The sequence below is a fragment of the Abramis brama genome (genome assembly GCF_963993115.1).
Source record: "Abramis brama genome assembly, chromosome: 4".
In the NCBI taxonomy this organism is placed as follows: Eukaryota; Metazoa; Chordata; class Actinopteri; order Cypriniformes; family Leuciscidae; genus Abramis; species Abramis brama.
In genome coordinates, this window is record NC_139966.1 from 28,119,550 (window position 1) to 28,191,638 (window position 72,089).

The 72,089-nt window shown below is 39.1% G+C and overlaps 2 protein-coding genes and 1 long non-coding RNA gene across 4 annotated transcripts; 1 reads left to right on the top strand and 2 right to left on the bottom strand.

Annotated features, from left to right (window-relative positions):
* The first annotated feature begins 17,251 nt into the window (after positions 1–17,251).
* Positions 17,252–32,701, top strand: LOC311080556 (E3 ubiquitin/ISG15 ligase TRIM25-like). 2 transcript variants are annotated; one of them, XM_084110548.1, is made up of 6 exons: positions 17,252–18,057; positions 20,572–20,667; positions 20,754–20,987; positions 21,409–21,568; positions 21,692–21,739; positions 31,302–32,701. In XM_084110548.1, exons 1-6 carry the CDS (start codon positions 17,488–17,490, stop codon positions 31,814–31,816), a joined length of 1,623 nt encoding a protein of 540 aa, XP_083966674.1. In that variant the 5' UTR covers positions 17,252–17,487; the 3' UTR covers positions 31,817–32,701. The 2 variants fall into 2 exon arrangements, with proteins under 2 accessions (XP_083966674.1, XP_083966675.1); XM_084110549.1 differs by lacking the exon at positions 31,302–32,701 and adding an exon at positions 23,328–23,720 and having other exon boundaries at positions 17,259–18,057.
* Positions 32,702–38,191: 5,490 nt separating this feature from the next.
* On the bottom strand, positions 38,192–41,806 carry LOC311081418 (uncharacterized protein; the record flags this gene model as incomplete). The annotated part of the gene is made up of 10 exons (XM_084111956.1): positions 41,732–41,806; positions 41,512–41,616; positions 41,141–41,275; positions 40,441–40,575; positions 40,250–40,318; positions 40,062–40,156; positions 39,279–39,405; positions 38,978–39,095; positions 38,822–38,898; positions 38,192–38,305 (listed from the first exon to the last, which is right to left on the bottom strand). Exons 1-10 carry the CDS (start codon positions 41,780–41,782, stop codon positions 38,192–38,194), a joined length of 1,026 nt encoding a protein of 341 aa, XP_083968082.1. The 5' UTR covers positions 41,783–41,806.
* A 265-nt stretch (positions 41,807–42,071) lies between these two features.
* LOC311080519 lies at positions 42,072–42,648 on the bottom strand. Its single transcript, XR_014605629.1, has 3 exons — positions 42,587–42,648; positions 42,351–42,440; positions 42,072–42,140 (listed from the first exon to the last, which is right to left on the bottom strand). It is a non-coding gene; the product is annotated as an uncharacterized lncRNA (long non-coding RNA).
* Between the last annotated feature and the right edge of the window lie 29,441 nt (positions 42,649–72,089).

Sequence of the window (72,089 nt, forward strand, 5' to 3'; positions counted from 1 at the left end):
ATAAATGAGTTTCAAACAAAAGGGCAGGGGCCTGTACCATGAAGCCGGTTTAGGTGGCTAGCCAGCTATGTTTCAGTTTAGTTTCCGCCAACCCTGGGTTTTAGGTACTATGAAAGTAGCTCGGCTTTAATCGGTGTTCGTCACCATGGTATCTTACGCTGCACGGCTAACCTGCTCCGGGGCAGGTTATGTTCTGGATTCAAGATCTCAGACTGAAGTTTGACCAATCAGCTGAGAGCAAAGAAACATATAGGTGACGTAACTTATTCCCAGTGTCTGTTGCAATGACTTCACCTTTTCTTCCAAATCCGGTGGACATCTCAGCGCAAATTGTTTGACGAGCACTTCGTAGAGAAAAAGTTTTTAGCCAGACAAAATCCCCTTGCCTTTCCTGATAGTTACTTGTATGAAAGATACAGATTTTCCGCGGATGGAATGTCTTATCTTTGCGAACTTCTTGAGCCGCACATAAAGAATTTAACACGTCGAATTCATGCACTTACTGTACCGCAAATGGTATTACGTTGCGTTTTTTTGCAAGTGGTACATACTTGCACGGTGGGTGACGCACAGAAGCTAGGGGAAAACACGGTTTGTCGAACCATTCACAAGGTGGTCCTCGCTCTGCAGGAGTACATGAATAGTTTCATTAATAGTGTTCCCTGGACATTTATCGACTATGCCCATAAAAGAGGGCTTTTATAAAATTGCCGGTAAGATATATTGATAGGGTAGTAAACACATGGCTTCATTAATTCACCATGATCAGACTGGTTTTATTTTACGTAGATTTTCTTTTTCAAATGTTCATCGCTTGTTAAATGTTATGTATAATGTAGATTCTCAGTGGACTAAGGCAGCTATTATTTCTTTAGATGCCGAGAAGGCCTTCGATCAGATCGAGTGGCAATATCTATATTCAGTGTTAGATAAGTTTGGGTTTGGTAAAAATTTTCGTACATACATTGAGATGCTTTACACAAACCCAAAATCTGCGGTAGTCACTAATTTAGACAAATCTGACTATGTTCCACATTACCGTGGGACTAGGCAGGGATGTTGCCTTAGTCCTTTACTGTTTAATTTGGCTTTGGAGCATTTGGCTCTAAGTATTCGGCACCATTCTTCTATTAGTGGCATTAAAATTGGGCCAATAGAGACTAGGCTCTCTCTATATGCAGACGATTTACTCATATTTTTAAAAGATGCTGTTGACTCTTTACCTCCAATAATGGATTTAATAAAACATTTTGGTAAAACATAATAAAACATAATTACATTTTAATAAAACATAATAAAACATTTTGTGTTAACGCTATAAAGATGATGGTCCTTCCAAGGTTTCTATGCTGTATTTGTTTCAGAATCTACCCATTTATCTTACTAAATCGTTTAAAAAAAATCTAGACTCTATTATTTTCACTTTCATTTGGAGTTTTAAGACTCATTGTATCTCAAAGGCACACTTGGAAAAATCTAAAGAGATGGGGGGGGGGCTGGCAATGCCAGTCTTTCAACATTATTATTGGGCAGCAAATGTAAGAGCCGTGATGTATTGGAGTAAAGATTCGCAATGTCATATTGAGACTGATGATTTTCCTAGCTGGATTCATATGGAATCTCATTCTGTAATAAAGAGCTCTCTTCCTGCTTTATTACTTTCCAATTTAAATACTCTTTTAAAGAGCATTACTAAAAATGTTGTAGTACATAGCTCTTTAAGAATATTAAAACAAATTAAGAAATTTCTTGGTATCACACGGCCTTCCGTTCATTCTTCTATTTGTAAGAATCATAATTTTAACACCCGGTCTGAGCGATAGAATCTTTCAGTTGTGGAATAACAAGGGTCTCTCTACATTTAATGATCTATACACAGATGGTCGCTTTGCCTCTTTTGAACACCTACTTGGTAGATATAGTCTTTCTCACTCTCATTTCTATCGATACTTGCAGATTCGGCATTATGCTCAGCAAGCATTTTGTGATTATAGGATTCAGCAGGAAGAACACCGCTTCTTTAACCTAGTGCGACAAGCACCTGATTCTAGGCATATGGTTTCACAATTTGTTTCTCTCTTCTCTTCACAATTAAACATTTTCATCAAATCACAAAAAGTTCCTTGACTTCCTACAAACACAGGACTGACTGTAATTTATGTCAAGGGTTTTAAATCCTTACCTTGTTCACATTTCTTCTGAAGCCCATTGAGGTAAGCCTCAGTTTCTGGGGCAGGTTGTGTAAAATCCTACAATAAAAGAGATGTGTAAGGGCCAGTCCCTTTTTTTATGCCACACATTCAAATGTTTGCCATAATAAAAAGCCCAGTGCATTCACATCAGCAACTGTCTGAGAACACGCAGACAGAGTGCCTTCATTTCCTCCACCCTAATAAATAAAAGTAGGCCAATGTAAAGCATAACTGTTGTAAAGCAGGTTATGTTTGGTGTTCTGTCTGCTGCATACTGACCTCTGTGTGGGAGATGTGTGCATGTGTGCTGGCTTCAACAGGGACACTGTATTTCCCTCTACTGCAGAACATACAGTCAGCCATATTTAAAACTTAAAAGTAGTAATGTATTGCACACGTACCCAGTGTTACTTGCTTAGAGGAGCCAGCACCAGGGTCAGATTGTACAGCACCTGTAATCCCATCCATAATCGGCCGTCTTTGATTGCCTACTCAGAGCCAACTCCTCCGCCAGTGTATTCTGGTTTTCTGAATTTAACTCTTTCTGTTTGCTGCAAACAATAGGTGTGGGCGGATCGATCCTGAAGTATCGATACTATCGATACTGACGTGGTATCGATAAGGATCGATCCTCACATAAAAATATCGATCCAAATGTGTGGTTTTTTACCAGTAATTTATTAATTTAGCACGCAATTCAGTGCGTAAAATAAGCTTCTAAGTGGAAAAATAAGCGAATGTTAGCGGATAATTGTGTAGGATAGAACTTTTTCTCCTAGTCATCTGGATACAAGACGAAACCAATCAATCACAGAGAGCGTTGGATGCTGGTGCTTCGCTGAGCTCACAGGCCCAGTGCGTTTGGGAAACGAAACCTTGCTTAGATGACAGAGAAACAATCGGGAGTTATTTCGCAATAAACAAACCAAAAGTGTACATAACGGTTCAAAATGTTGACGTCAGTCAGATTTTTTTAATGAAATTAATATTTTTATTCAACAAGGATCGATGCATTAAATTGATCAAAAGTGACAGTCAAGAGAACACTGTTAAAAAAAAAAATCTACTTCATATAAATGCTGTTCTCTCAACTTTGTTCATCAAATAATTCTGCATAAAATGTATCATGGTTTCCACAAAAATATGAAACTGTTTTCAACATTGATAATAATAAGAAATGTTTCCTGAGCAGCAAATCAGCATATTAAAATGAATTATCATCATGACTGCAGTAATGATGCCGGAAATTCAGCTTTGATCACATGAATAAATTACAGTTTACTATGACATAGAAAACCTAATATTACAGTTTTTACTGTATTTTTGATCAAATAAATGCAGAAGAGAATTAAAAATCATATACAGACCCCAAACTTTTGAACAGTAGGCTAGTACTAGTAGGCTAGTACTATAATTAGGGTATTTTTGTAAAAGTCACTGACTAATTACAGGCGAGTTGAGAGCACAAATCACAAAATATTTAGTAGTCATGAAAACGTATTCAGATTTAGCATATTAATGATGCATTCACCTCATAAATCATGATACACTGCTCTAGCACAGGAAAGTGCATACAAGTTCAAGTGCATGCTTGTAAAATGAAAAAGTATTGGTATTGGTATCGATATTGGCGATACTGGCCCTGTATTTACTTGGTATCGGATCGATACCAAAATTTGCAGTATCGCCCACCACTAGCAAACAAGTGTTTGTGATAAAATGTTCACAAAAGTAATAAAAGGTTGTGGTAAATACTCACCACTTTTAATTATATTTTTATATTTTGTCTTTATCTGCTGCCAAGAACATTTGGAGTTGGGGTTGCATCTAAAAATCAATGAATATTAATCTTTCTTAGTACATACATGCACATTTTTTATATATTATAAAAATTGGCTATAGGCTATATTACACATATAGGCTACACATACATATATACATACATAATTTTACATAAATATAGAACGTATTTGTTTAACTTACACATTAACAATCAGCAATCTTTCTCCAACAGTCTTCTCTTGCTTTGGCAGCAGAGACCGTATTGTTTCGAGCTTGAAATACATATTTAAATTCATAGTAATTCTGAATGATTATCTCTTGCTCCTCCGTGGAAAAATATATCACTCTCACTCTACCCGCGATTGGTTGTTCAGTGTCGGCGTCACTCTTTTATGTGCACGCGTGCGTGGAGTAATCATAGCTTAAGGATCAAAGCCTGAGTTGACAAAGAAAGTTGATGAGCTGCATCATGGTACCAATAAAGCCTGATTGCATCGGTTTGGTTTTGTCAACTCAAAACTAATCCTGTAACCCCGAGTTTGTTCAGCTACCTTCATGGTACAGGCCCCAGGTCTCTCCTACATTACTATCACATTCTAAATGAAACAAACGAACGAAAGAAATACTAAGAACATTTTGGTCTGGCGACCGGCCTGGAGTCGCAACAGCTCCTTCTGACGAGTTGAAGAGGAGTTTTAAAAGAACCGCCGCTGCACAACTGACAAATCAGCGGTGATCTGAAACTCAAAAAATGTAAAGCTTGTGACATGAACGCTAAATAAAGTGAAGGGTTGACGTTTATGTAAACATTACGTTCAGATTCATCAATCGGAATGAATCAAGAATTAATTCTGGTTGAAACAAAAACGTGAACGAAAAACGAAACGTGCAAGGGACGTTTGTGTAGCAGGATGCAGTTGACTGGCTCATGCCTCCCTAAGTGACGCTTAATTTGCTGCACCTGTGAGTGGTTCTGGGCAGTTAACTTTGAGCCAATCGCGAGGGCTACACCCCTTTATAAACCAGGACTTTTCTTTTGACAAATGATGTCACTGGTATGTGACTTGTCTTGTTTACCTGCCCAGCGACCTGATGTCTGCCTGGTTATCTGTCAACCGTAGCGCCGCAGGTATGGTTAGCTTCGTTTCTCTTTCCACTCGTTAACTTTAACTTGGGCTTATAGGGAATGTTTCGTGCTATAGAATCCCCGGTGCAGCAGCAGCCCTTTCACCAGCCGAGTGTGCGATCTGCAATCAGAGCTCAAGGCCTGTGACGCAACGCTGTTAATCATAGGGAGTGCTATTTAACCGGGGGTGCGGCCGCCAGTTGGCTACATCGACGCTGAACATCTGCTGCTTTGCTTATGCTTTTCATGTTACGTGTTTATGGATTTTCGTCGTACCCGGCTGCCTTTTCACACGGGACCAAGGATTATTAAACCTGTGGTTAACAGGCGGCTGGCTGGCTGGCGGGTTACATCGTTGCCTGTTTAACACTGTTTGATTTTTCCTGTCATTGTTGTGAATCAGTGTTTGAGTGTAGAGTGTTTGATGGACTGACACCATGTTAATTGTTTTGTTTATTTCTTTTAACTCTTGTATGGAGGCATTTTCTTGCTGCTGATATCCAAGAGGATTGGCCTAATTGTGATTGTTCTTTTATTTGACCTTTTTATGTGATTTGTCCATGTTTAATTGTTTATTTTGATTTATTGTGTGATTGTGAGTCTCTGTTCATATTGTTAGCCCCAGTACCACCTTGGACTTTAGAACGGGTGACTTATTAGACCTTGTTTATTGTGATTTTTTTTTTTTGATTTTTTTTTTTTTTTTTTTTTTTTTTGTGTGTAATTTTGTTTAACTTCCACTTGTTTGTCCAGGTGCTGAGAACTGCCAGTGGGAGCAGTGCCCTTGCGGTGGCGGGTCCCTTGGTGTGTGCTGTGGCTGCGTGTTCACCAAGTGTGGTCATTTCTCTTGCGGTGTGTGTGAAATTTGACACGTGTGATTGGGGTGTTTTCCATGGATGCTCATTGCTCGAGCCACTAGCCTCCCACTGGTAAGATTCCGCCCTATTGCCCTCCTCTCTCGTGTGTGTGTGTTGCGAATAGAGTATAGTGAGTGGAATGAATATTGAGTGTTTGTTTTGTTATTTGATTTGGTGTACAGTGCATGTTGTTTGTGAAATCTCAATCATTGTTGAAGTGAAAATAAAGATTTTATTTTTATACTGGACCACTGTCTCTGGCTATCCATCAATGAACTTGAGTGCCTTGGTTGAACAAAATAGTTAATTCTTTGGGTGAAAGTCCCATCGTGGCGTAGTCTGCTAACTGCCTGGGCTTAAGCCCTATCACGTGTATTCCTTATGCCACATTTGCAAGGTTGCTGTTTTTTGAAATTCCACTAGTGTTGCCGAAACAACATCACGTTAATAAAGCACCATTGCACAGGAGAAGGGGAGGCTGCAGACCTGGAGCAGGTTAGATATACGGCGGCCCAGGCAGTTTCACGGCGCTGTTGTTCCTGATGCTGTACAGTAGTATATGAGCCATCAGAACAGACCTTATCCACCTTATTCCTACGCCCCATGACGCTTTGCTTGAATTATTGGTGTAACTTCCATTAAGCTGTAAACAGTCAGTGAGAGGATCGCTCTATGAACGCAATACGTTACAATTGAGATGACATTAATCTACTCACCCTTTAACCATCGAACATTAAAAGGAAATTTAAAAGTATCAACAAGGTACTTTCAACAGACCAAATAATCCCAAAAGCGCAAGACTTTCCACAGCAACAACGGACATGTTAAATATCACTGTTGTAATATATATCTGGATTATGTAATTTACATTGCCTTAATCAAATATGTTCTTTAACTTCAACATTACGTGATACTATTTCAAAGTGATTTCTGTCATTTTGATAGATTATAAATTGCATTTACCTGTGAAGACAAACCTGGAAAGAGACGTGAGGATTTGAGGAGGATAACGAGAGATTCTTTGTGCATTCCAGTGAATTATTAATGGAGAATATCGTAAAATAAATCTGGAGAACAGACCACAAATGTCCAGTATATGTTGTCCTTTTTCATACTTTTACAGCGGAATGCAAAGGAAAAAAGAAAATAATCACGAGGAATTGACACTGGCCGTATTATTCCAAGATTAACATGGCTTCCAGTTCGACTTCGTCCAATTGTGCCTTTAAAACTATTCATCACCTGTGATCCGTCGCAGCACAGATTTATGTTACAAGGTAAACAATACTTTTTCACCATTGACGCGAGGAAAAGTAACACAAGTTATACTAGAGGTTGTTCTGGCGTTATGCACAACCATGCTATGGTTAGACAAGCAACTATAAAACTTCAAATTTACACAAATAGGCTGAATTACCTGTCAAGAAGAAAGCAGGCAACTTCGCCGTTTTAAAATCTTTGCTCCTCATGAGCTCTTTCCATCTGGGAAAAGTTACTCCAGTATTGACTTTGGTCTTGCTGATTTGCCTGTCGTTGAGGTTTTAATTCTCTCTTTCGCTTCCTTGCCGACTCTGCTACATGTCGCGGTGTCACTGAGTGTAAAACGCGAAAGGCGAAGGTTGAATTTTCCAGGTATGTCCCTCTTTGGGGAATGTATTTTCAAGATGGAGGCGCAACATGGCTGCCGCCATTCGAGCGACTCGCTCGTATGTATTTATAAATGGCAGATTTTACGCTTACGAGAATACTTTATTAGTTGGTGGAAGTAATTACACATGAATGAGCACATATACTTTTGATAGAACAAAGTGTTTTTTGTTAAGAATCAACTTAAAAAGTTACACAGTGTAGCTTTAAGTTCAGCTCATGAAAAATGGGGGCAAAAACAAAAGTGTTGCGTTTATAATTTTGTTCAGTGTATTTGCAAAGTTAAATAAACGACTGCTGTAGTTGTCACAGTCAGACCTAGTCCACACGTACACTGGAAACTTTATAAACAGAAATCGCATCCATACAAGCACGGTTTAAAAAAAAATCTCTGTCCACATGAAAACGCAAAACACACTATGAAGCGATGTCAAGAGCATGCCAAAGCAATAGGTGTCGATATAACCCTAACCTTAAAGCCATGTTGACCAATCAGAAGCCTGAGAAAAAGGTTATTACTGGTTCTGGTAGGCTAACATCATGTTGTCATAAGCAGTGACCTGTGTAGTATTGCATTCTGACGCCTCTGTTCTGCAATATAATGGGAGAACTGTGCATGTATCTGTATACCCCCCGTGATTTTGTCTATATCGCGAATATAAGACGACCCCCCATTTTTCTGCCTATTTTTAGGACAAAAAACCTCGTCTTATATTCGGGTATATACGGTACATAAGTGTTTCCTTGTGCTGGAGTGTAAAAGAACGTCCACACATTCCGGAGGTCTGAGAGGAACGAAGCTCTGTGAGGCCTACAGAGAGACACACGCAATCGATGCTTTTCTGTGGGTATCCATTCGTTGCAGCCGGTAATCCTATTGGTGCGTATATCCATCAACAGATCCAAATGCGTCGCTCCATTAAAAAAAAAGCTACGTGATTTTAGAAAAAATCTGTTCCAACACAGGTAAACCTTCCATTGAAACATGAATTTTAAATCGTAGTAGGCTATTTTAAACGCTCATCCTCAGAAATAGGCTACGAACATTCAGGTACATCCATTCCAAAAAAGTATGTAAACGTAATCCTCTGGGTGTTTTTTTTTATATAATCCGCGAGAAGTCGGTATCTTGCAACCGTGGTTAATCCAGCCCACTCTGCTATGAAAACCGGTTCACTTCCATCATCTTTCAAATCTCTCCATACTCCTGTATAAAATAAAATCCAATCCCTTTCCGTAAAAAAACAAATTGGGATCCTCTGTTGTATTCGTTGTGAATCGCTCGTCGTTATCCATTAACCAATCTGACTTCGCACGCACGTCCTCCAGACAAGTGAAAAGTATTTCACTTGCGCTCCGCCGGCTCATGGAGAAATCGAGTTAAACAGGGTCCATGTTTATTCTGCGGCACTAAGGTCAAATCCTCCATAGCTTCATCAATGTTTCTTTCAGGTGTTTTGGGGTCTGACGTAGCCATAGTGTTCTACTTGAATAAAACCACAAGTAGTATTTCACTTCAAGTTTGCGCTCCTTTTTAAACACTAGCTGTCACTGTGGGAGGGACAAAGGGAGGGAGGGGATTCCCCCGAGTGTGATGTCATTTTAGGGACGCCCTTAAATCGAAATTGACCTCTCAGCTTTGAGAGGGGTGTGTTAGGGGGTGTGGTCTCTTCGAGCCGTTGCACCGGTTTTCTATGGTCATTTAAGTTCGGACAATGAAGTGACCGGTCGCTTTTTCTATTTTTCTATTTGGGAGCTTGAAGGGGGTGTGGGAGGTAAACGGGTCCAAAAAGCAACAGGACCGTCTTTGCTCCGACGGGAGCTCCGTCACGGCGGACGGATTCGATCGTGACTAGGGGTGGCTAGGGGTGGAGCTTGCGTGTGTCTCTCTGTAGGCCTCACAGAGCTTCGTTCCTCTCAGACCTCCGGAATGTGTGGACGTTCTTTTACACTCCAGCACAAGGAAACACTTATGTATCTTTAAACTCTGAGTCCTTTAACAATTGGGTAAGTAAAAACGCAAGGCTTTTTTAACAATGTTTGTGTTTTATGTAAAAGTTTTACAAAATACTGTGTGAAAGTTAAATGCTTACAAATCAACATTTTAAAAAATGATCTTTTTGTAAATGAAAAAAATTGTTTTAATGTTTTAACATCTTAAAATAACACTAATAATTTTTTTAATAACTCTTTTAGAGAAAAATGCAATTTAAACTTATTTCATTGATGTTTTAAAAGTGATCAATGTACATCTGTCTTCTTTAATAAACAAAAAACACTGATCTCACACTCTGACTATGACTTTATTGTACATTTCTTTAAAAAAAGTTTATATCGTTTAGAACTTGTATGCGTTGGGAAATTTTCCCACGCTTTAGATGTTCAACCCCTAAGGAGGCGTGCCACAAGTCCGATTTTCCCACGGTGTACGTACAGCCCATAAGTGGGAGGAGCTAGCGTGGGAAATTCCCACGCTCAAAAGGGGGCGTGGCTTTGAGGGCCATAAAGCAATAAACCTGTCAGTTTTTTGACGAAAGGTGCCCTCTATTCTCTCTCTAACAACATCTTAAAAGATTTTGTTTCTGCTTTGACGAAGAAATAGCAATTTGTGTTTTCTCCTTTTGCTACATTCTGCTGATGGTTAGGTTCTATTTTGTTTGTTTAATTACATGATGTACAGTATATTGTATATGCTGAGAGATATAAATGCAATATTGATCACCTCACCTTTGTGGCTTTTTATTCATTATTTTACTTCAGAACTTCAGAAAACTTAGGTGTACACAATAAGAATGAGTTAAACAGAAACTTTAATCATCCTCCACCAAAAATAAAGCAAGTTCATCCCTTTTTCTTTGACCTGAAGTATTTTCAGGGTATCCTGGTTCACAATCATTGTCATTGTTGCCATCCACTTCTTCACAATCCTCCATTTGGTGGCCTTCCTCCCTCAAGAGGAAATTGTGTAAAACACACGCAGCTGTGATAACCACTGGGACTTTTTTAAGGTCTCCCATGGGCAAGTATTTTAGTCATCTCCATTTCCCCTTTAGAAGGCCAAATGCCCTTTCTATCACAACTCTGGTGGAGCTGTGGACTGTGTTAATTTTTTTCTGTCTTTGGGACAAGTGCCCATTATCTGTATGGTGTAATGAGAGATGTGCTGAGTGGGTATGCAGAGCCTCCAAGCAGGTGGTAGTCACTTCTCATCACATCCTGGAGATGGCTATTTAATGGGCAGTTTCGAAACGCTCTAGCATCGTGCACAGACCCTGGCCAACCAGTGTACATATCCAGGAACCTCATCTGTGATGTACACACTGCTTGGAGTTGAATACTTGCATGTCCTTTCCTGTTTATGTAACTGTTTCTATAGAATGTGGGTGCTAGGATGGGAATGTGTGTGCCATCGATTGCTCCAATGACTCCAGGAAAGCTAGTTTTGTCCTGAAAGCCATTTGCCAGGTTTGCAAACTCATCCTCTCTGGGCCATTAAATGTATTGGTTATTCAGTGTACAAAGGACCTTGCAAATATCCGAAAAAATATAATGAAGGGTTCCTTTTGACATATCAAACCAGTCTGCAACACCCCTGAAGCTCTCTTGGTTTGCCAACAACCAAATAGAGCACAGCAATTTTTTCGGGATGACCAACTTTCTCACAGAGAGCCTGTAGAAAAGTATATGCAACATTTATATTAGAAGTTTCTACATCCCTATGATGCTGTAAATAAGCTGAGACAAATCTTGCTATGGCTGTTGTATACACACTGATGCACATATTGCTTTATACAGTGGAATTTGTAAGTAAATGTAATTAACATCAAAATAAATTCAAGTATATTGTTTGCACATGTTTACTTACATTACAGGCAAAATAACTGAAATAACAAAATCACAGGTATAGATCTGGAACTTCAAATCTGTCAAAATATTATTTAGTAATTGCAATGTCTTCTGGTCCTTTCCTTAGGAAGGTTGCTAAACTGATTAAACGCTACACATCTCTATATATTTTGCTATTGAATTGTGAAGTGACAATTTCATAAACTTTTCTATACTCCTCTGATTATGTGGCATGACGAGGAGTTACTAAGGATCTAAGGTAATGACTACGCCACCTGGGAATTCGCTACCCAGGAAAACCAACCTAATAAATAGGCTGCACAGATTTATTCCCGTAATAGGACAAGAGACGTGGATGAATAAATTACTTTTTTTTATTAAAGGACACAAAATAAATAATTCAAGACAAAACAAGGAAAATGTTTAAAATACTACAGCGCTCAATAGCACAAACCTCACAACATCAACACAAAAATAAATACACTTAGTCAAAAGAACACTCAAAAATAAGACAACAGGACTGAGTGAGACCAGCAGGGGGGGACTCAATGAGCACCACAACACTCAGTAAGTAGCACCAGAGATGCAAAAGAAAAACCAGAGCAATAACCACATCAGTATCACCTTCACACCGGTGCACATCCACAGCACAGCACAAGATAATCCACAAGGCAAGCCCCGCCCCTTTTTGCTCTTGGACACTCAACCCCTAATGACATCAAATGACATAACACGTACGTAGAATAATTAAATACAATTCATAAACACAAATACAAAATAACAAAAATTAGCTAAAACATTTGAAAGAAAAATACAATTACCATACAAAACAACACTCCTTGTAAACACACACACATATACACACGCACATGGCCTACACACGCACACACACACGCAAACGCAAACAAACACGCTAAAACTGCAGGGTGGCGATATTCCTCCTGTCAACCTGCATACGCCAGTAAAGCACTAACAGTTTCTTGTTCGGCCGCAGCCGGAGTGGAATGAAATTGACGCAAATCCCTTCGTTTTAATATCTAGTTGAGACAGCAGCAAAACAGCAGCGCTCCGTAATCGAGCGAACGTCGGGTAACCCCAGCAACGGAATCCTCCCCGCTACTCGGCAGAATACGCTGCACTTCTGAATCGACAACTTTAATTAAAAGACATATCAGAGCATGACGCACATATACAAATAACCTGCATACTTGGGGTGTGAGGAATCCCAGTCACGGCAGTCCGAAGTGCCCATAAATCAACGTGCACGCTGTAACATGAAACACAAGGCATTTCAATTTACCCACTGCCCTATAAGGGAAGGATAGACGCTACAAACCACCACGTTCCTACCTGTGAAGAGGCTGCAGACACATCAACCATGGGAAACAGTACTCGTTCTCCTACATGCCATGGGACCACACAAACAATTTTCCTGCATGCCTCTTCACAGCATGCGGAACCGGAAAAGCAAGGAAGAAGCTCCGTGACGTGACTCAATACAGGGAAGGTATATATGCTCCGCCTTTAGCTGTGATAGGCTTAATAAATAGACCTGAAGCAACCAATAGTAGCCTGAAGCCAAACATCTATACTGCCACAATTATATAATGGTAAATATTACAATAATATAGCAAAACAACAGTGATCAGCAATAATGATAAGCAATAACAAAATAAGGTCATACAGATCATAACACAGTCTCGGAGGTAAGAAGTGGATTATCATTCACCTGAAATGTTTGTCTTTTCATCCTAAAATGCGAGGCAAATGTTGTATCACAATAATTAGGAACAACAGTTTCCACAAATCCCTTCACTCGATTGGGATGTTCTGGGCGGCAAGTGCAGTAACTGTAACATCGGGCATATTTTGTAGTATTAAACACATATTTATACCGACTTCATCAGGCTCCGAAAATTCTTCACAAAGAACATAAAGAATGGCCTTCTCAGCTGCCATAGTTGCAACTCTTGCGTCATCAGAACAGTGTGTTCAACGCATCACCGTTTCTGTTTAAAAAACGTTGTGCAACGTTTTGTCGGGGCTGAATGCAGCCCAGGTCTTATACCTTTTCTTATCACTAGGTAGCCAATCAGCTATCTTTCTCTTCTTGCTCCACCTCAAGATCTCGCTACCATTAGCATCATCTTTCCCGGAGACATTATTCTATTGGTGGAAAAATCTTTGGCCATACCTATTTTTAAAGAATAGGTGTGTTCGACATCGGCTGCGGCTGGATGCAACCGATCGTCGAGAGTAGCCACGTGCAGGCGGGGAGGAGCTGCAAACGGAGACGTGAAGTCGGACACACTTTCTGGTTCCCGTAGTGACCACTCACGTGGTGTTCGCATACTTTACCACAGCTGAAGTAAAAAAAATAAAAATGCAATATTTGCCAAATAATACACAGATGTTTCAGAGACATTTTCATTCAATACTTTATGTATTGCTTCATACAGAGTCTGTTTGAACAAGAATAAAGTTCAACATAAGCTACTATCAATGAAGTGGCGTTTTTTAATCAGTTTTAATTGGATAAACATGACACAATATAACATTGCAACGACATGAAAAGAGTGTTCACTGTTATAATAAACTGATTTGAGAGCTTTAGAGGAACTAAAGGTGTTCGAATAAACACGAAACACACGTGATTGTTGTCATGCAGTGAATTCGGCCAATCGTGGAACAGCTGTGTCGTCATCAGCCCACGTGCAGCCCAGTGCAGCCACTCTTGAGAAGCTGCGTTGGCTGAGTTCTCCGGCTACTCTCGAATTGCTCTCGCGGTACTTTGATGGCATATGTCACAGTCACGTGGCGTCGGCGCTGTATCAAGTCGGACAAAATTTCTAACCGGCATGCACTGCTTTAAGTCAGCCGCCGATCGGTCTGCGCAGAGCTGTATGAAGTCGAACAAGCCTAATATCTTTGGTCACATGATTCTCTGCACCTGCAGTGTTGTAATGCCATCCATCATTTTTAATTAACGTTTTTAGTACCATCTTATCAACTACCTATACACATCTTCTTTCTGAGCTTGTTTGGTAATCTTCCATCCTTACAGACCCCTTGACATAATTTAACCTGATTTATCCTAATTTAACCTGGGTTCTGACTGAGACACAGCAATACAGACTTTTACATGAGGCAAACGAAAATCTCCAACAATCACTGCGCTCCGCCCACCAGATCACTGTCACCTGAGTTCTGATCACCGGCACCTACACGTCATGATTGCACTCCCTTTATCAGTCACTGTTTCTTACACCTCGGTGTCTGGTCTCGTCTCTATAAGGTTCAGACTTCTTACCAGCATACCTACCTGTGGATCTACTTACCTGTAGTGGTGGGCAGATCGAGGCTTCGTGAAGCAATAAAACAGTTGAACCAAATGGGCCATATTGTTTCGAGGCTTCGAATCAATCCGACACCCGTCTCAACGGTGACACCTAGTGGTCACTTGCAGGTGTTGATCTGAAACAACCTTGACGAGCCATTAAAAAAATGTGTTGTTTTTTTATTATTGTATTTTTCTAATATGTGAAGCTTGTAACCTATAGGCTCCTCACTGTGCATAATGTTATTTTGGTCCTGCAAAATGAATATTAATAAAAGAAATCAAGCCACAATGTCTCACTTTTTTAGAGATTTTTATTAAAAAATATTAATTTCTCTGCTGTGGAAGGACTTAGCCTACTTCTTTTTTTTACAGATAATTTCTCCAGCCTTTGAAAAAATCCTCTCACAAGGGACACTTGTTGCTGGCATGCAAAGATATTTTTTAGCTAGGACATACAAATGAGGAAAGATTACTGCTCTCTCTTTCCAGTTTAATTTAAATTCCAGTTAAATTTAAATGTAAGCCTAAATAGCCTATAATTAATCAAATCGCATGTCACTATATCACCAAAAATCCACTATCTCAAAATCAAACTCCTCTCACAAAAATCCACGAGGTCAATATGCGTTGATTTCACTTTTATACAGATGTGCGATTGTGTGGTGTGTTTCCGACCGTGTCAATCAAACGCTGATTCGGCGGACCACACCTGATGAAACACTTAGTGAAACACTTCGAGGCTTCGTTTGGCCATAGTCACGTGACATGGGTGTTTTGAATCACGCTTCGGATCAGTGTTTCGAAACATCTGCGCTTCGGGATCTCGCAAAGCTTCGAAACGACTGTTTCGCGTCAGCCATCCCTACTTACCTGATGTCCAGTTGTTTCCCTTCATCCCCGTCCATCGTCGATTGTCCTGTGTTTCATCATCAAAGTCATCATCTTCATCTGCAAAGACATTATTCAAGTTCAGCTAAGTGTTCACCATATCAGCATTGCAATCATCGTTCATCTCATCCTGCATTGCTCACTCTGCACTTTAATAAAGTTTGTACACTCTACCTTGTCTGCCTATTTATGGATGTGACAGATTTCCAGTTAAATGTCCTCATGAAGCTAGATAAAATAATGGCAAAGCAGGAAGAGCATTCTCTAGTATTTAGCCAACTACTGCAGGCAAGAGAGGAAGATACAGGGCCAGAGAACCCTATTCCAGCTATTGGTCAGTTATCAGACTTTCTTTCATTTAAGGATAAGCTGAGGGTGGATGAGGAGTTCCAAAAAAAACCGTTAAGAATCTTTTATTTTAGAAAATACAGCTAATGTGTATATGCATATTATTTAACTAGAGCATTTTATTTAAATTCAGGTTAAATATCTTTCTGCACTTGGAGGACCAAACTATGGGGAAATGGTGCAGCGATTGATGAGAAAAATTGCTCCTCCTGAAGTGTGGGCACATTACAGTGTCAAAGGAAGGAAGGGGAAGAGGAAACTTGAAGAACTTTCCGTTTATCGAGTTCAACTACATAAAAATAACAGTATTTGCATATATTATGCAAATCATAATCAGAGTTCATTGGATCTCTTCTCTGTGAAGTAAGTATTCAAGGTGTATTCAAGTATAAATGTCTCAAGCTTAAACAAACTGCACTTTAGTTAGTCACTCTCTGTATAGTCCTGTCATGTAAAGCTCCGATTTGTTTTGTTCTCTGCCAAGTTTACCTGTGCCTGCAGTGCCACCTTCTCTGGTCCCGGATTGTCTACCAGGTTTCAGACTCATGCCTGCTTACAGTTTTCTGAGCTTGCATCTCTCCTCTGGATTTGTTTGTTTCCTGGACTGATTCCGGTTACCGACCTTTATCGCCCGGCTATCGACTACACTCCCGTCTGCCATGTAACTTACAGAACCCGTTTTTGTTGATTAAATGTTCTGATCTGCCTCTGCTTTTTTGTTTTTATTTTGTATACTTTAAAGAAATTTGTATATTTGTGTATTTAGTTTTCTTTTTTCTGAAAGTGCAATTTGATATGCAGTTTAATAAAGTTGAATTTGCTAACCTTCTATGTCATTTTTACTCTTCAAAGTATACACTTGCAGGTGTTAATTATAATTAATTTACTGTTAGGCCCACAAATAATAATAAAGATAACAATATTTAAAAATTATATAATTATCTAACATCTGAATTATTAAAAATTAACCACAAAACATATAATCCTAAATGGGGATATCTATATCTAGCATTAAAAAAAAAATTGTCAGAACGTCGTCTCTCAGTTGTTGAAAGTCGCGAAACAATGTTGCTACAGCCTTGTACAATTCTATACTAACTGTACAAATCTTACAATTCTACGTTGTTACAATGTCGCGAGCACGTAGACAGTGACGTTGCCATAGCAGAAATGCAACATGCCACAACGTAAATGTGTTTGCTGGGAACAACATTCAGTGTGGGTTGAGTAGAAGAGAGTACAAATGTGGTGTTGCTGAGAGTGGTTTAATTTTTTTATTTTTTTGTGTGTAATTACTGTAATTACCATCATGCCTCGTAACACTGCTTTACAGACACGCCTGTTTTGCACACGACACTCAAACACAGAACCAGGAAACAGGAATCACGGGAGTTCAGGGAAAGTGAAACTGAAGTGTAGTTGAGCTGTTGTGTGTTTGTGTCTCTGTATTCATGCTGTAAAATGGCAGAAGCCAGATTTTCTCAGGATGAGTTCATGTGTTCAGTGTGTCTGGATCTCCTGAAGGATCCAGTGACCACTTCCTGTGGACACAGTTACTGTAAGGTCTGTATTACATGCCACTGGGATCAGGAGGATGAGAAGAGAGTCTACAGCTGTCCTCAGTGCAGACAGACCTTCAGGCCAAGACCTGCTTTAGCTAAAAACACCATTCTGGCTGAAATGGTGGAGAAACTGAAGAAGACTAAACTTGCTGCTGACTGTTACGCTGGAGCTGGAGATGTGCAGTGTGACGTCTGTACTGGAAGAAAACACAAAGCCGTCAAGTCCTGTCTGGTGTGTCTGAACTCTTACTGTCAGAATCACCTTGAACAACATGAGAGTTGGTTTAAAGGAAAGAGACACAATCTGACTGATGCCACTGGACGACTGCAGGAGATGATCTGCCAGAAACACGACAAGCTCCTCGAGGTTTTCTGCCGCACTGATCAGAAGTGTATATGTGTGCTGTGTATGGATGAACATAAAAACCACGACACTGTATCAGCGGCAGCACAGAGAACAGAGAAACAGGTATGAACTTAAAGAGTCCCATTATGATAATTTACAGGCTCATAGTTTTGTTTATGGGGTCTACTAGACTACATTTACATCATTTAATGTCTGTTTTCACCCTCTGTCTGAACTCTGTTTTAAGGGTAGGTTTACACAACAACGATATAATAATAATAATATAATAAAAATAATAATGTTGATCACACGATGATCTGATTGGTTAGTTTGTGACGTCAGAAACAACAGCGATTTCAAACCGTGTTTTTGAGACCTTCTTTGATTCACTGCAGTTTCGAGAAGAAAATACTAAGCAATGGTGTTGACTTATGAATTTGCACATAGTTTTATATAAAGTATATTAAAAACACAACAAAGACATATAATCAACATTAAAAACTAGATTTTCACCACAGGGGGACTTTAAAACAGAGAAGTTTTTCCTCTGAGTTTTCCTCGTACAGACGACACCTTTGTCAAAACATTCACACGGATCTGCGAAAACAATTAAAAACGCTGTATTTCTGCTGCCAGGCCATTAGATGGCAATAAAACGCACATGCATGACATCATTTTCAGAGATTTGCGTTTTTGTTGTTTACACTGAGATACACGTGTAAATTAACGTTTTTTAGTTGAAAACAGTTTCATGTAAACAGCTCCTCAGTTTCAGTTTATTTAAAATCAGCCTTCTGAAAATCTGCTCTGATTGGTCAGCCGGTCCAAGTCTGTTGTGATTAGCGCGTATGTCATAAATGTAGCGCCCCTTTCCATAACTGGCCATGGAGAGGTGAGGAATGTTGGAAGAATTGGTGCGGGGACGGCGCAATGACTGCTGCTTATATTCGCTCATAATTAGGGTTGGGAACCAAAAACCGGTTCTTATCCAGAACCGGTAGTGTTTTTTGAAAAATACCGGAACCGTGCGAAATTCCTAAGTTTCGGTTCCAAAAACGGTTCTGGGCCGATGTGTGGGTGAAGTGCTGGGAGTTTGTCCTTTAATAGCGACGTCTCACCTCATGAATATTAAAATAGTAACGAAAGCACTCGCGCTACTCATATACGTTTTGAGAGAGAGAGAGAGAGAGAGAGAGAGAGAGAGAGAGAGAGAGAGAGAGAGAGAGAGAGAGACACAATCTCGATCTCGATTCAAACACCCACGCAATCTTATTCCTAAATGACAAAAACTTCACACTGGAACATTCAAATCTGTTTGCGCTGTCGCTGAGAGAGCAGTCGTCAATATGAAACAGCTTTACTTTCACAATCTTTTCAACAACACAGTATCGGTATTTCGGTGTTACAAATATTCAAATGATCACAGAAGTACTGAAATAAAAGTTATAAATAAAAAGAGTAAATCACCTTTTGAAAGTCGCTTCAAATAGCGAAAATTCGCTTCAGAATTTACTAAATGTATATAATGAGCGAGTACATCATGAATGCCTTTTTTCAAACCGTGTTTTTGTCTTATCCTGAATCACTACGGTAAGCCTGTAATAAGCGTTCATACTCGGACTACTCGCAGCACAGTGCCTGAGTGACTCACGCGCGTCATAGAAATAAACAGAGAAGTAGCTCCGGCTACAATGTTCTTCCGCAAGACTCATGCAGTTCTGTTTATTTAACTGCTAGAGTGCTGATTCATCCAGTAATGAAGTGAAGTCTTTATGAATCAATCATTCAAATCGAAATATTATGTTTTACCTGTCTGGATCTTACATGTGTGTTCAAGCATATTCTATCCCTTCTGAGAGGGTATTCTCCACTGCTGGAGAGGTCCCAAATTATCCTAGAGAATGCAGAAATATTTATTTTCCTTCAGAAAAATTAATTATTTTTGCAAAAATTGCTAAATAATATGTTGCATTTGTTGACATTACCAGTCTGTTAAACTCAGACTTATTTCTTATACTGATAGTAAATAAACACAGACTTATTTCTTATAGATAAGAAATAAACACAAAAAGGATTGTGCATTTTCCCCTTACTACTATTTTTTATTTTTTATTAGTTGTTTTAATAATTTGTATTGAATGGGAACCGGAACCGTTTGGTGGAACCGGAATCAGAACCGGAACCGGAAAATGTCTTACGATTACCAACCCTACTCATTATGATTGACAGGACTGAATGATTAGGCTCTTCATGAACCTACGTTTGTAACTTCATTTATAACATCTGACTAGCATCAAACTGCATGGTTCAGAAAGCAGTCGTTATAAAAGTGGTGTATACTGCTGAGGAATAGTGTTAAAAATACATTTTAACCATCAAGTTAGTCTGCATTAGAAAATAGGGTTTAGATTTGGGGTATAAAAACTGTGTTTCTTGGACATACCGACAACACACTACTAACTAATTTCAACCAGGCCTCACCCCGTTCTTTACATAAGTTCACCTTCTGAATGAACCTATAATCTTATCATGCAAGATCTTTAACCCTTCAATCTCACCACTTCACTGATACTGGATTCATATCTGTTTAGTTGATGATTAATGTGATGTTTCTCCTGTCATTGGTTTGTCCTTTAGCACCAGCTGAAGGAGACGCAGAGGTCGTTCCAGCAGAGGATCCAGCAGAGAGAGAAAGATCTTCAGCAGCTGAGAGAGGCTGTGGCGTCTCATAAGGTGAGTCTGGAGAAGAAGAGAAGTTTGAGACGTCTCAGTCAGGACTCACTGAAGCCACTGTGTGATTGTGATGTGTGTCCTAACAGCGCTCTGCACAGACAGCAGTGGAGGACAGTGAGAAGATCTTCACTGAGCTCATCTGCTCCATTGAGAGAAGCCGCTCTGAGGCAACACAGCGGATCAGAGATCAGGAAAAGACTGCAGTGAGTCGAGCTGAAGGACGACTGGAGCGACTGGAGCAGGAGATCAATGATCTGAGGAGGAGAGACGCTGAGCTGGAGCAGCTTTCACACACACAGGATCACATCCACTTCCTGCAGGTAACAGAGATCTAGAAGAACAGGGTCATAGTGGACTTGAGCAAGAGACTCACAGAGAAACATTTCATGAGACAGAATGAGCCGTTGACTGAAGTGTTGATCTGTGTGTTCGGTTATTATATCATCATCAGTCAGACTCTCATCTGATCTTCTTCTTTTGAAAGAGACGCACTTACAAATGCAGTTCAGCTCTGGAAATCTTTTAGGAAACTTTTTTTCTGAATAATATATTGAGTTTCCAGACAGAAACAGCTCAAAACTTCATTAATATTTAAAAGCTTTTTTATAACAATGTGAAATCCATGAACTTTATGGCACCAGTTTCACTACTAAAGATCAACAAGAACCACATAAATCTGACAGTAGTGCAGGTTATTGATGAAGTGTGGAGGTGATGAGCTTTGATTTCTGTTTTCTGTAGAGTTTCCAGTCTCTCTCAGCTCCTCCTGAATCTACAGACGTAAATGACAATCCCTTCAGTTCTCTCTCCTCTTTTGATGTTGTGAGAGAATCTGTCCGTCAGCTGAGAGACAAACTGGAGGATTTCTGCAAAGAGGAGCTGAAGAAGATCTCTGACAGAGGTAAAGTCCTGGAGATTCATCAGCTCTCAGAAATGATCCTCCATCATCTCATATCATGTAGAAGATCATATTAGAAATGGATGCAGGGATCATCACACTCTTCATGTCTGTTGATTTCCACAGTCACTTTCACCGACATTGTTCCCAGAACCAGGAACGACTTCCTACAATGTAAGTCACTAAGAAAACAAGCAGAAAAACATGTCTTCATGTTCTTCCTGTAGAAGGTGAAAGAAAACATGATAGAAGAGTTTTATAGCTGATCATGTAAATCAGTGGTTCTCAAACCTGTCCTGGAGGACCCCCAACACTTCACATTTTCTTTGTCTCCCTAATCAAACACACCTGATTCAACTCATCAGCTCATTAAGCTCATTGTGATAATGAGCTGATGAGTTGAATCAGGTGTGTTTATTTTAACGCCTTTAATTTGGCGGCGCTGAGAACGCCAGAGCAAACAATGCTCGCATTCTCTGTGTTTATTAGTTAGCGATCTGTCTAATAGTACTGTTTAATATGTTATTATATAGAACTGTTATAGAAATTAGACCGTATATGAAAAAAAGGTTATTAGCCTATGCTGTGTGGTTGATGTCCAGTGTTGCTAGCTGGGCAGATAAACATAATCATGTTTGGCTTGGTCCCCTCAAAGTTGTGTTGGATTTTCTCTTCAGCATAAAGGTTTAGAGACCCATCTATCACTGTTTTCCATGTTGTATATGTGACAGGATTGGTTAAGTGATTGACAGTTGTGGTGTCCTATCAGGGGAGAGTATGGTCTATTTAATGCGGGTTGGCTGTATCCTGAGATACGTCACGTCTTTGTTCCGCCCCCTCGTGCGTCATTCACTGGAATATCAGGTATGTGTTGGTAGCGGCTGGTTTAAATCCTGATTAGAACGCTACTGATGTGTCATCTTTTTAAATTGTAGTTTTCCATAGCACTTTTCCGACGGTGCACTTATCAGTTCAGAGTGAGTGTCTGCTCACCCTTCAGGTACGTGCTGTCTCTGTATTCAGCGATTGGGTGCGGTATAGTGGGTCGCTGTTACTATTAACGTGTTGCTTCCTGTACCCCAGCTAATCGGCGGTTTTGATGAATGCTCTAAACAGTAGCCTGTGGGAATTATATGTGAGGAATATCCTCTTGTGGTAAGTGTTATGTAAGATGGCTGGAAAAATGTAGTAAAACGAGCATTAGTAACATCTCGCTTCCTTTAAGGCTTTCGTGAGGCGTGGGTCTCCTCTCTCGTCTTTCGGACCGTTCTTTTTGCTCGTCCTTCGGACCATTTCTCTGATCTTCAGCACGATCTCCCTCTCGTTACCACAGTAATTGCACTTCGTATAAACCGGAGTCCATTTTAAGAACCACAGTGTTTGCGCTGTGATCGCGCCGTGGGCCAGCAAACACGTCAACAGGATTTGTATTGTCTACTTCCTTCCTTTTAGAGTGACAGTAAGAGTTACAATGTCTTTCTAGAGTGACAAAGTTATAACGTTAATCTGACTGACTGTTAGTGTATGAAAATCAGTGTATGTGTGTTGCACCAGCTCTATTCTTTTGTCATTCGTTTCTTTAGTTCAGCCTTGTGTATTTTGTTTAGATTTATTTTGTTATCTAAGTGTGTGTCGTTGTTAATCTTGATTATTGTATGTGTATTTAATTTGGCTGTGATATTTTCTTTGTTTATTATTTTGGGGTTTTACTAAACTCAATTGTTTAGTGGTTTATTTATTTTGCTTATTTTATTCCTCCCAGGAACTGAGGTGGCCAGGCGGAAGGACCTTCTCTTGCAGTGTTGTAGTGGTGGTGTTGCAGTGGGTGACACTTTTGAAGTGCCTGCATGTGTGATCCAAGTGCACGGTGATGTGTGTGTGTGTGAGTAGGATTGCGCTTTTGGAAAAGTCATTAAGTGGTCCTTCCGCCGGTCGACTCAGCCTGGTTGGTTGGTACATTTATTGTTGTGTTTGAACCTTCCTTTCTTGAGACTCCTCCTACCCTTGTGGGTAGAGGACTGTGTTGGTGCTGCCATTTCATACTGCTCTCTGTTATTTCTCTTGTTACGTGTCATTAAATGTAGCACTGGGCGCCTTTTTAAAGCAGAACATTTTAACTTTTTGTATATTAATAAAGACTGCTTATTATATTATTTGCATTTGTGTCTCTGACCTCCCTGGCACACACGAACCTGTGTGACCTAGTGTTTGTTACTGGGTTATTTAGATATTCCCTGATTGATTCAGGGTGGTGTAGTCGACAATTATCACCATAAGCTAGATTATTTATTGAGAGTCCCTTACCGCTTCATGCCACATATAGTTAGTTTCTGGAGTAAATATATAGGCTATAATCTGTGTGTTTACATAATAGCTGTTTTAAAAATGGCGGGTGCTGGTGTTCCGCGTGCGTTCGGTCAATCAGCGTACAGTAACGTCACGGGTAGTTCCTATAGTGCTATTTAGTTCCTCCAAATGGAGTTCCTAGAACTAAAATCGTTCCTAGTTCCTGCGGTGCGAACACGCCGACATCCGGGTACTTTAGCCAATAGTTCTAGGAACTGTGAAAAGGTTCCTCCGGTCGGAAAGCGGCTTATGATCAGCTCTCCTGAATCTGCTGCAGCGGACGCTTTTTATCAGGGTTTTTATTGGTCCATTTACAATCAGATCTCTTCATTGCAACCGAAATGCCTTTCAAAGGTTTGAATATTAATTACAATTTTAGCCGTACTCTGTAACGGATTATGATTTTACAAGTAGCAAAGTAAATTAATTAGCTTAATTTGTACTTAAGTACAAGTAAAATTACAGACTTAAAAATATACTCCTAAAAGTACAAGTACCCAAAAAAACGACTTAATTACAGTAACGTGAGTAGTCGTAATTCGTTACTTCCACCCCTGTAAATACAAATATATAATATACACCACAGATCAAAAGTTTGGGGTCGGTAAGATTCTTAAATGTTTTTGAAATAAGTCTCTCCTCCTATTTGATCCCAAAATACAGGGAAAAGAAACCAGTAATATTGTGAAATATCACTAGAATTTTAAAAAATAATTTTCTTTTCGAATATACTGTATTTTAAAATGTAGAATAAAAACGTGGAATGTGTTTTTTATCTGGAATTTTTTATAAATGGAAAGATTGAAATAGAAATATGAACTAAAAATAAAAATGTGAGTTATTTTAAATTATTTAAAATAGAAATGTTTATTAACATTTTAAATGTCTTTATTAAAATGTCATCACATCCAAAAAAAAAAAGCAAGATTTGCAATGGAATTGTCTCGTGACTTTAACAAAGATGTAAATCAGGACAAAACTAAACTGTGACTTCAACATATTCATATAAATATGATTATTTTTCACTGAAAGCCAATTAAAAACATTCATACAAGATTTAGAGGTAAAATCACAGTAGTAAAAAGCTTCAGGAAAGTAAGAACAAACAGAAATCTCTTCTGTAAAAATTCCACTATGGATTTATCTTAAACAGGATTTTGTAACAAATATCTTTAACCTTTTAGGAAACAGATATAAATTTAAAGAAAGCTTAGGATCCCCAAAGGCTACAGCACTGAAAATCACCAAAAATCACCAAAAATAGGCCTACAATGCTTAAAAACCTTGTAAATCAAATTACACTCATCGTTTAATAAATTTAATGGATCCTTGCTAAATTAAAGTATCAGTTTCTTTTAAAATAGAGTTGTCTACTGACCCCGAACATTTCAATAATTAACAGAATAATAACCAACATTAATATATTAATATAACATTAATATTCAGTAAATGATACACTGATGTAAATTATGATTTTCACAGGATATCTGGTAAAACCATATTATTGATCTTCCTGCATTGACACCATTATATGAGAACTGAACCGAGCTGGACGATGACATCCCTTTTCCCTTTCAAAAGCTACAATCGATGCTGCGCTGCTTAGCGCATTGGGAATGTCTTTAATCATGACCAGCTGTGAATATTGTGTGTAACACGTCAATAGAATTGACCCAGAGGTATTATAGCACGTCACCAGCGCGCACCCGTGACACGAGGCTATAAATAGATGAGCCACCGCTGCATCCTCATGTCTTTTGTATTCAGAGGCCATTCTATGTAAGTTTCTAAAACTCTCTTACCTCTCTATCTGCTTCAGATCCTGTTAGGAGTTAGTTTTCAACTGGCAGTGTGCAGAATTTTCTCTTTTCTATCTGAGTTGAACAAGTTAAAAGAGTAAAATCTAAGAAAAAAATTTGTGAATAAATGAGTAAGCGCTGTGTCCCTCCATTTTCTCGTCCTGTGTCAGAACTGGATACACATGATTACTGTTTTGTTTATTTGGGGGAGGAGCATGCGGCTCTTGCGTTGGAGCAGGGCGAGTGCGAGCATTGTGAACTGTTCAAAATGCTGCGTGCTCGCCTCAGCTACTTTCAAACCACATACACATTACCATTATCGGGCTTCCCCATGGATCTGGCTGACAAGCAAGAGACTGGTCCGTCCCTATTGCTTGCTCGATCACCAGATCTACACGTCCCCTTGCGCAATCTCGATGCTCGCTCCGGTGTTTCTTTGGTTCACGCGGGGGACGATGACGAATCTTTTGGGTCTGCAGACGAATCTCTGTTGTCTGGTGTACCAGGCTGACCTGTTGAAGGACTTGAATGAGGGAAGTATGATCGACAAGAAGGCATTCAACCCAACCTATCCCCGGTCCTTCAAAAGCCAGGGAGGTTAAAAAGCAGAGTGTGGCGAACCACGCTCCCCCTCGCAATAATTGGGGACAGGTTTGTCGCACTCAGCAACCTCCCAAGCCAGACCTCAGGACTATTATCAATAGAAAGAAGAAGTCCTGATAGTCTGGCCCCCAGTCTGATGTAGCTGGAGAACCTGCTCGCCCCTTCCCGTTACCCCCACAAAACCTCTCCATCCCCGCCGCCTCTGGCGTTTCGGGGGCATTGGTTTCCAGTAGGCTTGGCACGATAGTCGGTGTTACCGGTGTTACACGGTGTTCAGTCGCAACACCGGTTTCATCACTTGCCCACCGCAGCACCGCAAAAACGTTTTTTTAAAGCAATTACGCAGTATCCGTATTTTCTGTCACCAGTTGACTAGCGTTGTATGATCACGCTCAACCATTCAAGCGCGACAAAACAAGAGACCGCGGTGTAAGTCCTGTCTATTACACACGCACGCACACACACGGAAAAGACGCGCGTCAGTATCGAGTTCTCTTTTCGGCCTTGAACAAAACATAACACACACACAAATTATGCCAAAATGTCCATTTTGTCGAGTGTCCTCATAAGAGCAAATGTTTTAAATAATATCATAAATGAATGTAGAGATTTGTGAGAAAATGGGACGCGTGTCAGATGGAGTGTCATTAATGTTAATCAAAGAACAAAGGTAAGAGAGTAAATTACTCACTCAGACCCGGCGCCAGGAGGATTAGTATACCGGTAGCCTAATAATCATGAATGCACTCTCTTGTGTGTATGAATTAATCTTTTAACACATCTCTGGCGAACGGCTTGTTCACGCAAAAGAAAAACTCTTCATAAAGCGCAGTGAAACTCATGTGGCATTTCCTGTTGGAACGAGGTTGTTCGTTAACTTCATTTTATACGTGCAATTCACACGAGCTCTAAACGAATGCGAGACTGCTGCGATTGGTCAAACTTTATTAATGAAACAAAATCAGAGGGAATAGTTTCTTTAATGTATTTTTTTTTTTTTTTTTACCGGTTGGCCGGTCACACGGCTTTCATAGTTTTCAGTTAGGCTAGTGCGGAGACCAGGGCCGGGTTTCCCGATAACGATGCATCTTAGCTCTTAAGAGCGTTCTCTATGTGCAAGGTTACGCGTTCGTGCTACTTAGAAGTCGCTGTCCGTTCGCGAAGTGCTGAAATATAACCTAAATAGAGGACACTGACAACGCGCTGAAAGACAGGACCGAGCAGGTAATATTTAATATGAAACAACTTTCAAATTTGGTCAGTCAAACAAAAATAAAATACGCCTACCGTTTTTTGCCTCTTTAATGTGTCGTGACAGATTGCCTCAGTTAAAGCCAAAGCCAAATCCACCGAAGTTAATCAATAACTCTTCTGACTGCTTTGTCGCACAAAAATTGTGCAATTTGATTGGTCAGATCGCATGTCAATCAAACTCAATACGAATGATGAATTGACGCCATGTAAAAAAAAATTACATCACTCTAACACCCCCCACCCCCACGATGAAACCGGTAATACCGGTGTTGTCATAAGTCGATTAACCGGTGGGAGAATATTATCACCGTCACATCTCTAGTTTCCAGGGAAGTGTTAGATGTTCCGTTGTTTCCTGCTGTCATCCAGGACATGGAACATCTAACATCCCCTCAACAGGAAGTGTTACAATTGATACCACTCTCAGAGAGAATGGCGGCGTGGAAACTTCTGCCAGGCATTTCTGCGTGGGTATTAAGCACAGTACAAATAGGATACAGAATCCAATCGTCCTCGGTGTTTCAACGGCGTGGTCTCCACTTCCGTGAAACCGGAGCTGGTGCATTTACTGTCACAAGAGCTACAATCTCTGCTGAGCAAAGAGGCCATAGAACATGTTCCTCTTCCAGAGAGAGAGTCAGGCTATTACAGCAGATACTTCCTGGTTCCCAAGAAAGATGGGGGGTTGAGATGTTAACTGTCAAGACGATCGTGTCGCAAATTCAACATCACGACTGGTTCGTCACGATCGGTCTGAAGGATGCATACTTAGACATAGAAATATTGGCACAACACAGGAAGTTCCTGAGGTTCGCTTTCGGGGGTGAAGCGTACCAATTTCGGGTTCTTCCATTCGGCCTAGCCTTGTCACCCCGCACATACACAAAATGCATGGATGCAGCACTGGCTCCATTACAACTCCAGGGCATTCGCATTTTGAATTACATAGACGATTGGTTAATACTAGCACCATTGCAAGAGATGGCACTTCAACACAGAGACATTGTGTTAGCTCATCTAGTTTCTCTAGGGTTGAGACTCAACGCCAAGAAAAGCATTCTCTCTCTTGCCCAGAGAACAACTTATCTCGGGATCGTTTAGGATTCGATCACGATGCGGGCACAACTGTCTCCCGCTCAAATCGAGACCATTAAGCATACCCTGAGCCAAGTCAGGCTAGGCCAAGATCGCACTGTTCGTCAGTACCAAAGAATGTTAGGTTTCATGACTTCAGCATCCACGGTGATTCCTCTGGGACTGTTGCACATGAGACCATTTCAGTTTTGACTAAAAGCCAGGCAGTGTACATTCCCAGGCAATCTGAAGTGCTAGGGCCTCCTCCACTAGAAAAAATTATGCCAGTAAATGGGGTGTCTTTGAAAGGTGGTGCACGGCACATAATGCAGATCCAGTCAACTGTCAGATTGCTTCAGTTCTGGACTTCCTGCAGGAAAAGTTGTCGACAAGCACATGCCCCTCCACTCTCAGGATATGTGGCCGGTTCCTTTCTCGACCGTACATCCGGTCACCCTTGAGGCCTTCTGCCCTCTGCCGTTCACAACGACGGAGCAGGAGAGATCTCACAGACTGTGTCCAGTCCATGCTCTTCAGGCTTACGTCCACCGCACTAGCCAGTGGCGTAAGTCAGAGCAACTGTTCGTCTGTTATGGGGGCAGTAACAGGGGGGCGGTCGCCACCAAGCAGACCATGTCACGTTGGGTCAGGGATGCTATTGCTTTTGCTTATGAGGCGCGCAGTCACCAGGACTTACTCCACCAGAGGGGTCGTCTCTTCAAATGCTCTGGCAAGGGGTGCCCCCTTACAACTTGTTTGTGATGCGGCAGGCTGGTCCTCTCTGCACACATTCATAAGATTTTATAGTTTGGATGTTCATGCCACTCCAGGCTCTCACGTCCTTGGATCAACATCACAAGTTAATGTCTGAGGCCTTCTTGCATTCTTGTGAGCATACCTACACAACCGTAAGGGGTATAGACACCTCCAAGCACGGCGTTGTGGGTATTCTCGTTCCCAATGTGCTAAGTAGCGCAGCATCAATTGTAGCTTTTGAAAGGACACAACCCGGGTTACTTGACTAACTCTGTTCCCTGAAAAAGCGGAAAGAGATGCTGCGCTGCATTGCCCTGCTGAAGATGTCCCAGGACTGCTCTTCAGACAAAATATCCTGACAATGCAGCTGTGGCTCATTTATTTATAGTCTTGTGTCGTGGGTGAGCACTGATGACGTCACCGAACGAGGCTATAATACCTCCGGGTCAATTCTATTGACGTGTTGCACACAATATTCACAACTGGTCACGATTAAAGATGTTCCCAATGCGCTAAGCATCATCTCGTTCCGCTTTTTCAGGGAACAGGGTTACAGTCAAGAAACCCGGGTCATTTTCTCCAGAGCGGCTGTATAGATAAATTAACTAAATTAATAACTTTTTTACAACAAAAATGAATCAACACTGAATTAACTTAAGCTGGACAATGACACTATTTGCTTCTAGATCTGCTGTACAGACGAAACAAACTTTATTGCATTAGTTTCCTATTATCACTGTGAAGCTGCTTTTAACCCTCTGGGGACTAAGCCCTTTTTGGTCCATTTTCTCTATTTTTACATTTGGGCTTATAAACCATATGTAATGGAGATGAAACACCATGTGTTTGGTATCTATGGATTCAGAAGACCCTAAGCTAACATAAGAATGCATGTAATGTGTTTATAAAGGAAGTATGAGTAAAAAATGTACAATAAACTAGAGAATTTCAAAAACAAAATTTTTCTTTTAGTCATTTATTACTGAAAATCACACCTCACACAACAATAGTGAACAGTTTTTGAACAAAAAATATATTTTTCAAACCCTTTGCTAGACAGATATTTGTAATTGTTCAATCAAAAGTGTAAAGAACAATGCAATAATTAACTTTATATACAGCGTTTTTTCAAAAAGCTGTCAGCTTCGGATTTCTCCTCAGCACTTTCCAGTAATTGTTCCAGAGCTTGTTCTGAGGTAAATCTTTTACTGCTTGCCATCATACAAGTGCTAAAACATTAAAATAATAATGCTATAATTGCTAATATGCTATAAATATTAAATATTGCTAATATAAATATTATAATCGTTCTGTCTCTCTCTCATATTTAAATCTCTGAGTGCAATACGCTGCTCCGTTCGCTCTCTGTCTCCTTTCTCCACTCGACGCGGCTGTTTGCATCATATCACTTACTATAGTACCACCCCTTGAAGGCTACAGAGTCATCTGATTAGCTAGAATAAGTCATGGTAACCTTCTTCTGATTGGGTAAGAAAAATATTCCTCCCAGCGGCAATTTTTCCATTGGTCTTTGCGTGTGTAATAATCCTAACAACATCTTTTTCATTGGCCTTATACGCAGTGGTATTACGCAACAAGGAAGTGTGTATACCATATACCATTGTTTTCAGCGGAATCTGAGGAAGACGGCAAAAAAGACCGCATCTCTCTATCATTAATAGTTTTTAAGATAATTACACATTTGTAAAAGGATGCCATTTTGGGCGGTACCGCCCAATCCGTCCCCAGAGGGTTAAACAATCTGTATTGTACAAAGCACTAAATAAATAAAGGTGACTTCATTACAGAGACACTACTGATATATTGAACATGAAGAGATCAGCTATAATAAAAGATCAGACAGATCCATAATTCCTGATTCTGATGTGTTTTCTCTCCATCAGATTCCCATCAGTTCACTCTGGATCTGAACACAGTGAATAAACGCCTCCGTCTGTCTGAGAGGAACAGAGTGATTACTTACACTGACACAGAGCAGCCGTATCCTGATCATCCAGACAGATTTGATGTGTATCAGGTGTTGTGTAGAGAGAGTGTGTGTGGACACTGTTACTGGGAGATTGAGTGGATTGGAGAAAATGTGTATATTTCAGTGTCATATAAGAGCATCAGCAGGAAGGGACGGGGTATTGAGTGTGTGTTTGGACATAATGATCAGTCCTGGAGTTTGTCCTGCACTTCCTCCAGTTACTCATTCAGACACAATAAGATAAAGACTGAACTCCCTGTAAAGCCCATCAGCAGGAGAATAGGAGTGTATGTGGATCACAGTGCAGGAACTCTGTCCTTCTACAGCGTCTCTGACACAATGAGCCTCATCCACACAGTCCAGACCACATTCACTCACACACTCTATCCTGGGTTTAGTTTTAATAAAGGATCAGTGAAACTGTGTTGATTAATCAGAACATACTATAGAGAGATTCTACCCATAATGCTTTTAGCTGCATGATAAATCAATATCAGTGAGATGTTATAGAGTCTCTTTATTTTCTCTTCATTACATTAATACTACAGCTGAACTTCTTTCAGTGAAATAACACGTCAGAATAAATGTATAATCAATCCTCATGAGTCATGATGAGTGACGGTGTGTATCTGTGCTTTTCTCAAGCTCTATTTGTGTTGATGGAAATCAGTCATTCAGTTCTTACTATAATGTCACATAAATCATTTTAATATTACTGTTTCAAACTGTTTTAAAATTACCTTTCAACTGGAATGATCACATACAAGATTCATTCAAATGTTATTTGTTGTAAAATTGATAAATGTAAAATATATAAACCCAGATCATCTGATCATACTGTACTTTAAATAAACCTGAACAGGATTGAATTTACAGATCAGGTAAACGATCTAGATTTGGGATCCCATATTTTGCTATCTAGGATCAGGTAATCCATTTTAAATTTGTGCCTATTTGTTTTAAAGCAGAATAGGATTTTATCACTGTGATCCAGATTCACATCTTTTCAGGGCCAGTTGTTCAAAACGAATCTGATCATATTTCGGCTTTCGGATTGGATCAATTCTTGAAAACGTTTTGTTCAAAAGAAGAAGAAATAAGGATTCTGAAATCGGATTAGATCATGAAATAAAAACAAGTCCTAACAAGTTTATCTCTTCTTCTCCTTCTGTTACCTGAGAACTGTTGGTTTTGGTGGTCAAAAGTTAGTGAATTTGATAAAAACAATAAAAATGGAGGATACAAAAAAAATCCAGTTTCTTGATTCATTACTTTGTCTTGATGCTTAGAGTGAACTTTAACATTTTCTTAAAACCATCACTAAGATTTCACATCACTGACAATATAGTTCAAGTGATGACTGACTGACTTTGTTTGAGATCCCTGTAAACAAACCATTGTAGTGAATATGTTCATGTCTTGCTAGAAACAGCTGGTAACATCCATCATGAGTAACATCTGTTCAGACTGTTAAATAGTATTGAGAGTGTTTACTGTTAAATTTACTGTAATATACAAATAACATTTTAAATTACTTCTGTTTTGGAATAAATAAAGCAGCATTTTATTGTCGTTCTAACGATACTCTGGAAACAGAACACGTTTTTGCTCAGAACGAACCAATTCGTTTTTAGTTCCTGATTTGAGAACTACATTATTGCATGATTATAGTTTAATGTTGTAATTCATGCAATTAATAATTGAATGTGTCTACTAAAGAAAAGATGAAAGAGAAACATATTTCATCAAATATTTTATTCAAGATATGTTGCTAGCAGCAACATGCATTTATCATTCTTACAATCAATCACAATGAAAGTCTACCTTCACCATGAACCTAAAATGTCCATTTTCTTCAAAGTTAATTTCAATCCTAAATTCAATAAGAACAATGGAAATGATTATGTGGCGTGTGGGCCTTTTTCCTTCTTCCCTCTCACCCTTGTGGTCAAGGAATGCCTTTTTAACCTGTTCAACGTTTTAGACTTTAATAAAAAAACACAGACTACACCACCCAGGGAGTTTCACCCCGGGAAATAGAATTAGACTAGTTCGGTAATTAAACCTTCAAATTTACAAAAGCACACAGGTTCGATTCATGCATGAAGCCAGAGACGTAGTTCCAGTAAAACAACAATAATTTTATTTATATCGTTAAAATAAACATCAGAAATAAAGTACCATTCACACTAAATAAAGAATAATAAAGAAAATAGGGAGTGCTGAGGCCTTACCAGTGGAGGAAACCGGGTCAAAGGTGTGGGATCTCAGGGGTTAAAGATTCCCTAATCACACGTATATACACACACACACACCAAAATAACCAAACTCAAAATACACCAAAAGAGGGAAAACACAGCACTAGGGGGGAGACCCCACCACCGAGGACACCGACACCACCACTTCCGGCACTCAGCACAAAAAAAAAGAAAATTCAGTTAATAAAGACAAAGAATCAAACAAGAAACCCTAAATCAATGAAAACAAACACAAAAAAGAAAAATCTTCTTTATAAACACTTAAACCAAAGAAATATAAATTAATCAAACATCACTTATTCAGTTAACCCTCTGAGGTCTGAGCTGTTTTCTGGGCCCTGGAGGTGTTCTGACATGCTCTGACATTTCTGGTTATTTCTGTTACTTGTGACATTTTCATGGCTAAAGTCTAATTACACTGTATTCAGCACAAACTCTGCTACGATAATATATCAGCAGCATGTATGTAAAAGTTTGTAGTTTTGAGATAATGACATTTATGCGTGGTTTGTGAAAATACAAAAAAAAATTCTCACTGAAATAAGGCCATGAAACCCATACTGATTATTTCTTCACAAGACTTTTGAAAATTGTATCACGTAGCCTAGAATATTTGCTCTAAAACTATGTGAAAATCACCCTGACTGCTCATTCAGATAAGACAATATATTGATTTAAAAAAAAATTACGACGTGTTTTGTGTGAAAAAGCTTTATGCGGAGGTCATTAATATGTATTGTTTTCACACCTGAGAAAGACAAAGACCCTCCCCTAACGGCCCTATTAGGAGCTATCAGGCCCTGTCATTCTGGGCAACCTTGCACAATACTGTAAATGAGGAGATTTAAAAAAGAATGGCTTTTAAATTGTTTGGATTTATTTACAACACAACATAGTCCAAAGATACACACAACAAATGCCAAAAAAGCACTACGTGAGCTTAGAATTATAAGGTTCTATCTCCACTTTTGGTCGAAATTGAGTTTTTGACATAATCTGATCCATTAGGTGTTTATTAATGCCTGTGTGGTGTTATTTTTGTAGAAAAATATTTTGTTAGTAGTTATTAATAAAATAAAAAGGTTCCATCTCTCCATTGCCAGCTGGGATGTAAAAACTTTGATGCTCAATATCTCAGAACTACCCTAAACGGAGATAGAACCTTATAATTCTAAGCTCACGACTTATTGAAAACAATGATCCAAAGACAGAGACCTTTGTGCCATTCCTAAAAACATTGTACATACCTTTCATTTCCAAGGTGTTTGATTTTCACTTTAACATGTTCATGTTCACTGAAGTCCTCAGTGGCATCTGGGCCCTGAAAAAAAAAGTGAACATACTGATATCAAGAGAAAGGCCTGCACGATTTTGGGAATAAATTTTAGATTTTTCTGGTTAAAATTGCTTTTTAAAATTCACAGAATACACACACACACACACACACACACACACACAAATGTTTCCAACAATAATATAATGAACACCAGGTTTGTTGTGCCTTGTAGGCATAAGCTGTGCACAGTGCTGGATAAAATAATAATATCAATAACCTATAGCAGTATAAATCTTCCAAAAGATTTCAGTAACAACTAAGCTAGAGAAAAATATATTGATTATCATGTTACTTCAAATGTTTCCATTCGTTATGATGATATGAAATGAGATAATAGTAAAAACATGAAGCCGTTTGCTTTTCAAACGCGATCGCGCTGCAAAATATGATACATTCAAACGCGATTGCGCTGCAAAATATGATACATTCAAACACCATCACGCTGCAAAATATGATACATTCAAACGCGATCGCGCTGCAAAATATGATACATTCAAGCGCGATCGCGCTCAAATATAAAACATTATGGTTACCATATACATATCTACGTTTGACCGCGGTCAAGTGAGCCGTCATCTGGAAACGCTCGGTCAAGCCAGCCGCCGCCTAGATGTTGATGTTCGTCTATTTGTGGAATTACGGTACGGAAACATGGAGGTGCCAAAAAGCTGAGAAAGACCTGTATTTCAGCGGTTATTCTCCGAAATGACAGAACATCAAGTGCAACCTATTGAACTATTTTCACAGATATTTTACTGTGGAGTTTTAAAGAAAATAAAGGCAAAGTCTGTCAAAATACATTATTACATTTGCTCATTTCTTGCATTTTGTACTGCTGTTATTAAAATTCCTATATTGACATGCCATTTTCAATGGTTTCTTTTTCTGGATGACCATCACTCTGTCCACATCGATTTTCAAAAGGTTTTACTGTGGACTTTTAGAGAAAAATAAAGGCAAAGAGTCAAAATAATTTATTATATTTCTCTTTTCTTGCATTTTGTATTGCAATTATTAAAATTCCTACAGAGTTGACATGCCATTTTCCATGGTTTCTTTTTCTGGATGACCATCACTCTGTCCACATCAATTTTAAAAGGGTTTTACTGTGGACTTTTAGAGAAAAATAAAGGCAAAGTCTGTCAAAATGCATTATTACATTGCTCATTTCATGTATTTTGTATTGCAATTATTAAAATTCCTACAGAGTTGACATGCCATTTTCCATGGTTTCTTTTTCTGGATGACCATCACTCTGTCCACATCAATTTTCAAAGGGTTTTACTGTGGAGTTTTAGAGAAAAATAAAGGCAAAGTCTGACAAAATGCATTATTGCATTGCTCATTTCTTGTATTTTGTATTGCAATTATTAAAATTCCTACAGAGTTGACATGTCATTTTCGATATTTTCTTTTTCTGGATGACCATCACTCTGTCCACATCAATTTTCAAAGGGTTTCACTGTGGACTTTTAGAGAAAAATAAAGGCAAAGTCTGTCAAAATGCATTATTACATTGCTCATTTTTTGTATTTTGTATTGCAATTATTAAAATTCCTACAGAGTTGACATGCCATTTTCGATATTTTCTTTTTCTGGATGACCATCACTCTGTCCACATCAATTTTCAAAGGGTTTTACTGTGGAGTTTTAGAGAAAAATAAAGGCAAAGTCTGACAAAATGCATTATTACATTGCTCATTTCTTGTATTTTGTATTGCAATTATTAAAATTTCTACAGAGTTGACATGCCATTTTCGATATTTTCTTTTTCTGGATGACCATCACTTTGTCCACATCAATTTTCAAAGGGTTTTACTGTGGAGTTTTAGAGAAAAATAAAGGCAAAGTCTGTCAAAATGCATTATTACATTGCTCATTTTTTGCATTTTGTATTGCAATTATTAAAATTCCTACAGAGTTGACATGCCATTTTCGATATTTTCTTTTTCTGGATGACCATCACTTTGTCCACATCAATTTTCAAAGGGTTTCACTGTGGACTTTTAGAGAAAAATAAAGGCAAAGTCTGACAAAATGCATTATTACATTGCTCATTTTTTGTATTTTGTATTGCAATTATTAAAATTCCTACAGAGTTGACATGCCATTTTCCATGGTTTCTTTTTCTGGATGACCATCACTCTGTCCACATCAATTTTAAAAGGGTTTTACTGTGGAGTTTTAGAGAAAAATAAAGGCAAAGTCTGTCAAAATGCATTATTACATTGCTCATTTTTTGCATTTTGTATTGCAATTATTAAAATTCCTACAGAGTTGACATGCCATTTTCGATATTTTCTTTTTCTGGATGACCATCACTCTGTCCACATCAATTTTCAAAGGGTTTCACTGTGGACTTTTAGAGAAAAATAAAGGCAAAGTCTGACAAAATGCATTATTACATTGCTCATTTTTTGTGTTTTGTATTGCAATTATTAAAATTCCTACAGAGTTGACATGCCATTTTCCATGGTTTCTTTTTCTGGATGACCATCACTCTGTCCACATCAATTTTAAAAGGGTTTTACTGTGGACTTTTAGAGAAAAATAAAGGCAAAGTCTGTCAAAATGCATTATTGCATTTCTCATTTCTTGTATTTTGTATTGCAATTATTAAAATTCCTACAGAGTTGACATGCCATTTTCGATATTTTCTTTTTCTGGATGACCATCACTCTGTCCACATCAATTTTCAAAGGGTTTTACTGTGGACTTTTAGAGAAAAATAAAGGCAAAGTCTGACAAAATGCATTACATTGCTCATTTTTTGTATTTTGTACTGCAATTATTAAAATTCCTACAGAGTTGACATGCCATTTTCCATGGTTTCTTTTTCTGGATGACCATCACTTTGTCCACATCAATTTTAAAAGGGTTTTACTGTGGACTTTTAGAGAAAAATAAAAAATAAAAACTTATTTTCGGTCCATATCAATATTTACTGTAGAGTTTGTGGAAATTACAGAAAGACCATAAAATTAAATACAAAAACAGTCTACAATATTGATATCTACAGGTTGTTACAAGAAAAGTTTAAATGGTTGAGGTTATTATGGTCAGTGATTGTAATGATGTTCAATGGATTTCATTGTTTAATATAGTTGGACAAGTTGGAAAAAGTGCAATTTGTAATAGTCAAAAAAGACAAAAATGATAAGTGCTTATGAAAGTTTATTAGAAAAAAAAAGAAATGAAAAAAAAAAAAAACTAATTTTCACACAAACAGCAGTCCCAGGATGTGTTTTTTGCTTCTTCTAGTTGTACTGGGTTCATCTGCACACACTGTGCATGGTACCACCTTGTACAGCTGTCACACTGTATCTGGAGAGGGACAAATATAACACTTAACTTGCAAAATAAAGATTTTCATCCAAACAGATTTTCTGCACAAAAGCTATTTTCAACTCTCCCAAGTTTACTAATAGTTCACCAACTGTTACACTACTGTCACACAGTTTTCCATTTTTATTTAGATTACTTGGCAATCTGCAATATAATAGTTCTTAAAATGAGCTTGACAGCTGCCAGAGGGCAAGTGCAAGGAAAAGAGCAAGGTGTAGAGATAGATGCATCATTTTGGCTTTTGTAGATGATTTCAAAGACGGCAATGTACTGTGAAGCACTGATAAAAATCAATTACATTTATGAACACTAACTCCATTGACAACTCTAGCAAATCACAACACAATATAATCCCTGAAATCTCTGAAATGTGCTATTATTTTTGTATATGCACATCATTACCAATCTCTCTATACCCTTTTTCCCAAGCTAATGTCCACTTTCTGTTCAAGCAACAATATGCAAATACAAAACAACCAATTATAAACACCTTACCCAGTCAGTCATGGAAGGCCCCGGACCTGGTGCTTTAGACGCCGAACACATGGAGCAGTTTCTCTGTGCATTGAACACTAATGGAAATGGAAATGCAAATTTTAAACTAAGTATTTAAATATGGCAATCGGAACACGTATGAAAAAAACCTGCTACCTGATGCTTGAAGTATTTGCAGTGCCAAAGCCTTGCGTTCCCGGACCATGTCTTTTTTAGAGGTCCCAAAATCCATGTTAGGCAATTGAGGAAAAGCTTCCATGACTGCCTTTGCCATCTAAAAAAAAGGGAAAAAAGTAAATAAAGACTGGATAAATATGTTGGTTAATCATTTAAATACTGTAAATAGCTCTTGACCAAATATGGGGATAGGCTATGCACATACTGACTCCAAATATAAATGCTAATTGATTCATATCATTGTCAGAATACAAGTATTTCACTAAAATAATTATTGTACCATTAAGACGATCACACCACAGCTAAATCCATCCTGTTGAAATGGGTGTTTCATGACAGCTCCTTTGAACTGAATATTCACCCAGTCTCTTGTTCGGTGGTGGATCGTCCTGGTTTGAAAGTATTCACTGTGTGAAAATAAGATGTAACATTATAAATGTTAATTATACAATTATTCATAAATCTACATTGTATAGTTTTTTTAAATACTGCCAACTACCCATACCATTTCTGAACAGGATGTCCATTTCATAAATTATGAAAATTATATGGTTCAGATGATCACACAGCATTTTGAAATGGAAGAGTCTGTATGGTCACCAATGGAGCCTGGATATGTTATCTAGTGGAAAGTTTGGTACTGTGCCCAAACAAAAGCTTACTGAAAGCTTTTTTTTTTATCAACCTAAAATGTGGATTACACATTTTCTTGAATAGAATAAAGATTTAAGAAGATTTTTTTTAGCTGGTCCTAAATATTACACAAGGAGGAGAAGAGGAGGGATGCTGAAAGAGTTTATATGCTGTTGGAATGTGATAGGTTGGATTAAATGACTCCTCCTGAACTTTATGTGCAGTCCCTACCACTGCTACCAGTATCTATCCAGTGTTTAGGGCTGGTTTTCAATAATTGTAACTCTGTTTTGACCATTGTCTCTATAGTTAAACTTTTACTGCACACTCTGCCCATCTCTCTACTGCCCTTTAATGCCTGCACTGGAATTTAGACAATCATGTGCATTCCATCTCGGTTTATGGATAATAGCTGAAATTGCATAAGTACCAGAACTTATGGGCAGCAAGTTCTGAATCCGTCTGCTCTGCAGAGTTTGGCATTGGATCAATGAAATAGACACAGCTTTCTGCTGCATTGATGTACTGTAACCACAAGAAAAATTACATTATTTAATACATACACAACAACAGAAACAATGTGAATGTGCATAAATATAAATTGTTAAATAAACAAACCAGAAACTTCCAGTGCAATTCTCCAACATTAACAAACGATACAACAGCCTTGTAATCATCAAAGTTAACCTGTTGCACATAAAAATTACTTTAATAATATATCACAGAAATGACTTAAATATTTATTCACATTTAAATTATTATGAAACGCGTCCCCATTTGAACCTCTCCCAAATAGAAACAAGATGTACCTTTGACAAACTTTGTCGTCTTACTTCTGTTCTATCCCCAGTGAGGATCACACTGGCTGTGTAGTGGTTCATCATGTATATGGTTTTATCCAAACCAAGTTCATTAATTGTGTGATGCATAAGACATTCGATGATCTAACATGTTTAAAATTCAATCAGAGAGAAACATCAGAATTCATTACATAAGCCTATTTTAAATAAAACATTTGTTTTAGCTTGGACTGAGAGCTTGAGTCGGGCTGCAAGGACAACCCTTTCATGCTCAAGTGACATTATTTTGTAATGGCTCATTCTGGCTTAGACCAATTTTATAATTGTTGGCATTTGCATTAAAACTTTCCCAGTTGACAAATATTTAATGATTTAAATTATTAATATTAGGGCAGCATAAGTCAAGTCAAGTCAAGTTTACTTATAGCGCTTTTCACAATATTGTATCAAAGCAGCTTCAGTATTAAATTAAAATTATACATCAATGTTTGTTTCTAGTGGAAAACGTCCACGTATGGTAATGCTGATCAATAGTATTGTTGATTGATTAATTAAATTAAATATCCCCAAATATCACACGCATAACACTTCTATTACATCAATGTGTTAAGTTAATTAGAAATAACTACAACTGTTTTCAATGGAACTACATTTTTCCATTTTAAGTGTATTTTAATGATAATGCTGCTGTACTGTTTGACCTACATACCTCGCCTGTGAGCCATCTGTGAGGTTTAAGTGACCGGAACTCACTGTGGTGGACTATATAGCTGTTCCCTCTTATTTGAGAGGGAATCACAGAAATTACCACTTCCGTGTCTTTTTTTCTCCACAAGGCTTTTATCTGAAGGTCAAGAAGACAATACATTTATTTACTCTAGATGTGTGCATGTATCTGACAATTACGGTTACATAAACAGCTAATGTGCTGTGATGTAATGTTGGATTTACTGTCACACAAACCTGCATTAATGTATTTGATGTAAAAAGTCTCTTCTAAAAGTTTACAGTTTAAATAAACTTATTTAAAAGTTAACAAACTTTTAGAAGCTGACAATACATTTATTTTATTAAGATCACCTGTGATGGAGCGTCATTGATGGTACCCTTTGTGTCCTCCTGATGTTCCGTCATAGTGGATGTGGATGTGGATGGAGCATCACATGTGACCATGTCTTGAGAATTCTATTTAATATGGTAAATCTTTTTTTTTTAAGTGATACACTTTTAGAGTATTCTACATCACACATCTGAAAAATTACTCACTGACCTGACAATACATTTATTTTATTAACATCACCTGTGATGGAGGATTGTTGGTACCCATTGTGTCCTCCTGATGTTCAGTCATGGTCACATGTGATAATCCATCCACATCCACTATGTCTTGTGAATTCTATTAATAAAAATGGAAAGATTATTGTGCCCTTTCTATTGCATATTTTCACATCACAGAAAAATAAATTATAAAATAATGAACTATGGATCTTGAATGCAAACCTTGAATGTAAAATACGGAAGAATGAAACCATTTAAGAGTGTATATAACAATATAATGACTAGATCTAATTTTACCATAATAAAGCATGCATATAATACTTATATTAATACATTTTATTAAAGAGTTTAACTAAAATAACCTGTGTTTGGATTACTTCAGGTTGTCCATGAAGTAATGGAGTGGAGGGTGGTGAGTTCTCTCTTCTTTTCTGTGAAAAAAAAAAATTGAGGTGAAATTAACTAAGCATGACTGCAAACAAAATACTGTGTAACAACATCTGTTGAGGCTATTGTTGTCTGACCGTTACTTCAGTCATTTTATATTCTAAAAAGAATGCAAGACAAAGTTTGAATGTAGAGGTGCCTAAAATCATAATGTGTTTGTGTATGTCAGCATCATTACAGCTTTTAATTATTACCTTAAATGACAGGTCCATCACTAAAGGTGAAACGTACACCCCTTTACGCTTCCGGCTTTTCTTCCACACCTCCATTTCCACTTTATGTGACTGGGAAAATATATATTTTGTCAAACACAAACCCACATAATTGCACATTTTCAATATATCTGTAATCAAGCATATCGTTTTTAAATTGTGATCAGGGTAAACTGCAAAGTTAAGTGCTTTCACTGAACTAATGTTAAGTAGCATACTTTCTTTCTGCATCTTTCCACATCTGCATACTCGAGGAGCAGTGCATCATGCATCTTTTTGTAGATAGACACAAAGTCATCCAGTCTTTTTAACCTCCTCCTCTGGAAACGGATTTTCTTCAGGTCCCATTGACTCTTCTCCATTATGCCTTGGGTACGGTTGTCTTGAGTGAAGTTCTGAAAATTTAAGGTACACCTTATCTGTTCACAATTTAAGTCCAAAAATAAAGCTATGGCTTTGATACACATTTCAGATGTTTCTTTCAGCAATTTACCTGTTTTTTTGACTGGCTAACTTTGTTGTAGACCTTACTGAGTTGCTGGTACACAGGGCCTGTCCCGTGACGTCCTAGATCCCCTAAAACCATTTAAACCTTGTAAAGAACTTGACAAAAATGCTATATTGAATAATTAGTTGTCTTAACTCAAAGACTTAAACCAAACCTACCTAGCATCATTCCAGACCAAAGGGTGGCATGTGGCAGAAAATATTTGGCCAAACTGGAAATGAAATTTGGTGCATAATAAATGTTGCATTTACCATTAAGGTCTAGCAATGCACCATTTATTGTTCCCCGGAAATGAGTCATGAGGGGTGTGGTACCGACATCATGCTGAAAAGCAATATTCATATGTCAGAAAAATTTCAAATGTTTATATCAGAATGCATTATTAATAATTTATTCTGTTTAACACCAATCTCACTCAGCTCTGCCTGTCTGACCTGTCTGATGCATGATATGTCCTGGAGAGGTGTTGAGTTTAGTTTATCGATAGTTCATATACAGAAATCAAACTTTAACCCTTTTGTCCACTCTGCTGCAGCCATTAGATTTTTCAGCCAGAAGGTTCACTGCACTAACCAATAATACCAAGCAGGTCTGGTTGTTTTTTATTATACAGTATACTAAATTATTTACAAATGTGAGGCCATGTGCTGATTTATTTCTAATATTAACATTTAATACCCTGTAGTCTTCAGCAATGATGTTTTCCTCATCCAGATCAAATGTCTGCCTTTGCTCCAAAAGCAACTGTAGATGTTTGTAATGCTTTGCAACATTTGGTCCATTGCAGGGACTGCAAAAGAGGACTGCTGAACTATGAAGCACCTCGTCCATCTCTCTCAGCGTTGTACAACATGCAAGAAGGCCAAATATATGCATTGCCAGCTTGTAGTGTTGGGGACTTCTACAAAGAAAGCAATCAAAAACAAAGATTACTATAATCATACATTTAAATTCAAACTGAATATAAAGTAATCATACAAAAAAAAATATATGTACTGTTTCTTGCAAAGATCCTTGGCATTCTTCATTATGTGGCTTAAACATCTATGAAGAATGGGGAGGTCAAATGTGTCTGCAGGATATTGCCCACTGATGAGCAGAAAGTACTTTTGCAACAGATCCTCCAGACCTGTTCTGCAGAATGCAATGGAAATGGACTGCATGAGCACAAGGGAGCCATCACATGTGATCATAGCCGGCCTTTTGTTTGCCCCATTTCCATACATTCTGACAAGATCGGTCTGAAAAGCCTGCAGGAAGTAGGTCACAGATGATGTTGTGTGGTCACATGTGACATAGGTGGCCACGGGTAAAGGTGATGCACCCTTGGAGGGATTTCTTACCACCAGTTCATACACATAGTGGGGGGGACTTTGTGCTCTTTCTTTTGGAATTATACTCCCTGTGGCGTCCAGGTACACTATGTCCTCCTTGCATCTTTTGTAAAAGACAGAGAGGGTCTTCTTTGACCAGAGCATTATTCCTTTGGGGTGCATCATTACCCTCTGCAACACATCATTGTCTGTGCCATGTTGCTCGTCAATAATACTTTTTAAGCTAGTAAACTCATCAGAATGATGTCGGGTTTTTTTCCTTTCACTCCACGCAATGTTCTTAAGGACTTCTTTGGATGGAGCATCATCCCTGCAGCCTGAATCAATGACCATTGGTGGAATTTTTTGTATTGACTCCAAATACAAACTGCGAGGTAACTTGGTTGCAAGGACTTCTGCTGCTGACTGTCGTGCACCTGCACGCACTGGCCTTCTGAGCAGTTCCTTGGTGTTATGGTACACCTCACCTCCAGAAAAAAACACTGCTGCTTTAAGGGTGTGTTCATCTGCAACTTTCACATGTACAGTGACTGGGCAATCTTTGAATCGACAGTATGCCATACATGTAAAAACTGGTGCCAGTGTCTGTGACCGCAGGGTTTTTACACTGTGTCTCTTAAAACCAAAGCTGCAGTAGGGATGAACAGACTTGATGCCTTTGGCAATGACATTAGTCCACTGAAGACCTTGAAAACGTCTGCCTTTCTGGTCTTGTCTTAATTTTTGCCACTCTTTATGTTCAATAAAAAAGAAACAAGGCTGACATGGCAAAGAACATGTGAAGTATGCATCTTCCTCACTGCCGTCAGTAGAGCTACGAAGTGATTTATCTGATCCCTCACAAATCTGTAATACAGGAAAATTAATTAAAAAGAGGTTACAAAATGGTAGATATACTTTTAATATATTAAGCTTACTTCTTCACTAGCTTACAAATATGTTCACATGACAAACAACTTAAGTTCATGTGTGGAAATTTATAATCAATTTAGAAAATGAATAAACATTTCACCATGTTAAAAACGCAAAAACATTTCCCTGGGAATCACCAAATAATTATTTTTCTAAAATACCATTTAGCTTTATAATGATTATTACTGTTCTTTAGATATTTTTCATTTAGCAAATTACTTTTAAAGGGACAGGAACATGAAAGTGAATTGTTTTACATTTCTCACATTACAATTAATCTGCAATGGATAAACAACTTTGATCTGGCATGTCAAAGTATTTAATTACATTTGTCATTGTATAATAATTTGAATATTAGTTACATTTAATAGAAAAAGTACCATTAACCTTTTCACTTGTGGTAGCACAATTTGATGCCAAGTCACTGTCTGAAGAACTATCAGCCTTAGTCTCCCACAGGTCCTGAAAAGAGTGAGAGGGATTTATTTCTAAAACAATATCTCTGTTAGACAAAATACACAATATGGAAAACAAATTAAAGATAAAAAGTCACCAGTTCAAGAGATGCACATTCAGCCTCTTCGATATGGTATGGAGGCAAATGATGATTTTCAACATCCTGGGCACCCTACACATTTTCCAAAAAAAAATAAAAAAAAATAAAAATACAAACCAAATACTCATACAAAAGAATATCAATATAACTAAAACAACCTGTGTAGGGTGGACCTCAGGGTGGACCTCAGGGTGGACCTCAGGGTGGACCGCAGGGTGGACCGCAGGGTGGACCGCAGGGTGGACCGCAGGGTGGACCGCAGGGTGGACCGCAGGGTGGACCTCAGGGTGGACCGCAGGGTGGACCGCAGGGTGGACCGCAGGGTGGACCTCAGGGTGGACCGCAGGGTGGACCGCAGGGTGGACCTCAGGGTGGACCTCAGGGTGGACCGCAGGGTGGACCTCAGGGTGAACCGAGCTCTCTCTTTTCTGTTTAAGAAAAAAAAAATAGTGTGAACATTTTTTTTTTTACTAAGAATGACTACAAAATAGACTCCTACAATTATAATACGAGATCAGACAAAAGAAAAGCAAACTAAAGATAAAAAGTCACCAATTCAAGAGATGCACAATCCGTCTCTTTATTTTGCCTTTGAGACAAATTTGTTTTTCCTTTGTCTCCAACATCCTGGGCACCCTACATATTTGGGGGAAAAGGATATATATGAATACATCTATCATTTCCAAAAACTAAAAAATGCACAGGCAATACCATTAACAACTGCAAGGTTGAACAATGCTATTAAAACCAAATGAATCAACAACAGAGTGTCAGCAAATAAGTATAAGTCAAAAGTTACAATCGGTGTTAGCATGTAAACTTGCACTCTCCTGTCTAACATTTTTAATATTAACCATTATTTTCAAAACGAAAATTACTTTTTATATTTAATCTGACATTTCCAAAGTAATCACTTTTCATAAATGTAAAAAAAGTAAAAATGTCTTTTAAATGAATGGCTAAATATGGATTTGTGGAGTTGTGATCTGATGGCATTCTATTACTTCTGTTTTAATAACAGTACAATTGTAAGCTGCACAACTAAAAACTCATATTTCAACCTGGCATTTATGTAGGCCTAAATGTATAATATACAAAAAAGAAAAGAAAGAAAAGAAAATGGACATAGAAAGTGTTCTCTCGCCAATATGTGACAATAGTGATGCTTCACAAGAACCAATAATAATGCTGAAATGCTCAGCAGGTTGATTGTAGTCAACCTAATGACAAATTACCTTCAGAAGAAGCAGGGATGCCTGAATTTTTTTGCGATTTGCAAGTGTATTTGGCACTTGCAAATCCTTGCATACATTGTCCCAAAAGCCAGCAGCTTTGTGAACACTGTAGTTCTTAATAGTAGTCCCAGGTACTGCAAATTTATCTACGCTTGTTGCAATTTCCTGTAGATTTTTAGAAGTTCTCCTTGCCTTTGAAATCAAACAAAATAATTATTATATGACTCTATGCCTTTAAGCAACAAATGTATGTGTGACAAACAGTTGATACAATGTTTAAGGGAAAATGCACATTTTGTGTGAGTTTACTGTAACACTTGCCTTTCCAAATGTGGTGAAAGTGCAGAATCTGGAATCAAAATATATGCACATTTAAATAAATTATAAATATACTTTCAGTTAGAAAGTTTGCCTCCATGAGATAAAGTGCAGCTTTACCTTTGTGCTGTCCAAAACTAATAGTTTAAATTCACAGTAAACAGCAGAATATGTTAAAGATGTAGGCTAAATAACAATGTATCACGATTAGGTTCATAATTCTACAGTATACATTTTCGAATTGTATCATTCTTTTCTAAACTGTTGGTTATCACTGTCAGTCTTAAATTTCGTGAGTGATAATTTAGCAGAATCAAGGAACAAATAAAAAAAACGATTTATGAAAATCATAAATGGATTGCAGGCTACAGAGAAAAACGTTTCTTTTTAAATCACTGAAGTTGTCAATCATTTAAATACAACCACTGAGGATGGCTACACAATGAAAGTCTTATTTACATAATGTGTCCATAATATTTTGTTGCTTGAGAAAATCTGAGTTTAATGTCGTTCTAATAATCCCCACTTTAAAAAAAAGTAATTCTATCAACTTAAAAAAGCCGTAACACGGTGGTTTTGCTTGACTACCATCTGTAAAATGACAATTTACTCATAATAATGAATATCTATAAATAATTATATTTAAAGGATTTAACACACACCCATAAAAAATGTGTATATAAAATATATAATTATAAAATGTTTTATTTGCAATTATTATACAGTTATTGTTTTAGTATGATAAAATATATATTATAAATACAATCATTCCGATAATTAAAATTCATTGTGTTATGTGTGTCTTATTTTATAGATATAAATTGATAAAACGGTTTTAAAAAAGTGTATTTTATACCGCACATCTATCATTGTCCGACTTGTACATTGGTTCATCACAGAATTTTAGATTGACTGGTTGATTGATTGAATGCTGACCTGTGTGCACTCATCCTTGAAAATCAAGTGAAGGAATGGGCCTATCGAAAACAAATCCTGCAAAACAATGAATGAATAAATCAAGACACTAAAAAAACATTAACTGTGTGGAGTTGTGTATAAATAACCTACACAACTCCACACACTGCTGCATAAATAATTACTTTTTTCTCATTTTTTCTCATTTTTTTATATAAAAAGAACATTCAGTTTTTTTTTCCTTAGCCTTAGCTTAAACTGGATTTAAAACATTGTCTGATCATTGTGAAAGCACTGCAATTGCACATAATCATAAAATTATGAAAGTAGGTAAAGGAGTTAAACTTGCAATTAGGCCTACCAGAGATCCTGAACACAAGCAAACACTGCTTAAAAAAATAGCCTACATTGTGTGCTATTTATAAAGTCTGTTCAGAATGAACTAATTACACTGTAATAGAGCATGTAATTGACAACAGCAATGATTACAGCAATCATCAGTAGCCAATGACAGAAGTTTTGCCTCAGCTAATGATGATTGATTGTCAGCCCCTCCTTATTTGCATGTTGCCCAACTTTAAGTTATGTCCTTTGCTATATTTGCATTTTCCACAATCATTCATGTTATGTGATATAATACTTTATTAAAATCTATTTACACATTTATGCATTTCTAGTCTTTGTATTAAGGCAAGGATAAGTATTCACATATTTACTTAAGCTGTTTATTTGTGTATATTTTTCTATTTTTTATATATATATATATATATTATTTTTTCAAGCGTTATTATAGAAAAATAGAAAATAGAAATAGTAGTTTCTATTAAGTTTACCCATCTTCTCCATACAAATCTCATTTAATTAATTAACATTTACAATTAAACATCTTTAACATTGACTGACCTCCTTAATTTAAATTTGATTAACACATTGAAGAGAAATGTTGTGAATGTGGCTATATCCTAGTTTTTCTTTATAAAAATTATAATTTGTTAACAGACTTTGCCTTTATTTCTCTCTAAAACTCCACAGTGAAACCCTTTGAAAATTGATGTGGACAGAGTGATGGTCATCCAGAAAAAGAAACCATGGAAAATGACATGTCAACTCTGTAGAAATTTTAATAATTGAAATAAAAAATACAAGAAATGAGCAATGCAATAATGCATTTTGACAGACTTTGCCTTTATTTTTCTCTAAAAGTCCACAGTAAAACCCTTTGAAAATTGATGTGGACAGAGTGATGGTCATCCAGAAAAAGAAAATATCGAAAATGGCATGTCAACTCTGTAGGAATTTTAATAATTGCAATACAAAATACAAAAAATGAGCAATGTAATAATGCATTTTGTCAGACTTTGCCTTTATTTTTCTCTAAAAGTCCACAGTAAAACCCTTTGAAAATTGATGTGGACAGAGTGATGGTCATCTAGAAAAAGAAAATATCGAAAATGGCATGTCAACTCTGTAGGAATTTTAATAATTGCAATACAAAATACATGAAATGAGCAATGTAATAATGCATTTTGACAGACTTTGCCTTTATTTTTTTCTAAAAATCCACAGTAAAACCCTTTGAAAATTGATGTGGACAGAGTGATGGTCATCCAGAAAAAGAAACCATGGAAAATGGCATGTCAACTCTGTAGGAATTTTAATAATTGCAATACAAAAAATGAGCAATGTAATAATGCATTTTGTCAGACTTTGCCTTTATTTTTCTCTAAAAGTCCACAGTAAAACCCTTTGAAAATTGATGTGGACAGAGTGATGGTCATCTAGAAAAAGAAAATATCGAAAATGGCATGTCAACTCTGTAGGAATTTTAATAATTGCAATACAAAATGCAAGAAATGAGCAATGTAATAATGCATTTTGTCAGACTTTGCCTTTATTTCTCTCTAAAAGTCCACAGTAAAACCCTTTTAAAATTGATGTGGACAGAGTGATGGTCATCTAGAAAAAGAAAATATCGAAAATGGCATGTCAACTCTGTAGGAATTTTAATAATTGCAATACAAAATACAAGAAATGTGTCACGAACTGCTCCGAGACACGAAGGTTAGAGATCCAAATGCAGCTTTATTTTGTGGGGCAATCCAGAGGCGTAATCCAACATACAGGCTAGGGTCATACACAGGAAAGCAGTCCAAAACAAAGAAACAAACAAACAAAACAGGCAGGGACCAGAGGCAAGAGAGTAATCCAGGGACCAGAGGCAAGAGAGTAATCCAGGAAACAGGGCAAGATATCCAAAAACAAGAAACAAGACAACCAGGGAAACGCTCAGAATGGCAGTGTAACACTTAACAAGACTTCGCGGTGAGTGAATGAATGAACAAGGTATATATAGACAGACTAACAGGATGATGAGACAGGTGAATGCAATCAGTGAATGAGGTACAGGTGAATGTGATCAGTGATAAGTGATGATGAGTCCGGGCAGTGAGTTATGGGAAATGTAGTTAGTGAGTGAATATGATAGTCTGATGTGGACTGCCCTCTGGTGGCTCACAAGGGCAGCTCTAGCTGGTGATCGTTACATAGCCCCTCCCCAAAGAGCGGCTTCCAGACGCTCCAAAACTGTCCAGGTGGGAGGTGGCCCGGAGGCGGATCCGGGGGCGGGATGGAGGGCCAGGTCCGTGGAGCGGAAGAGGACCTTGAGACTGTGGTAATACGGGAGGCCAGGACGGAGCAGGCAGTCCATCGGGCGGCCAGGGCGGAGACGACCCTCCATCGGGCGGCCAGGGCGGAGACGACCGTCCATCGGGCGGCCAGGGCGGAGACCACCCTCCATCGGGCGGCCAGGGCGGAGACGACCGTCCATCGGGCGGCCAGGGCGGAGACGACCGTCCATCGGGCGGCCAGGGCGGAGACGACCCCTCGGGCGGCCAGGGCGCAGGAACAGACATCGGCTCAGGGACTGGAACAGACACTGGCTGAGGGACAGGAACAGACACTGGCTCCGGCTCAGGAACAGACACTGGCTCCGGCTCAGGAACAGACACTGGCTCCGGCTCAGGAACAGACACTGGCTCCGGCTCAGGAACAGACACTGGCTCCGGCTCAGGAACAGACACTGGCTCCGGCTCAGGAACAGACACTGGCTCCGGCTCAGGAACAGACACTGGCTCCGGCTCAGGAACAGACACTGGCTCCGGCTCAGGAACAGACACTGGCTCCGGCTCAGGAACAGACACTGGCTCCGGCTCAGGAACAGACACTGGCTCCGGCTCAGGAACAGACACTGGCTCCGGCTCAGGAACAGACACTGGCTCCGGCTCAGGAACAGACACTGGCTCCGGCTCAGGAACAGACACTGGCTCCGGCTCAGGAACAGACACTGGCTCCGGCTCAGGAACAGACACTGGCTCCGGCTCAGGAACAGACACTGGCTCCGGCTCAGGAACAGACGTGTCAGCGGCCATCTTGTCCATAGAAACTGGCTCGGTGGAGACCATCTCGTCCTGAGACACTGGTTCGGTGGCGGAGGTCATCGTGTCCGGAGACACAGGCGTGGAGTCGGCCATCTTGTCCGAAGACACAGGCGTGGAGTCGGCCATCTTGTCCGAAGACACAGGCGTGGAGTCGGCCATCTTGTCCGAAGACACAGGCGTGGAGTCGGCCATCTTGTCCGAAGACACAGGCGTGGAGTCGGCCATCTTGTCCGAAGACACAGGCGTGGAGTCGGCCATCTTGTCCGAAGACACAGGCGTGGAGTCGGCCATCTTGTCCGAAGACACAGGCGTAGAAAGAGGAAGAGGAACAGATTCAAGCTCAGTATCCGGATCAGTTTCAGGCTCAGGAACGGATTCAGTCTCGGCGGGACGAGACACTTGACGGGCGGACGTGACGTGAAGCTCAGTCTCTGGATCGGCAGAAGTGACGTGAAGCTCAGTCTCTGGATCGGCAGAAGTGACGTGAAGCTCAGTCTCTGGATCGGCAGAAGTGACGTGAAGCTCAGTCTCTGGATCGGCAGAAGTGACGTGAAGCTCAGTCTCTGGATCGGCAGAAGTGACGTGAAGCTCAGTCTCTGGATCGGCAGAAGTGACGTGAAGCTCAGTCTCTGGATCGGCAGAAGTGACGTGAAGCTCAGTCTCTGGATCGGCAGAAGTGACGTGAAGCTCAGTCTCTGGATCGGCAGAAGTGACGTGAAGCTCAGTCTCTGGATCGGCAGAAGTGACGTGAAGCTCAGTCTCTGGATCGGCAGAAGTGACGTGAAGCTCAGTCTCTGGATCGGCAGAAGTGACGTGAAGCTCAGTCTCTGGATCGGCAGAAGTGACGTGAAGCTCAGTCTCTGGATCGGCAGAAGTGACGTGAACAGTCTCTGGATCGGCAGAAGTGACGTGAACAGTCTCTGGATCGGCAGAAGCGACGTGAACCATCTCTGGATCAGCAGAAGTGACGTGAACAGTCTCTGGATCAGCAGAAGCGACGTGAACAGTCTCTGGATCAGCAGAAGCGACGTGAACCATCTCTGGATCAGCAGAAGCGCACTCTGAGCTTGACGGGACCAGCGGCGGCGAGGGCTTTGAGCTGGGTAGGACCAGCGGCGAAGAGGACTCTGAGCTGGTTAGGACCAGCGATGAAGGCTTTGAGCTGGACAGAACCAGCGGCGAAGAGGGCTCTGAGCTGGGCGGGACCAGCGGCGAAGAGGGCTCTGAGCTGGACGGGACCAGCAGTGAAGGCTCTGTGCTGGACGGGACCAGCTGTGAAGAGGGCTCTGTGCTGGACGGGACCAGCGGTGAAGAGGGCTCTGTGCTGGACGGGACCAGCGGTGAAGAGGGCTCTGTGCTGGACGGGACCAGCGGTGAAGAGGGCTCTGTGCTGGACGGGACCAGCGGTGAAGAGGGCTCTGTGCTGGACGGGACCAGCGGTGAAGAGGGCTCTGTGCTGGACGGGACCAGCGGTGAAGAGGGCTCTGTGCTGGACGGGACCAGCGGTGAAGAGGGCTCTGTGCTGGACGAGACCAGCGGTGAAGAGGGCTCTGTGCTGAACGGGACCCGTGGTGAAGAGGGCTCTGTGCTGGACAGGACCAGCGGTGAAGGCTCTAGCTTGGCGGGCATGTCGCTTGCTGTCTCAGGCGCGGCGGGCATGACGCATACTGCCTTGGCTTTGGCAGATTTGGCGCGAAGTGCAGGCTCGGCTGGACTGGCGTGAAGTGCAGGCTCGGCTGGACTGGCGTGAAGTGCAGGCTCGGCTGGACTGGCGTGATGCGTAGACTCGGCAGGACAAAACCCTAGAACGATGGCCCTCTTGGCAGCGCGTGCAGACATAAGCGGGGGATCGGCCACGCTGGAAACCGGTCCTGTTCGTCCATAGACCGATCCAGTGGCTGGCAAGACGTGATGATTCCCAGGTCGGGCGGGCAAGACGTGAACTGACTCTGGCTGGGCAGACTGGACGTGGAGCTGTGAAGACCCTGGACTGGACGCGGCCAGCGGTGAGGGCTCTTGGGGTACTGTGAACTTGCAGGGTGTTTCATCAGCCAAGCCCACAGTAAATGTCGTACCGCTCAAGGAGAGGGCCAGGTCGACATACCCTTCTAGGGTCCAGCCGGTATAGTCCTCCGGCATCAATTGAGCAACATCATCATCCAGCCCGCTCAAAAACAGGTCCATGAGCTGGGTGTCATTTAACGTTCCCAGATGACAGCAAGACAAAAAGTCCCTCGCATACCTCTCAATAGGCTGGCCATCTTGGAACACAGAACAAAGGAACTTCCTCAGGGCCTGGTTGCTGACAACTGCTGGATCCATATGTGGCGAAGTCTTCTGTCACGAACTGCTCCGAGACACGAAGGTTAGAGATCCAAATGCAGCTTTATTTTGTGGGGCAATCCAGAGGCGTAATCCAACATACAGGCTAGGGTCATACACAGGAAAGCAGTCCAAAACAAAGAAACAAACAAACAAACAAAACAGGCAGGGACCAGAGGCAAGAGAGTAATCCAGGGACCAGAGGCAAGAGAGTAATCCAGGAAACAGGGCAAGATATCCAAAAACAAGAAACAAGACAACCAGGGAAACGCTCAGAATGGCAGTGTAACACTTAACAAGACTTCGCGGTGAGTGAATGAATGAACAAGGTATATATAGACAGACTAACAGGATGATGAGACAGGTGAATGCAATCAGTGAATGAGGTACAGGTGAATGTGATCAGTGATAAGTGATGATGAGTCCGGGCAGTGAGTTATGGGAAATGTAGTTAGTGAGTGAATATGATAGTCTGATGTGGACTGCCCTCTGGTGGCTCACAAGGGCAGCTCTAGCTGGTGATCGTTACAAAATGAGCAATGTAATAATGCATTTTGTCAGACTTTGCCTTTATTTTTCTCTAAAAGTCCACAGTAAAACCCTTTTAAAATTGATGTGGACAGAGTGATGGTCATCCAGAAAAAGAAAATATCGAAAATGACATGTCAACTCTGTAGGAATTTTAATAATTGCAATACAAAATACAAGAAATGAGCAATGTAATAATGCATTTTGTCAGACTTTGCCTTTATTTTTCTCTAAAAGTCCACAGTAAAACCCTTTTAAAATTGATGTGGACAGAGTGATGGTCATCCAGAAAAAGAAAATATCGAAAATGGCATGTCAACTCTGTAAGAATTTTAATAATTGCAGTACAAAATACAAAAAAAAAATGAGCAATGTAATAATGCATTTTGACAAACTTTGCCTTTATTTTTCTCTAAAAGTCCACAGTAAAACCCTTTGAAAATTGATGTGGACAGAGTGATGGTCATCCAGAAAAAGAAAAATATCGAAAATGGCATGTCAACTCTGTAGGAATTTTAATAATTGCAATACAAAATACAAGAAAAGAGCAATGTAATAATGCATTTTTTCAGACTTTGCCTTTATTTTTCTCTAAAAGTCCACAGTAAAACCCTTTGAAAATTAATGTGGACAGAGTGATGGTCATCCAGAAAAAGAAAATATCGAAAATGACATGTCAACTCTGTAGAAATTTTAATAATTGCAATACAAAATACAAGAAAAGAGCAATGTAATAATGCATTTTTTCAGACTTTGCCTTTATTTTTCTCTAAAAGTCCACAGTAAAACCCTTTGAAAATTGATTTCGACAGAGTGATGGTCATCCAGAAAAAGAAAATATCGAAAATGGCATGTCAACTCTGTAGGAATTTTAATAATTGCAATACAAAATACAAGAAATGAGCAATGTAATAATGCATTTTGACAGACTTTGCCTTTATTTTTCTCTAAAAGTCCACAGTAAAACCCTTTGAAAATTGATTTGGACAGAGTGATGGTCATCCAGAAAAAGAAAATATCGAAAATGGCATGTCAACTCTGTAGGAATTTTAATAATTGCAATACAAAATACATGAAATGAGCAATGTAATAATGCATTTTGACAGACTTTGCCTTTATTTTTCTCTAAAAGTCCACAGTAAAACCCTTTGAAAATTGATGTGGACAGAGTGATGGTCATCCAGAAAAAGAAACCATGGAAAATGGCATGTCAACTCTGTAGAAATTTTAATAATTGAAATAAAAAATACAAGAAATGAGCAATGCAATAATGAATTTTGACAGATTTTGCCTTTATTTTTCTCTAAAAGTCCACAGTAAAACCCTTTGAAAATTGATGTGGACAGAGTGATGGTCATCCAGAAAAAGAAACCATGGAAAATGGCATGTCAACTCTGTAGGAATTTTAATAATTGCAATACAAAATGCAAGAAATGAGCAATGTAATAATGCATTTTGTCAGACTTTGCCTTTATTTCTCTCTAAAAGTCCACAGTAAAACCCTTTTAAAATTGATGTGGACAGAGTGATGGTCATCTAGAAAAAGAAAATATCGAAAATGGCATGTCAACTCTGTAGGAATTTTAATAATTGCAATACAAAATACAAGAAATGAGCAATGTAATAATGCATTTTGTCAGACTTTGCCTTTATTTTTCTCTAAAAGTCCACAGTAAAACCCTTTTAAAATTGATGTGGACAGAGTGATGGTCATCCAGAAAAAGAAAATATCGAAAATGGCATGTCAACTCTGTAAGAATTTTAATAATTGCAGTACAAAATACAAAAAATAAAAAAGCAATGTAATAATGCATTTTGACAAACTTTGCCTTTATTTTTCTCTAAAAGTCCACAGTAAAACCCTTTGAAAATTGATGTGGACAGAGTGATGGTCATCCAGAAAAAGAAAAATATCGAAAATGGCATGTCAACTCTGTAGGAATTTTAATAATTGCAATACAAAATACAAGAAAAGAGCAATGTAATAATGCATTTTTTCAGACTTTGCCTTTATTTTTCTCTAAAAGTCCACAGTAAAACCCTTTGAAAATTAATGTGGACAGAGTGATGGTCATCCAGAAAAAGAAAATATCGAAAATGACATGTCAACTCTGTAGGAATTTTAATAATTGCAATACAAAATACAAGAAAAGAGCAATGTAATAATGCATTTTGTCAGACTTTGCCTTTATTTTTCTCTAAAAGTCCACAGTAAAACCCTTTGAAAATTGATGTGGACAGAGTGATGGTCATCCAGAAAAAGAAACCATGGAAAATGGCATGTCAACTCTGTAGGAATTTTAATAATTGCAATACAAAATGCAAGAAAAGAGAAATATAATAAATTATTTTGACTCTTTGCCTTTATTTTTCTCTAAAAGTCCACAGTAAAACCTTTTGAAAATCGATGTGGACAGAGTGATGGTCATCCAGAAAAAGAAACCATTGAAAATGGCATGTCAATATAGGAATTTTAATAACAGCAGTACAAAATGCAAGAAATGAGCAAATGTAATAATGTATTTTGACAGACTTTGCCTTTATTTTCTTTAAAACTCCACAGTAAAATATCTGTGAAAATAGTTCAATAGGTTGCACTTGATGTTCGGTCATTTCGGAAAATAACCGCTGAAATACAGGTCTTTCTCAGCTTTTTGGCACCTCCATGTTTCCGTACCGTAATTCCACAAATAGACGAACATCAACATCTAGGCGGCGGCTGGCTTGACCGAGCGTTTCCAGATGACGGCTCACTTGACCGCGGTCACGTTTGAGCAGATATCCACAAACACAGTAGTAAACACGGGTCTAAATATTATAATATTCACCATATATCTAGCAACAGTTCAACTGCAATGTGAAATTTATGCAACAATAGCAAACTAATATGTAAGAATTTCTTACCTTACACCTTTCTTGTCTTCAAATCGCATTCTTCTTCTTCTGATGTAAATCCAATGTAAGCTCAGGCGCATCTAAAAGCAGAGACTTGTGAAGTGTTTTGGTGTTTTGTTTTTGAGGTAGGCCTATTGAGCGCGATCACGTTCCATGTGGAGATTTGCATGTGAATATCTTTTGCGCAAGTGGGCTATGGGGCGCCGTTTGTAAAGCGGCTCACGCTGAAAATAACAGCAACATTTTGTCACATTTAGCTTCAAACAATGTTTAAAAAACTGGTATGAATTTTTTGACGGTCACTTTTTACCACATTTACAACAATATTTGTCAACTTAGAAATATTTTAAATAGTTAAATCTTAATATTAAATGTTACACCTAAATGTTAAATCTAAATGCTAAATCTAAATCTAAATCTAAATCTAAATGTTAAATCTAAATGTTAAATATAAATATAAATGTTAAATCTAAATCTAAATGTTAAATCTAAATCTAAATCTAAATGTTGAATCTAAATGTTTCGGGTGAAACTAAATATTTAACTAATATGCAAATTGCAAATGCCGGTAACCGGAAGTGCCAAAATAAAAGCTCGAGGAGGTCAGTGTGTGTTTATAGCATGGTTTATAGTGTCAAATAACGAAAAACCATCTCATAATAATAACTATAATATAATGATAATAACTACCTAAAATAATAAACACGTTTGGAGAAACTGTAGAGTTTCGTGATGAGAGTGATGACATGATGTTCAGTCAAAGTGAGCCCCCTCGTGGCTATTATGGCTACAGGTCATAAGTCCCACACTTTTCATAAAAGTGACACTAGCCTACTCTTCAAATACAGTTTCTCCAAACGTGTTTATTATTTTAGGTAGTTATTATCACGATAATCCATGTCCAAAAGTCCATTTCCTCGCATGAGATGTTTTTTATTCGTTATTTGACACTATAAACCATGCTATAAACCACTATAAACACACACTGACCTCCTCGAGCTTTTATTTTGGCACTTCCGGTTACTGGCATTTTGAATTTGCATATTAGTTAAATATTTAGTTTCACTCGAAACATTTAGATTCAACATTTAGATTTAGATTTAACATTTAGATTTAGATTCAACATTTAGATTTAGCATTTAGATTTAACATTTAGATTTAACATTTAGATTTAGATTTAATATTTATATTTAACATTTAGATTTAACATTTAGATTTAATATTTATATTTAACATTTATATTTATATTTAACATTTAGATTTAACATTTAGATTTAGATTTAACATTTAGATTTAGCATTTAGATTTAACATTTAACATTTAGGTGTAACATTTAATATTTAGATTTAACTATTTAAAATATCTCTAAGTTGACAAATATTGTTGTAAATGTGGTAAAAAGTGACCGTCAAAAATTCATACCAGTTTTTTAAACATTGTTTGAAGCTAAATGTGACAAAATGTTGCTGTTATTTTCAGCCTGAGCCGCTTTACAAACGGCGCCCCATAGTGGGCGTGGTAAATTAAAAAAATAATGAGCAAGCGTTTGAGAAGCTGGACATCTTGTTGGTTTTATACAAATTACTTAAACAGAGAATATTTGTTTTCAGTTTGAATCCGAGCATTTAATTTTCAGTTTGAATCCGAGCATTTAAAAGTACACACTTAAATGTTTATAAAGGTATATGGCTCATAAATGTGTGACAAGTATTCGCTGAGTTTTGTTTCAGTTTATAGACGTGCTCAAGAAAAAAAAGTTCACTGCGACGGAGAGGCAGAACGCACACCCTGTTTATTTTCTTTATTTTACAAAAGCACAATGTTTTGATTTGATTGTAAGTGGACACATACATAAGTAGAAATATCACAGATTCTTTTTTATATTTATTTTTTCTGTATGACCATAAATGACGGAGTAATTTAAGTTTATAGTGCTACAATGTGGAGAAAATCCAGCAAAACGCGCCAGCACGTTTGTCGACCTCAGAGGGTTAAACAGATCTCTGTGCAGCTGGATCCTGGACTTCCTGTCAGACAGACGTCAGGTGGTCAGAATCGGCAATACCATCTCATCCTCGCTGACCCTCAACACTGGTGCTCCTCAGGGCTGCGTTCTCAGCCCACTCCTGTACTCCCTGTACACACATGATTGTGCAGCTACACACAGCTCCAACGTCATCGTCAAATTCGCTGATGACACCACGGTGGTAGGCCTGATCACTGACAATGATGAGACGGCCTACAGAGCGGAGGTGCACACACTGATAAAATGGTGTCAGGAGAACCACCTCTCTCTTAACACTGACAAGACCAAGGAGCTGCTGGTGGATTTCAGGAGACAGAGCAGAGAACACACCCCCATTACCATCGAGGGGACACCTGTGGAGCGGGTCAACAGCTTTAAGTTCCTCGGCGTCCACATCACTGAGGATCTTACATGGTCTGCTCACACAGAGGCAGTGCTTAAGAAGGCACATAAACGCCTTTTCTTTCTCAGGCGCCTTAGGAAGTTTGGAATGACCTCCAACATCCTCAAATCATTCTACACCTGTACCGTGGAGAACATTCTGACTGGCGGCATCACTGCCTGGTTTGGAAACAGCACTGCCGGCAACCGCAAAGCTCTGCAGAGGGTCGTGCAAACTGCCAGCCACATTGTAGGAGGTGAGCTTCCCTCCCTCCAGGACATCTACACCAGGCGGTGTATGAGGAAAGCCCGGAAGATTATCAGTGACTTTAGCCACCCGTCCCACAGACTGCTCTCTCTGATACCATCAGGCAGACGTTTCCGCAGCATTCGATCCCGTACCAGCCGACTGAGAGACAGCTTCTTTCCTCAGGCTATCAGGTTAATGAACAGCCAGAACTGATACAGCTTACACACGCCAATATATCCCCTGCCATACATTGCACTTCATTCCTCATTTCAACACTGGACTCCACAGCAGCACACACTGCACTTATTGCAGCAGCACTACACAGCACACAGTGCACTGCATTGATTAATACAATAATCCATATCACCGAAATACCAACCATGCGCATCATACCGCACTGTGTATATCTGCATATTTGTAATTCTAACTTATATATTATTATGTATATTGTACATAATATGTATAATACTGCACTGTTAAAACTGTAAGTACGTTAGCTGCTACTATGTATATTAAGCTATACTGCATATTGTACATTGTCATCTGTATATTGCTCATATATGTTAACTGTAATTGTATATTGTCTTCTATGTTAATTGTATTCTGCGCTGTCTGGAGCACGCTCTTAAGAATTTCACTCACTACGGCACATGTGTTGTTAGTGGTGTGACAATAAAGGATTCTGATTCTGATTCTAATGTCTCCTAATGTGCCCTTATAATGTTACTATGATTTTTGCAACAAATTTTGTCATAATTTAGAAATAAAAGGCATTTTACCAAGCCTGATTTTAGCCTCTGATTAGAGGGGACATGCCTGTATGAGATTTCAATGTACTGTAAACGCCCACTGCTGTGATTGGCTGACGTTTGCATATGAAATAGCTAGTATTACATGTGGAACCCTCTCGAAAACTTTAACTACATTTTTACTATCGAGATTAACAAATCGTCAAAAGTATTGATCATATATTTAGATCTATTCCAACACATGAAATATTGCAGTGATGAGCATTGAGCACATGACAGACAGTCTGTTTATTGAGTGAATGCGGTGATTTAATCATTGCAACGCAATTTATGCATTATCACGAATGCTTTCACCAAATAACAATGCAAACACGATGTAAATACAGTAAGAGCTGTGCAGTGTAACCGCATCATTTGTTTAATTTCGAGTTTTAGCAAGTGTCCAGATAAACTCGCGCTGTGTAATTTGACAGCTTGGATGATTGGAAAGGGAGCGTTCTCTGATGCTTTCTGTATATAATTTAATCACAATTTAAATACGATTATTTTCATCCTACAAATAGAAAAGACGTGAAGTTGATCGTTTAGGCACTGGCTTGATTTACTGATGCATAAACAGTATCGAACGATTTTGAGAGAAAGATTATCCGCATGACCTTGAATAATTATACATCAGAAATCACTAATGACAGATTAGGCATTAGAATAAACATGAGTACTTACATGTTTGCGGCGTTGCTGGCAGATCCATATCGTTAAAGTTTGTTTGCAAAGCCAGAGCCGAAATTGACCAAATAATCCACAATGAAATGCACTGAATACAAACAATGCATTTACATTTACATTTAGCAGACGCTTTTGTCCAAAGCGACTTACAAATTAGGACTAAATTAAGCGAGTCATCGTGAAGAGGCAAAAAAACAATGCAAGAAGTGCTCAAAATACGAAGTTGAGGCATTGTTCAGAGTAGCATAAGCCCTATAAGCGAGTATTTAAAGGAAAAGGAAAGATTTTTATTTATTATTATTTTATTTATTTATTATGAGGTTAAGTGCTCACGGAAGAGATGGGTTTTCAGCTGTCTTTTGAATGTTGTCAGGGATTCTGCATTCCGGATGAGGGTGGGGAGATCATTCCACCAGCATGGAACTCTGAATGAGAATGTTCTGGAGAGTGATTTTGTGGCTTTCTGTGATGGAACCACGAGACGTCGCTCTTTGACCGATCGTAGGCTTCTGGTAGGGATGTAGACTGGTAGGAGTGAGTGAAAGTAGGAGGGAGCTGAGCCTGTGATAGATCTGTAAGCAAGCGTCAATGCCTTGAACTTGATGCGAGCATCGAGAGGTAGCCAGTGCAGAGAGATGAACAGAGGAGTGACGTGGGCCCTTTTTGGCTCGTTGAAGACAAGACTTCCATGATGGAAGTCCAGCCAGAAGAGCATTGCAGTAGTCAAGCCTAGAGATGACCAGGGCCTGGACGAGAAGTTGTGTTGCATGCTCAGTTAGGAAAGGCCTGATCTTCCTGATGTTGTCCAGTGCAAACCTGCATGATCGAGCTGTCTTTGAAATGTGATCTGTGAAGGTCAGCTGGTCATCCAATATCACTCCAAGATTTCTGACCGACCTTGATGGGATGATTGATGATGAATCTAGCTGGATAGTGAAGTCGTGTTGTAGAGATGGATTGGCAGGGAGGACGAGAAGCTCAGTCTTTGCCAGGTTGAGCTGCAGGTGATGTTCCTTCATCCATGTCGAGATGTCCGCCAGACAGCTTGAGATCCGTGCTGCTACTGTGGGATCATCTGGTTGAAATGAGAGGAAGAGCTGTGTGTCATCAGCATAGCAGTGGTAGGAGAAACCATGTGCCTGTATGATGTGTCCCAGTGATGTGGTGTAGATGGAGAAGAGCAGGGGTCCGAGAACTGAACCCCGAGGAACCCCTGTGGTCAGTTGATGTGCTTTGGATACCTCACCTCTCCATGCGACCCTGAAGGACCTACCTGTGAGATAGGACTCAAACCAGTGGAGGGAAGTTCCTGTGATGCCCAGTGATGAGAGGGTGGACATAAGGATCTGATTATTCACAGTGTCAAAGGCAGCGGACAGATCCAGGAGGATGAGTACTGAAGATTTGGAAGCAGCTTTTGCGATCCGTAGGGCTTCTGTGACCGACAGTAATGCAGTCTCAGTTGAATGCCCTTTCTTGAAGCCAGATTGGTTGACATCCAGCTGGTTGTTCAGAGACAAGAAGGATGTTACTTGGTTGAAAACAGCTCTTTCAAGTGTTTTCGCAATGAATGGTAGTAGAGAGATAGGTCTGTAATTCTCTACAAGTGATGTGTTTAATGTTGATTTTTTTCAGCAGTGGAGTTACCTGAGCCTGCTTGAATGCAGTAGGGAAAGTGCCAGTATGGAGGGATGAGTTGATGATGTGTGTGAGTGCTGGTAAAAGTGTGTGAGAGATGGCTTGTAGAAGGTGTGAGGGGATGGGGTCTAGAGGGCAGGTGGTAGGATGACTGGAGAGGAGAAGTTTAGATACTACTTCCTTGGTTAGTGGAGAGAAGGAGGAGAGAGGGTTATTGGCTGTGGGAGAGGTTGGTCTGGGTTCCTGTGTGTGTGGAGCTGAGAACTGACTGCTGATAGTTGTTGTTTTGTTGGTGAAGAAGTTAGCAAAATCGGTGGTGGTGGAGGTGGACAGAGGAGAGAGTTGAATGTCTTGAAGAGTGATCGTGTGTTAGAGGAGCTGTTAAACAGAAAAGGAAGAGAGGAGAGATTTATACATACTCAGGTCAGATGTGTCACAATGCACTGCAGAGACATCAGAAACACTATCCTAGCATTAAAATCGTTTGAAAGGTAATGGTGTGTCAATATTGATGCTGTGTCGATATTTTATCACCTCGTAGGCCTGTTATTTAGCTATTGCATGTAATGCACGAATCGGTGGGCGGGGCTCAACAGGCAGTGTTGAAGTAGGCGTTGCTCTTCTGCGGAGGCGGTGTTTCATACCCTTTGACGTCATAGATCCCCACTTTGAATAACCTGTCGTTCGGTGTGCCTTATGTCAATAAAAGCTTTTATTGGACTAAGGAAGTTTTCAGTTCTGAAACTTACAGGACATTAACATAGTATGATGACCTCTTTATATGTCAAAAGCTCAAAGAAAATTTGATTTCCCAGTTAATCACCCCTTTCACCTTATTAAATGATCCATTTAACTAAAATATTATAAAACCATTATACATTTATTGCTGTATATACAATAAATGCATTCTAGTGAGAATATTTTATTATTATTATTATTATTATTATTATGTAATGTTTGTTAACTAAAACTTTCAAACCCAGTTTCACAGACTGGGCTTAGATTAAGCCAAGATTATGCCTTAGTTTTGACCCCAAATAGGACATTTAAATAGTTTTTATAAACGCCATATATAAATATATATATATAAATATATATGGCATTATACCTCTATATATACCTCTAACTAGTGTGTTTGTGTAGTTGTGTTTGAATGCCAAATTTTAGAACTATAAGGGGACAGTTACCTTATAGTTCTAAAATTTGGCACTCAAACACAACTACACAAACACACTACTTAAAGGTTCTTTGTTTTAATAAATACATTAACCATTTACTCCACTTTACAGGTTCTGAAACTCAACGCGACAGTTTCCAGCATCAACAGCACAAGCTCCATGGTGACCGCCCATGACACGGAGAGCGAAATCAAGACCTGCAAGATAGGAGACCTGACAGGGACCATTCTACTGTCCCTATGGGACAGTCAAATAGATCATGTGATGATTGGTAGACCTTACGAGTTCACTAACCTTTCTACTAGATCGTTTAATGGTAAAACCAATTTAACAACCACACAAAACACAAAGATCACACAACAAAGCACAACAGTAACATTGCCCACCACATCAAGCACAGATGATTTTTCAACACAAACAAACACAGTTACACAACCAATAGAGGGCAGCACAATTTCTATAAAGAAACTGTGTCCCAAGTATCACAGTACACAAGTAGATTTTAACACAAAAGAAAAGTTCCACAGGTGCACCACCTGCAAGATTTTAAGGAAACAAGAGAGTTACATTACAAAATGTAATGGACCATTGATTTTGAAAATTGATGTAGATGAGATCTCATTGGCCATCCCAAATTCTGTGTTGACCAAATTCCTAAAAAATGAAAAAGACATAACATTCCTAGATGCACAGGACATAGAAGAATGTTTTCTAACCTGTGGGCCTGTGACTGTGACATACACAAATGACAACCATGTCATACAAATAACGAAGTTCACCTCAAATGAAACGCATCAGATTGATGAAGAACTTCGCACCATCACAGATGCAGTGTCGTTATCTCAAACTGCTGAACAAAAATTCCCTAGTGAAAAAAGACATGCTTCACCTACACAACACTTAGAACCAAAACAAACACAACCCACCAAAGATTCACAGTAGACATGTCACCTAACCCATGGTTAGGAGAACTATCCCTTTAAGGAAAATTAGCACATTAAAGACACTAACACCTAACAAAAGACATAACTTACAAAAACATACATTGATACATGGTCATGTTTTTTTATTATTTTTTATTAGTGGAATTCTAATAGTTTGATTATAATTGTATTTTACATCCTGAAAAGTACATATTTTTAGTATTTTTTTTTTCTTTAAATTTATACCATTCTACTGTAACTATTATACCATTCTACTGTAAGCACTGGAATTGTTAAACTTTTTTTTTGCTTATACTGGTACATTTATTGTAACTGGATTACATGTGTTCTATAATTTTGTTTTATATTCACAATGTCAATGTACACGTTTGTTCAGTCACTGTAATTCTTACACTTTCATTTAACACTTCATATTTAAAGACAATTTTTCACTTCCAATTTTACCCTGGCAATGAATCGTTTTTTACAATTGCTAAAACAAACACTTTGCTTTGGCATTTATTATAACTTGTTATACTACAGGGCCGTTGAATGCTTGTATCTGATTGGTTGACAAACGTTCTAAGGTGTGCAATTTTTTTCAGGGAAACGCACGGCTAAAGTAGTTCCAGGCAGGTCTTGACCGCATTACAGTTCCATATCACTTCACGTAGTTAACTGTAAAAATGGAAAGTAGGATACAATTCATAACAAGAAAAAAAATGACAGACAATTTGGATTTTACGGAAGTGAATTTTTATATTTATGGTGAACATGAAAATTTTAACAACTGGGCGACGGCAGTATTGGATAACCCAGATGAAAAAACAAATAAACGGAAGAGGACATCAAAAGCAGCAGACAACAACAAAAGACATAAAACAATCAGCGAAGAACAGCTAGACAGACTCGAGGGCGAAAAACATGAAGAAAACACCAAAAAAACAACAGCTTGGCCTGTCAATGTGTTTAACGACTGGCTTAAGGCCAAAAATACATCTGTGGACAAAGTAGAGAGAGATGGGACAGACGCTTTAAATAGCCAGCTGCGGGCTTTCTATGCCACTGTCCGAAACGTATCAGGCGCAGAGTATTCAGTGTCAAGTTTTCTCTCCCTACGAGCTGGACTGAACTGCTATATATCCAAATACAACATCTGTTGTATAATATCAAGGAAATGCAATTACCTGCCTCCTTGTTTATTGTAGATGCCTTTTTGTTACACATATTTAGACTTCCTGTTGCGCATGCGTCGCGTCTGAACGCGTTGTTGTCTTTGGAGCTCTATCGATTTGATTTATAATTCTTGATTTTTCCCTTTAAACTCACTTACAACGAACATTTTCTACTTTTCCTCACTGAGAAGCACTACTGCTCAAACCTCATAGTTACAACGCGGACTGTTGAGCAGACGCGTCTCTAGCCTATTAGTGATCCAACGCCGGATACTCTTATAGGTTACGTCCGTGGATCACGGCTGAACGCGTCTTCTCCACACTCACTTACAAACAAACATGGCGAATATATCAGATGTAAGTAGTCTACCTCTTGGTGCAGGTGAGGACACATTTGAGCTGCACGCATTGCAGTCTGAGCTGGAAGCTGTTGAGAAACAGATCCACGACCTTTTAGTGAGACAGGCCGAGCTGATAGACCGGCGGTTAGCTCTTGAAACATCATGCGCCGATGCACACAAATCAGTGATTAACGTTACTAACCCGCTGACTCCGACCTCGTCTACTCCGTGTGTTACTCAGCATCGGTCCCGAGCGCCGAGGTCGCGATCAGCCATGGTCTCGTTCACTCCGGCTCCAACACGCCACCACGAAGCCTGGATGGTTCCGCAGCGGAAGACGCGAGTCAGGTCTAGACCAAGACTCTCTCCGACCCTCCCGGTTTTCGAGTTATCCACACAAAACCGCTTCTCCCCTCTTTCGCGAAACCGAACGCGATGCTGTGATCATCGGCGATTCCATCGTTCGGCACGTACACGCTACATTAGGTAAAAGTAAGGTGCACAGTCGCTGCTTTCCTGGTGCTCGTGTTTCTGAAATCGCTGCTCGCGTTCCCGAGATTCTGAACGGTGACGAGCGCGTCGGAACTGTGGTCCTGCACGCGGGAGTGAACGACATCAGGCTGCGCCAGACGGAGGTTCTGAAGAAAGACTTCAGGAATCTGATCGATACGGTACGCAGCACATCGCCTGAAATAACGATCATTGTGTCAGGACCGCTTCCCCCGTACCGACTAGGACATGAAAAGTTTAGTAGACTATTTGCGCTAAATGAATGGTTAATGTCATGGTGCAATGAGCAGAAACTGCTCTTTGTAAATAATTGGAATCTGTTTTGGGAGCGTCCTAGGCTTTTCCGTGCCGATGGCTTACACCCAAGCAGATTCGGAGTGGATCTTCTGTCGGATAACATCTCCAAAATGTTAAATACCATTAGATGACTAGTAACCAAAAGTCCAAATCATAGTCTCTCCTGCACCAATTTAAATGATATAAATACTAGTGTAGAACATTGCATAGAAACTGTGTCTATTCCTCGTTTAGTGAGATCAAATAACAATTCTACTGCAGGATCTAGGAAAAATCTAATTGTTATTAAAACAGAAAATGTTGCTATTAGTAAACAAAAACAATTTTTAAAGCTAGGTCTTCTAAACATTAGATCACTCGCACCTAAGGCAGTTATTGTAAATGAAATAGTCACAGATAATAGCTTCGATGTACTTTGCCTTACTGAAACCTGGCTTAAACCAAATGATTATTTCGGTCTAAATGAGTCTGCTCCATCTGGATACTCCTATAAGCATGAGCCCCGTCTGATTGGTCGTGGCGGCGGTGTTGCAACAATCTATAGAGATATTCTCAATGTTACTCAGAAAACGGGTTATAAGTTTGTTTCATTTGAAGTACTTGTACTAAATGTTACGCTCTTAGATGTTAGAAAAAAATCCATATTATCTTTAGCCTTGGCTACCGTATATAGACCGCCTGGGCCTTACGCTAATTTCCTAAAAGAGTTTGCAGATTTTCTCTCAGATCTATTGGTCAATGTAGATAAAGCATTAATTGTTGGAGATTTTAACATACACGTAGATAATTCAAATGATGCGTTAGGGGCTGCGTTTATAGATTTATTAAATTCCTTTGGGGTCAAGCAAAACGTCACCGGACCAACTCATCGTCTTAATCACACACTCGATTTAATTATATCATATGGAACCGATCCAACCGATATAGATATCATTCCACAAAGTGATGATGTCACTGACCATTACTTGGTAACTTGCATATTACATACTGCTGTAATATGTCATGCTGCGCCGCGTTATCGACCAGGCAGAACAATCCTTCCATCCACCATAGATAATTTCTCAAATTGCTTATCTAATCTGTCTCAGCTGCTGCCTGAACCCAAACAAACAGATGAACTAGAAGAACAAACTAGCACTATGAGCACCATTCTCTCTAGAACATTGGATGTTGTTGCACCCATTAAATTAAAAAAGGTCAGAGAGAAAATTAAAGCACCATGGTACAATAATATTACGCATGTTCTAAAGAGAGAAACCCGTAATTTAGAGCGTAAATGGAAACAAACTAATTTAGAGGTCTTTAGAATCGCGTGGAAAGACAGTATGTCACGTTATAAAAAGGCCCTAAAAGAGGCCAGGGCTGAGCACCTCCGCAAACTAATAGAAAATAACCAAAACAATCCTAGGTTTTTATTTAACACCGTGGCTAGACTAACAAATAAACAGACGTCACCCGAACAAAATATCCCGTTACAGTTTAGTAGTAATGATTTCATGAACTTCTTCACTGAGAAAATAGAAAACATCAGAACCACAGTTGTAAACGTTCAGTCCTCAATCGCGCCTTATAATTCAACCTAAATCACCCCGCAAGAACAATTACAGTGCTTTACAACTATAGAACAAAAAGAGTTAAATAAACTTATCACTTCATCTAAAACACCAACATGTTTATTAGATCCTATACCAACTAAACTACTGAAAGAAGTGTTACCTATAGTGGAAGAGCCTCTCCTCAATATTATTAACTCATCTTTATCTTTAGGTCATGTTCCAAGAACATTTAAACTGGCAGTTATAAAACCTCTCATTAAGAAACCACAATTAGATCATAATAATCTAGCAAATTATAGACCCATTTCAAATCTTCCATTTATGTCTAAAATACTAGAAAAAGTTGTGTCCGCTCAACTGGGCTCTTTCTTGCAAGAAAATGATATCTATGAAAAGTTTCAGTCAGGATTCAGGCCGCATCATAGCACTGAAACTGCGCTCGTTAAAATCACAAATGATTTACTTTTAGCTTCTGACCAAGGCTGTATCTCAATACTAGTTTTACTTGATCTAAGTGCTGCGTTCGATACTATAGATCACACAATACTCTTAGATCGACTACAAAATTATACTGGTGTTCAAGGACAAGCATTAAGCTGGTTTAGATCATACTTATCTGACCGCTACCATTTTGTCTATTTAAATGCCGCAGGGATCTGTGTTAGGCCCTCTATTATTCTCAATATATATGATGCCACTTGGAAATATTATAAGGAAACATGGAATTAGTTTCCATTGTTATGCTGATGACACTCAAATATATATTTCATCACGGCCGGATGAAAACGCTAAATTATCCAAATTGACAGAGTGTGTTAAAGATATAAAAGATTGGATGACGCGTAATTATCTTTTATTAAATCCAGACAAGACAGAGGTAATACTTATCGGTTCAAAAAACCACCCACAGAACCTCTCACAATACAACTTTGACATCGTAGGATGTCCTGTTACTTTATCCTCTACAGTAAAAGACCTGGGTGTTATACTTGATTGTAGCCTGTCTTTTGAAAATCATATTTCGTATGTTACAAAAACAGCCTTTTTCCACCTTAGAAACATTGCTAAGCTACGTAATATGCTATCAGTTTCTGATGCAGAAAAGTTAGTTCATGCATTCATGACCTCAAGACTAGATTACTGTAATGCTTTATTAGCCGGTTGTCCTGCATCCTCAATAAACAAGCTACAGTTAGTTCAAAATGCAGCTGCTAGAGTTCTTACTAGATCAAGAAAATATGATCATATAACACCGATTTTATCATCACTACATTGGCTACCTATAAAGTTCCGTATTAATTATAAGGTATTGCTACTGACTTATAAAGCCCTAAATGGCTTAGCTCCAGTCTATTTAACGGATCTTCTATTGCCCTATAATCCATCGCGCTCTTTAAGATCAATAAATTCGAGGCTTTTGGTCATACCTAGGATATCCAGATCAACCAAAGGAGGGAGAGCATTTTCACATTTTGCTCCGAAACTCTGGAATAGTCTTCCTGATACTGTTCGTTGCTCGGACTCGCTCTCCCAGTTTAAAACTAGATTAAAGACGCATCTTTTCGGCCAGGCATTCATATAATATTGTTAATCTTATAGTTCAAACTACAATCCGGCCTCTAGTTCATAAATGCCAGAGGAGAACTGGCCCCCGACTGAGCCTGGGTTCTCCCAAGGTTTTTTTTTTCTCCATTAGGTCACCTGATGGAGTTTTAGGACACCATTAGGTCACTTGATGGAGTTTTTTCGGTTCCTTGCCACTGTTGCCTTTGGCTTGCTCAGTTGGGGATATTTTGGGGATATTTATTTTTTATTCTATCAATCAATAAATTCCACTAGAAACAAACCTTGTTGTATTATTTTATTTTAATTTAATACTGTGAAGCTGCTTTGATACAATCTGTATTGTGAAAAGCGCTATACAAATATACTTGATTTGATTTGATTTGATTAAATTAACCTTTCCCACTTTTGGGCGGCCTACAGATGATATTGACCCTTTATTGTACTTGACCAAGTGTCAAGATTTTCTGGCTCTACATCCTTTGACAGATGCAGACCTCCTGGCTACCTTCCGCACAGTATTGCATGGCACTGCACGTAATAACGTTCCTTCCACGTTTAATATAACCACGTGAGGAATTTGAGACCTCGTTCCTCTCTGCTTTCCTGTCCGAGGACTATGAGGATGAGCTGGCTGAACGGGTCCGTACTAGAGTTCAAGGGGAGAAGGAATCAGTTAGAGACTTTGCATTCACTTATCGTGCACTGTGCAAAAGATGGAAGGCCACTCTAACAGAAAACGAGATTGTCAAAATGATCCTAAAAAATATCATGCCTTACCTGGCAAGTCAGCTGCGAAGTCGGGTGAACACCGTCGAAGATTTGGTTAAACTCGGACACCAACTGGAAAAGGATTTCGAAGAACAGCTTCGGTATGAAGGGCGTGTGGGCCTTAAACAACAAGCAAATTCACAAAAACATCAAGTGACCCAACCCAACCGACCTGCTGAGATACCACCGGTACAGTGTTGGAGATCCAGGAAATTGCCCACTGTATGTACATCCATCTCATCAGTCTTCTGGTCAACAACAGTTTCCCCAGGGAAAGTATTCTCACCACTCTGCAAAATCAGGGGGACGGCCTTCAAATAACACTATAGCAGCCTCTGGAACATCCCAGTCACAAGCAGAAATCCAGAGTATCTCAAACACTTCAAGATCAATTGCATTCATGACCATACCACAGCAATTAGAAGTCCCAATCCGCATTGGATTGTGTTACACAAGTTACACGCTAATTCACGCAAGTTACACGCTAATTCACGAAAATCTTATGAAGCAGCTTGCCATCCAGGACCAGCTCCAACCATGGTCTTGTGGTCCTCTCTATCTGAGGACCTATTTATACTGAGGAGTATAAATAAATGTAGAAATGTGGAAATACAGAAATAAATAAATGTAGAAATGTGGAAATACAGGAATAAATAAATGTATAAATAAATACATAT

What these genes read in the sequence shown, in the direction of transcription:
- LOC311080556 (XM_084110548.1), top strand. Translation starts at nt 17,488, where the DNA reads ATGGCAGAAGCCAGATTTTCTCAGGATGAGTTCATGTGTTCAGTGTGT. An exon ending in AGGCTGTGGCGTCTCATAAG is followed by an intron (nt 20,668 to 20,753) that starts GTGAGTCTGGAG and finishes GTGTCCTAACAG; the next exon opens with CGCTCTGCACAGACAGCAGT. An exon ending in CAGGAACGACTTCCTACAAT is followed by an intron (nt 21,740 to 31,301) that starts GTAAGTCACTAA and finishes TCTCTCCATCAG; the next exon opens with ATTCCCATCAGTTCACTCTG.